Source organism: Oncorhynchus mykiss, chromosome 12, assembly GCF_013265735.2.
Source record: "Oncorhynchus mykiss isolate Arlee chromosome 12, USDA_OmykA_1.1, whole genome shotgun sequence".
Taxonomy (NCBI): Eukaryota; Metazoa; Chordata; class Actinopteri; order Salmoniformes; family Salmonidae; genus Oncorhynchus; species Oncorhynchus mykiss.
Window position 1 is genome coordinate 78,016,558 of NC_048576.1, and position 60,948 is coordinate 78,077,505.

At 42.7% G+C, this 60,948-nt stretch overlaps 6 protein-coding genes and 1 pseudogene across 11 annotated transcripts; 1 reads left to right on the plus strand and 6 right to left on the minus strand.

Annotated features, from left to right (window-relative positions):
• Positions 1-3,267: 3,267 nt before the first annotated feature.
• Positions 3,268-6,107, minus strand: LOC110538494 (GTPase IMAP family member 6). 2 transcript variants are annotated; one of them, XM_021625345.2, is made up of 3 exons: positions 5,718-6,107; positions 4,905-5,092; positions 3,268-4,798 (listed from the first exon to the last, which is right to left on the minus strand). In XM_021625345.2, exons 1-3 carry the CDS (start codon positions 5,740-5,742, stop codon positions 3,926-3,928), a joined length of 1,086 nt encoding a protein of 361 aa, XP_021481020.1. In that variant the 5' UTR covers positions 5,743-6,107; the 3' UTR covers positions 3,268-3,925. The 2 variants fall into 2 exon arrangements, with proteins under 2 accessions (XP_021481020.1, XP_021481021.1); XM_021625346.2 differs by having other exon boundaries at positions 4,905-5,059; positions 5,718-6,080.
• A 4,259-nt stretch (positions 6,108-10,366) lies between these two features.
• hmgxb4a (HMG box domain containing 4a) lies at positions 10,367-16,812 on the minus strand. 2 transcript variants are annotated; one of them, XM_021625347.2, is made up of 13 exons: positions 16,705-16,812; positions 15,909-15,990; positions 15,622-15,758; positions 15,459-15,534; positions 14,753-15,343; positions 14,413-14,616; positions 14,084-14,280; positions 13,811-13,892; positions 13,648-13,712; positions 13,405-13,504; positions 11,995-12,170; positions 11,696-11,818; positions 10,367-11,521 (listed from the first exon to the last, which is right to left on the minus strand). In XM_021625347.2, exons 2-13 carry the CDS (start codon positions 15,943-15,945, stop codon positions 11,477-11,479), a joined length of 1,833 nt encoding a protein of 610 aa, XP_021481022.1. In that variant the 5' UTR covers positions 15,946-15,990; positions 16,705-16,812; the 3' UTR covers positions 10,367-11,476. The 2 variants fall into 2 exon arrangements, with proteins under 2 accessions (XP_021481022.1, XP_036794481.1); XM_036938586.1 differs by lacking the exon at positions 16,705-16,812 and adding an exon at positions 16,123-16,285.
• A 205-nt stretch (positions 16,813-17,017) lies between these two features.
• LOC110538496 (ankyrin repeat domain-containing protein 54) lies at positions 17,018-19,577 on the minus strand. The gene is made up of 8 exons (XM_021625348.2): positions 18,927-19,577; positions 18,550-18,597; positions 18,339-18,437; positions 18,139-18,210; positions 17,907-17,954; positions 17,695-17,819; positions 17,493-17,600; positions 17,018-17,359 (listed from the first exon to the last, which is right to left on the minus strand). The coding sequence occupies exons 1-8, from the start codon at positions 19,303-19,305 to the stop codon at positions 17,285-17,287; spliced, it is 954 nt and encodes a 317-aa protein (XP_021481023.1). The 5' UTR covers positions 19,306-19,577; the 3' UTR covers positions 17,018-17,284.
• A 2,062-nt stretch (positions 19,578-21,639) lies between these two features.
• foxred2 (FAD-dependent oxidoreductase domain containing 2) lies at positions 21,640-26,644 on the minus strand. The gene is made up of 10 exons (XM_021625349.2): positions 26,503-26,644; positions 25,868-26,085; positions 25,352-25,663; positions 24,996-25,247; positions 24,486-24,821; positions 24,141-24,307; positions 23,792-23,957; positions 23,212-23,438; positions 22,827-22,997; positions 21,640-22,553 (listed from the first exon to the last, which is right to left on the minus strand). The coding sequence occupies exons 2-10, from the start codon at positions 26,080-26,082 to the stop codon at positions 22,321-22,323; spliced, it is 2,079 nt and encodes a 692-aa protein (XP_021481024.2). The 5' UTR covers positions 26,083-26,085; positions 26,503-26,644; the 3' UTR covers positions 21,640-22,320.
• Positions 26,645-30,335: 3,691 nt separating this feature from the next.
• LOC110538500 lies at positions 30,336-32,472 on the plus strand (annotated as a pseudogene).
• A 26-nt stretch (positions 32,473-32,498) lies between these two features.
• On the minus strand, positions 32,499-37,819 carry mcm5 (minichromosome maintenance complex component 5). The gene is made up of 14 exons (XM_021625350.2): positions 37,038-37,819; positions 36,601-36,727; positions 36,268-36,396; positions 35,953-36,125; positions 35,661-35,816; positions 35,350-35,519; positions 35,081-35,252; positions 34,867-34,978; positions 34,451-34,594; positions 34,119-34,361; positions 33,880-33,992; positions 33,591-33,719; positions 33,225-33,495; positions 32,499-33,015 (listed from the first exon to the last, which is right to left on the minus strand). The coding sequence occupies exons 1-14, from the start codon at positions 37,205-37,207 to the stop codon at positions 32,914-32,916; spliced, it is 2,211 nt and encodes a 736-aa protein (XP_021481025.2). The 5' UTR covers positions 37,208-37,819; the 3' UTR covers positions 32,499-32,913.
• Positions 37,820-42,888: 5,069 nt separating this feature from the next.
• On the minus strand, positions 42,889-54,017 carry LOC110538501 (target of Myb protein 1). 4 transcript variants are annotated; one of them, XM_036938588.1, is made up of 16 exons: positions 53,860-54,017; positions 48,098-48,182; positions 47,918-47,996; positions 47,657-47,806; positions 47,407-47,541; positions 47,127-47,180; positions 46,753-46,869; positions 46,471-46,604; positions 46,358-46,385; positions 46,130-46,253; positions 45,976-46,039; positions 45,395-45,464; positions 45,035-45,103; positions 44,312-44,371; positions 44,009-44,048; positions 42,889-43,852 (listed from the first exon to the last, which is right to left on the minus strand). In XM_036938588.1, the coding sequence occupies exons 1-16, from the start codon at positions 53,909-53,911 to the stop codon at positions 43,755-43,757; spliced, it is 1,359 nt and encodes a 452-aa protein (XP_036794483.1). In that variant the 5' UTR covers positions 53,912-54,017; the 3' UTR covers positions 42,889-43,754. The 4 variants fall into 4 exon arrangements, with proteins under 4 accessions (XP_036794483.1, XP_021481027.2, XP_021481030.2 ...); XM_021625352.2 differs by having other exon boundaries at positions 42,890-43,852; positions 47,127-47,258; XM_021625355.2 differs by lacking the exon at positions 47,127-47,180 and having other exon boundaries at positions 42,890-43,852.
• Between the last annotated feature and the right edge of the window lie 6,931 nt (positions 54,018-60,948).

Genomic DNA, 60,948 nt, shown 5'->3' on the forward strand with positions numbered 1-60,948 from the left:
TACTGTACACTCCTCCTGACAGAGATGTAGACCATCTCTCTCTCTCTCGCTATCTCTCTCTCTCTCTCTCTCTCTCTCTCTCTCTCTCTCTCTCTCTCCCCTCTTCCCCTCCTGTGGTACCGCTCTCACACACATAAAACATCTCATAGTATTACCAAGTACTGTACACTCCTCCTGACAGAGATGTAGACCATCTCTCTCTCTCTCTCTCTCAATTCAAGGGGCTTTATTGGGAAACATGTTTACATTGCCGAAGCAAGTGAAATAGATAATAAACTAAAGTGATAATAAACAAAAACTCTCCCCCTCTTCTGTCTCCATCTCCATCTCTCTCCACATCTGGCTCGGGTCCAAGGCAGGCCAGCGATGTGTGAGGGGATGAAAGGGTGACTCTCATATTGGCTGGCTGCACCAGTCCACTTCCACCCAGTCATGCTTCTCCCATCCTAAACATCAGCCCAGCTGTTGGTGTGTGCATGTGTGTGTGTCCTACTGCATCGTGCTAGCTCCCCCTAACCTCGGCAGATGTGCGTGATTGTAGGCCTACAGTCATGTTGGCTGTGGTCTCTTCTTCGTCCTGACACTTACATTGATTTGAGTGAAAGCATGCACTAATTGTACTCCTCTAAGGAAATTAGTGCTGTCCTTGCTTTCAATTGTGCATTATAATACATGTTGTTAGTAACTACAGAATATGTATTACATGCTTTACCAATCAAAGCAATGTCAAATGGTCTGGATAACTGAATTAAACTGATTCATTTGGAAGTTCTATGTTGACTGTTCTATGTGATTATTGACAGAGGTAGGCTTACCCCTTCTAAGGTAAAACATGTCAAAAGCCATAGTAAATCATGTGTTTGACATGACATATCACCTCATGAAGCAATAAACTGACACTACCATTCAACGTCAACTACTTTAATATTGCCAGCCAGCTATAAACATCTTCAAACCCTTCAATGTGCCGTTACAATGGACACATCTTCCTTGCATTATTATTTGCTAACTTGGCCGAAGCTTCCATCTTGGCTTTATGAATTGTCCCACCAACCCACCACACGGACAGGGCAAATGTTAGCTCCTCACAGTGCTCCATAAACAATTGCAGACACACACACGCTCACGCTACAGGGAGGAACATGAAAACAGCACTAATAGGAAAAAGATGAGTGGACTTAGAGCCTGTGCCATGGAGAACATTTGGTGAGGAGAGAGGAGAGCAGGCAGGCAGGCCGCTGGACCTAACTTTTTAGGCCTTGCTCTGTTGGAAGGGGAACAGCATGGGCTGTGATATAATTATTACAGTATGCCTCACTATATGCAAAGCAAAAGAATATATGACGCAAAGTAACTATCAACCTTGAATTTCCAAGTTGGCATATCACTTGCTACTCATCCAGTAGGCTAGCCACCATCAAAAGGCCTTTCTAATATCCAGACACACCATATCACCACATTATTAGCCCATATTTTTAATAAACGTTTCTGTCTACCTTTCTCAAAACCTATTTTTTGTTAATTCTGGTTGGCTCGTGTAATATTTGTTATTTCCTCTGATTACCTCCAGGGATGAAACAGTCTCTTTTCATGTGGTCCAGATTCATTCAGCCAATGTCTTTGTAGCCTGCTGTATTTTTATTCAGATGTTCCTCTCAACAAACCACAAAGACCATACAGTATTTGATGTGTATTAGAGGGTATGCTGTGGTTGTAATCAGTCCTGTCCTGTTGATATTTTGAGCAGTTTACGGTGAGTGCTGTGTGAGCTAGCAAAGGGAGAGGCCTTGTCTGCGGTGGAGGAAGAAGTGTGTCATCCTGTTTATTTTCATTTTGGTTTGCGCGATGATAACAAAAAAATATTGCGGTGTCCACGAATCACAGCGAGCTGCCCCCACTTCAATGAGGGACCACAAGGTCTTTAGAACAACATTTTTGCTCAGAGGGAGAGCTTCAGAAGTTACAGCCATTGTGTTAATGATGGGTCACTAGTGATTCCATGAGCTGTTTGTTCAGATTTGGGGATTTTGGTTATGCATAAAGGCATAAATCAACTCTGCATCCTTTGCTGTCCTGATGGGGCTTCAGCGTCTGAGGACCAACCCTGGGCCACAACTGTCTACACAGACGAGATACAGCCTCACTCTGATTTAGGCCTAACAGCATGGTTGCCTCTACTCACATTGTCTGCGTGTGGAAATCCATCTCCCTACTTTCCACCCTTCTCTCATCCCTTCTTATTCTTTCTTCTTATCTCCCTCTTTCATTACTCACTGTCCTCTCGCTGATGCTTATCCAATAAGACAGAACAATATTTGGACAGGTGTTCCTTTTTATATGCATTATCTTTAAGGGGTCTACTGGACGGGTGCACCACGTCATTTCATTGCAGTTTCATAAGGAATGAACTGGCATCATACCCTGGTTCACTGTAGACCGCCATACTGTAGTCCGCACTGTACTGTATGCGTAATTCTTAACAATAAAAAACTGTTTAGCACCAATTTTCCTTTACTTTTTTAACTTTCTTTTTTTCCCCGTTTCAGACAACTGTGGAGGCCACATCTGGAAGACAGATGTAATCCCTGAGCATGTTCTCTCTCTCTTTCTCGCTCTCTTTCTCTCGCTTGCGCACACATATTCACTCTCTCCTCTTTCTCGCTCTCTCCCCACTCTCTCTTTCTTGTTCCTTTCCTCCCTCTCTTTTCGGGAAACATGAGAGCTGGACTAATTCTCTCCCTCCCTCCCCCGGCGGACCACCCACATTCGGAAACGCCTAGCTGTTCCACAGGCAGGGTCTCTGTCAGCTTAGAGAGAGAGGGAGAGAAACTTAAAGAGAGAGATGTAAAGATGGGTTTGACTGATGGTTTTAACAGAGTATCAATTACATCAATGTCAAACCCGTAACCTACCCTTGCATAAAGAGAAAAGAGGAAGCTTTGAGAGCAGTGCTTCAGTGTTTTCCAAAGTCAGAGGCACTTTCACTTAGGACTCCACACCACTATTATTAATGCCCTATATACGCTGCAGCAATTGTCCTCAGCTAACACACACAGCTGCAGATGGTCCGTCTATAACGGAGGTCTCCGTTATCTATCATGCATCATGTGAAAGTCTTATTTTCGAGATGTAGCCTATACTCAACTCCTAAATATAGTGCTTGAAAATTTGGGCCAATAAATGGCTATATTCAGTCTGAGGGAAATGTGTAATTGTATGCTTTAAAAGTATCAACTATGTGACATATACAGGACACAACAAATTGCCTTAGAGATGATTGTATTTTTATTTCCTTAAGTTAGCAGTAAGGTATTCATTTTCAGTTGATCATATTTGATGTATAACGTCAATGTTTTGGTCAACGTCGCCACCAAGTGGATCATGTATGTAACTTCCCCTTTATTTGTAGTCTTTAGTAGACCCTACCATACCTTCTATAATAACTGGTTTAGAAAATATGACCAGTCAAAATAGGCATGCCAGCAGTGAAACAACCAATTTTAGAACAAGTATTGTGAGGACTGTACGTTGGTCAAATACAAGCCAATTGTGTTAATGCTCAATAAAACAAGTGCAGTGAAATGACAAAGGGAAACTAAAATTGTTCTACTTTATATTCACCATTTCCAGCACCACCCCAACATCAACATATGTGAAAATGGTGCGTTCCTATGTTTTGTAGTAAAAAATAAAGAGGAAGATGATTATGACTAATTGTGAGTAGGCATTATTAAAAATAGCAAATGGTTGACGTCATCATTGGAAAACACTTATCTTTCTCAATATGTTTTACTACAAAACATAGAAATGCATCATTTTCACATATGTTGATGTTGAGGTGGTGCTGGAGATGATGAATATGAAGTTGAAGAATTGTGAAATGTCCCTTTAAGGTTAATAACTGGAGATATGGATCCCATTGCCATTATTTATTTTTCTCTGTCTTCGGTGTCTTCCTTCTCCCCACTTCAGTGGCTACTGAGCCCACAGTGGCCCCCAGCATCCGCCCAACGGGCCCACCTACAAACAGGCCAACGAAAGCCCCCAACAGAGACTCCATCCTCAGCATCTTGGGCAGCCTCCTCAGCCACCCTGTCAACCCCTGCCACAGGGACGAGAGAAATGAGGGAGAGGAGGAGGCAGGAGAAAGAGAGGTAATACCCTCGGTGTCTATGTTCAGGTTGTGCACACTCCTCTCTGCCTCCTCCCTAACTCTTGCCATCTCTTCCTCATCTAGCTCTTCCTCTGGAGGTGAGGCTGAGGAGGGCACCTCTTTATTTAGCTCCTCTCCCCCTCTTCCCTGCCACACTATCTCTGCCTGCTTCTCTCTCACCCTGGCCTCAGCCTCCTGGTAGAGGGGGCAGCTGTAGAACTCCACCCCGCTCTCTTTTACAGTCTGTTCAACCTTCTCCAGCAGCTCTTCCACACTCTTCCTCTCATCCTTCTCTCCTCTACTCCTCCTCTCCAGAGAGTGATAGCGGTCTCCACACATTACCACCAGCTCCAGTAGGTCTTTGCGTCTGGTGGCGATGTACTCGTCCAGCTGTTGTCCCAGAACCATCTGGTCTGTGTGGGTGAAGAGGACCAGGGTGTGTCCACTGACTGCAGTGGGGCCAAAAACCTTCTCCAGGGCCTCCAGGGCCCGCAGCTCCATGTCGGCCGGCCGGTCCACAGGGACACACAGCAGGAAGGCATGAGGCCCCGGGGCCGACAGGGCCACACAAGAGGAGACATGGTGCCTCACCTCCTCTGGGGGGCGCTCTGAGCAGAACCAGTCTTGGGCGACTACCACTGATACCTGCAGGCAAAAACAGTGTGTAATGTTAGATCCTCTGGTTGTCATTTAAGTCATTTGATCAGTGTGTAGGCTACTGTCCTTGTAAAGAATCAACAAAGTATCTTACCCATCTCCCTGCTATGGTTCCTCTGTGCTTCTCACATTCCTGAGTGACAGCTGGCTCACTGGCAGTCTGGGTAAGGAAAGCCTGGCGGCCCAGTATGGCGTTTCCAGCTGCACTCTGTCCTGCTCTTGTCCCGCCGAGCAGAACCAGCCTCAGCTCTGCATTGGGACAAGACGAGGAGATGGAGTGTTCTTAGAAAGGGAGGATTCAGTAGCCGCACACATCACAAGCTTCGTCATCTGATCTCTGCTTTCATTTTCCGTTTACATTAGTACTGTTCAATAAGAAAATACTTTGGTATCTCTGAAAGTTCTGCCAGAATATGTATTGTAACAATGAAGACATTGTACATATTTTTCCTGTGAGACAAAAAATAACTAAAATCACAAAACATCTCATAGAATATACCAGTGTTTCCCACACTTGGTCCTGCCCCCAACCCTGGGTGCACGTTTTGTTTTTTTGTCCTAACACTACACAGCTGATTCAAATAACCAACTCATCATCAAGCTTTTATTATTTGAATCGTCTGTATAGTGTTAGTGAAAAACCCCAAAACGTGCCCCAGGACCGAGTGTGGGAAACCCTGGGCTATGAAATGTAGAATACGATAAACACGTTTAATCGAATTTCAAAATACAGACATCAGCTCAATCGCAGTGCGGAGATAGCCTCCCTCACATTCTAAAAACTGACAGGCCGTGAAGTGCGTTTGTGGCAAGTTTACAGTGCACAAGCGAGTATGAAGCAGTCATAAACAAACGCGAAGTCAACACTTCCTGAAACCTGCGTGAATAACTGGCAGGCTACACGTACCTGTTTGTGGGGGACCTGATGCCATATCTTGCTTGTGGGATATTGCCAGATATTCTTGCCGTATTTAGTATGCACTCTAGTCAACTTCCTCGTTCCTACGTCTTGACTCACTAGAAGAGGGATCGGTCTGTGCCGTGTGCTTCTGCAGTCTTCAGGGCGTAGCCGTAGTCATTGCACTTCAAGAACAGCCTGTTTTAGCATGCTACGTTTTTGTAGGGTATTTTGACGCAGTGACAAAAAAAGTAATGTAGGCTGACTTCTTCAAATACAAATTATGCAACATCATTATAACCAATATGTTCATGGCATACTTGCCCAAACTTCCAAAAATCGAATCTGTGTAGGCCGATAATCTGCCAGAATTTAAAAGGATGTGCAATATATTATGTCAGGGGTATTCAACCGCGGTACTGCAGGGGTCCAAGAAAATATAAATATTTGTATTTCAATGTTTTTATGACTATTTCTAGCAACAACAGAATAAACGAATTTTGAATGGCACCTGCAGTAGAAAGGAGAATACTTTATTTATCAACTCCCAATATTTAGCAATAATATTTAGCTAATTCGATTAGATTCGTTTATTAATCACAATGACAGGGTCTCAGATGTAATTTCAGGGTACAGTGAAATTCTTAAGCTTCACCATCCAACAGTGAAGGTCAAAAATATACAAAATTACACTGTCTTTGGTATTATTATGCAAAACACCCCAGCCATCCTACAATCTAAGCTTGATGCCCTCAATCTCACACAAATGATCAATGAACCTACCAGGCACCATCCCAAAGCTGTAAACACGGGCACCCTCATAGATATCATCCTAACCAACTTGCCCTCTAAATACACATCTGCTGTTTTCAACCAAGATCTCAGCGATCACTGCCTCATTGCCTGCATCTGTAATGGGTCAGGGTCAAACGACCTCCACTCATCACTGTCAAACGCTCCCTGAAACACTTCAGCGAGCAGGCCTTTCTAGTCGACCTGGCCGGGGTATCCTGGAAGGATATTGATCTCATCCCGTCAGTAGAGGATGCCTGGTTATTTTTTTTAAATGCCTTCCTCACCATCTTAAATAAGCATGCCCCATTCAATAAATGTAGAACCAGCAACAGATATAGCCCTTGGTTCTCTCCAGACCTGACTGCCCTTAACCAACACGAAAACATCCTATGGCGTTCTGCATTAGCATCGAACAGCCCCCGTGATATGCAACTTTTCAGGGAAGCTAGAAACCAATATACACAGGCAGTTAGAAAACCAAGGCTAGCTTTTTCAAGCAGAAATTTGCTTCCTGCAACACAAACTCAAAAAAGTTCTGGGACACTGTAAAGTCCATGGAGAATAAGAACACCTCCTCCCAGCAGCCCACTGCACTGAGGATAGGAAACACTGTCACCACCGATAAATCCACTATAATTGAGAATTTCAATAAGCATTTTTCTACGGCTGGCCATGCTTTCCACCTGGCTACCCCTACCCCGGTCAACAGCACTGCACCCCCCACAGCAACTCGCCCAAGCCTTTCCCATTTCTCCTTCTCCCAGATCCAGTCAGCTCATGTTCTGAAAGAGCTGCAAAATCTGGCCCCCTACAAATCAGCCGGGCTAGACAATCTGGACCCTTTCTTTCTAAAATTATCTGCCGAAATTTTTGCAACCCCTATTACTAGCCTGTTCAACCTCTCTTTCGTGTCGTCTGAGATTCCCAAAGATTGGAAAGCAGCTGCGGTCATCCCCCACTTCAAAGGGGGGGGGACACTCTTGACCCAAACTGCTACAGACCTATATCTATCCTACCCTGCCTTTCTACGGTCTTCGAAAGCCAAGTCAACAAACAGATTACCGACCATTTCGAATCCCACCATACCTTCTCCGCTATGCATTCTGGTTTCAGAGCTGGTCATGGGTGCACCTCAGCCACGCTCAAAGTCCTAAACGATATCTTAACCGCCATCGATAAGAAACAATACTGTGCAGCCGTATTCATTGACCTGGCCAAGGCTTTCGACTCTGTCAATCACCACATCCTCATCGGCAGACTGGATAGCCTTGGTTTCTCAAATGATTGCCTCGCCTGGTTCACCAACTACTTCTCTGATAGAGTTCAGTGTGTCAAATCGGAGGGTCTGTTGTCCGGGCCTCTGGCAGTCTCTATGTGGGTGCCACAGGGTTAAATTCTTGGACCGACTCTCTTCTCTGTATACATCAATGATGTCGCTCTTGCTGCTGGTGAGTCTCTGATCCACCTCTACGCAGACAACACCATTCTGTATACTTCTGGCCCTTCTTTGGACACTGTGTTAACAACCCTCCAGACAAACCTTCTTCCCCCAAAACCAATTCTTCCTTTGGCCGCCTCTCCTTCCAGTTCTCTGCTGCCAATGACTGGAACGAACTACAAAAATCTCTGAAACTGGAAACATTTATCTCCCTCACTAGCTTTAAGCACAAGCTGTCAGAGCAGCTCACAGATTATTGCACCTGTACATAGCCCATTGATAATTTAGCCCAAACAACTACCTCTCCCCCTACTGTATTTATTTATTTTGCTCCTTTGCACCCCATTATTTCTATCTCTACTTTGCACATTCTTCCACTGCAAATCTACCATTCCAGTGTTTTACTTGCTATATTGTATTTACTTCGCCACCATGGCCTTTTTTTGCCTTTACCTCCCGTATCTCACCTCATTTGCTCACATTGTATATATACTAATTTTTCTACTGTATTATTGACTGTTTGTTTTACTCCATGTGTAACTCTGTGTTGTTGTATGTGTCGAACTGCTTTGCTTTATCTTGGCCAGGTCGCAATTGTAAATGAGAACTTGTTCTCAACTTGCCTAACCGGTTAATTAAAGGTGAAATAAAAATAAATAAAAAACACTCACTGGAGTGTCTGACATAGGCTTTGAAAAGCACCTGCAAATAGGCTACCAGTGCCACTGGCTACTGGTACTTTGCTGTTTTTTTGACATACATGTTTGACAACACATGACTAACCATTGTTTAACTAGTTAAACAGCTGCTCTTAGAGAAAATGTGTTACCTTTCTACATAATAGGCTATGCTAGAGTTTATGTGGGGAGGTCAAAATAATGAAAAACGAATGATCAAATCTATTAATTTTAAAATTATGATGACTTAATTCACCTAATGATAAGACAAAACGTGATATTTTTCGGGGGCTAATGTAGAATGGGAGTCCCTGGAAAATCGGTTTGACTGGGAGGGGTCCCTGGGCAAGAACATGTTGAAGACCAGAAATTCTGTTAACAAACTTTGCATCTGCACAGTTCTTCCAGTCAATGTGTTTTTGTAAAATGTTCTGTGTAAATGAAGTCTTGTGTTATGTCGATACTGATTATTTGTCGCCACTTTCGTATACACATACCGTGATTGGTCGCCACAAATGGTTTGTTTACATTTCTACCGTTGTAGCTAGATGAAGTAGACCTACACCGCCATCTAGTGGTCGCGTCGGGGCAACAGTTGTTGACAACGTAGCGTTGTAACTGAGCCCTTTTCCGAACGCCTCGATCATACCAACAGTTGTAACGCAAAATGGTACGCGCATTGTCATATATATATATATATATATATGTAAACATTCATACACATAGCTCATATATTATACAGCGCCAAGCCAAACCGCCTGACTCAAGTCATCTTACGTACCCTTGCTAAAACAGGAACTAGCTCACACAGCCAGGAATAAAACTACCCCCCTAACACTATCCCCTCAGCTTTGTTGTCTCCCGACCCCAGGAAACAAAGACATTCCATCGCATGAACACATACACCCAGACATAAAAACTGCCCCTCTACCTCACGAACCCCTGACACAAACATCTCCTAGTATAAACACATCTCATCCCCCCTACTGGTCGGGTGCCAAGAGCAAAGGACTTTTGCTGTGCACCAATGGGGCCCGCTCTGGCTAGAGCAAGGCCCGCCTCCAACCCTTTGTGACCAGTCAGAAGACCAAAACGACAAGACTCCACCTACTTTATTCTATGTATAAAAATGAATGTAACAGTTGTATAAGGCCTCTTTTTCACCTGACTCCTTGCCGAGTTATATGAACTAGATCCGTGCACGTAAAACTGCGGGACAAGATATCTTTGACTCATTAAAACTGTCTTTTGTTACAACTGAAATCCACTCTGTCCAGCGTCCGTGATTTGGTCTCAACTCTCCAGTATTTAAACACTAACAGCATCATATAGGATGTGTGCAACAAAAGTTCAACATTCACCTTCTGCTACCATTTCTGTCAAGTCGTATATGCCTATAGTTCGATAAATCCAACGTATGCACCACACAGAATGCACTGCAACTGTCTCTGCAACGCAATGTAAAACGCAGCGTTCCATCGGAAATGTACTTCTGATGTACCACAATTCCGGAACTGTCAGTGTGATCGAGGCGTAACCCTGACCTCGTTCTTCTAAACTGCTTCATCATTTCACCCAACCTGCTACATTGGTTCTCCTAACCTGACACGTTAATTATCCTAACCAGCCATGTTAGTTTGCTTACCTTGCTATGTAAACAAACCATCTGTGGCGACAAATCATCAGTATCACCAAACATTCTCTCAATTTCTAAAACGTATGAACACAAAGTTAATTATACAGTCGACCAAATTATGCTAGATTTTACTTCTTGGTTAACAGAGAATCCAAAGCACTTCATTAGGGAAGGTTTTTCATTCCTCCCTGGCTGGGGCATAGAGGCATGTGGAAGCACAGACAGACATAGTGTTCTAGTTCTACTCTGTAGAAAAGAGCACATCATCCTCAATCTGACAAGGATCCTGAGGATTCACAGCTGCTGCAGTTCATGTACAATTCCCTTTTCTCACTTAAAAATAGCAATTTCAGTTGTAGGTATAACTGGCCTTAAAATGTAAATTATCTTGATACACTACAATGGTTTGTTACAATAAATACAAGCCTTATTCATTCATTGGTTTGTGTTTAGGAGTCTGTAGTTGAAAGAAGGTGGTAGTGGTACATACCAGTCATATAAGTCTGCTATGCTCAGTCTGCATGTTGACACTGTCATTTTTATTGTCAACATTTCCATACTGTATACTCATAGGAAGAGATGTATTCATGAAAATGTGGCTTACAGCTTTGTGCTTCAAAAGCTACAAATACCACAACAGTAGTTTGATTGCAGTTGCCTCAAAATGTTTCTACCGTATACAAATTTCATTCTACAGTCAAAATCTAAACCTTAATACTCAGTAAAATAGCATATATACAAAAGAGCAAGTCATTATGCAATTAAGTGGTAAAACAAACATGAATAATTGTCAAAATATATTATTTTCATGGTACGTTGATGGAAGAGGAACTATGGTGGACTTGGGCCCTGGTTTGTCCTTTTGGGTAAAAACTAGCCTCTGGAGATACTGTATACACACAGAAAACACACACGCCCGCACACATTCCCACACCCACAAGAACATACAGTTAAATCTGAAGATGCTAACAGATATGCCAGAGGTAAAGAAAAGAGTGTGCATTAAAATAGGGTTCAGTAAAAAAAAAGAAGAAATTAACTAATTTTAAAATACATTTTAAAAACTTGTTGAAACTATTAATATCTACGTTTTCCAATGTCTTGCTGCATAAATCATAGTCTGCATCCCAAGCCACGCTTCTATAATGGGCACTCTCACTCCAAACGTTTTACTTCATGGCGAGGACACTCAGTAGACGGGAAAGGAATGTTTCTGTTGGCTTCACAGCCCTGGCATGATGTAGGCAATGTTGTCCAATGTGTTGGACTGAAAGAGAGATAAAAGAAGGAGAGAAATGTTTCAGGCTGGCCTTATGCAACACACTTGCTATCACACAATGTGCTGTCACTACAGCCACATATTTTTACTTTACAGCCCAAGTGGGAGATGAAACCTTTCAGAACAACATTTCAAATAGATGGCAAGGTGTGCGTGATTTACCAAGACTTGGCGGGGACATCCGTTGAGCTGGGGGATCTGTGCTGTGAGGCAGGTCAGGGGTCCCAGGGCACACAAGATGGAGTCCAGCAGTACAGAGAGACTGCCTGACACCGCCACCATCCCCTGAGTGAGGTGAGAGCAGAGGCAGTTAGTCTAGTGGTCACACACACAAATCTTTGTTCAGTCTTTACTCATATGAACGTGATAATGAGACATTTCTGTGGTAGGTGAAGAGAGTACATTTGGACACAACAGCTAAGTTAAAAGATACAAGAAATAGGTGGTTGGTGTGTGTGTACCTCTGTCTCCTGTAATCGGTGGCCGATGAGGGACAGGGACTCTCCCAGTAGTTGCAGGTGGGCGGCCGCATCGATGGGGTCGACATCAGGGACCCGTGCTGGTGACAGGGACACACCCACAGACACCCGGTTGGGGGACACCAGTCCTGCTGCCAGCCCCATGCCCTTCATAGAGCCTGAGACGCATACAAATACAACACACGCAGTGACCAACTGACCATGTCCTGTGGGCTACTCAGAGAGAGATAAAGCAGCATAGAGAAAGGACAGGACTACTGATTGACTTGGTATCCCTGTCTAAGCTGATAGAGCTGCAAGGCCAATGTGGCTGCAGATGGGCTCTTACTAGGGATGCACCGATATGACATTTTTGGCCGATACAGATATCGGATATTTCCCATGACAAAAAAACCCAATAGCAATATTTAACATTTTAGCGGCCTTTTAAGCATTCTAGTACAGTTAAATAGTTAACGCACACACATGGATGCAGCGGTCTAAGGCACTGCATCTCAGTGCAAGAGGCATCACTACAGTCCCTGGTTCGAATCCAGGCTGTATCACATCCGGCCGTGATTGGGAGTCCCATAGGGCAGCACACAATTGGCCCAGCGTTGTTACATTTCACGTAAACCCTGTTTGTCTGCATCGAAGTAGCAGTCCTTGTACCTAGCATTAAGCATGGTGGTCACACAGTAAAGAGGCTCAGAGAGAATGCCACCGAATCGCTTGTTCACAGCCTAAGTTATAACCCCACGGTCGGTGTGGGCAGTTTTGTTGAGCAGATGATTCAATGCCATGACAGAGGGTATCTGCTGCAGACGCAGTTGATTAGCTTATTTCTCCAGTCAGTTGTTTGAATGGCACTAGGAGTGTGTTCATGTTTTCAAGTTTCAAACATGTTCTCAAGTGCCATTGAAATGGCAGCAGCAGTATGAGAACAAGCACATTCTTGAGCATGCAATACCGCTTTCCTCAGTAGGAAATCCTCGTTGACAGACTGTGCTGTCAGACTCAGCATGCTCATGGATGGGGCTGACATCGCTGGTCCAAATGTCAGTCGTGATAGCAAGTAGCATAATGAATTCCATTATCTTGGTGTTAATGGATTTCGCCTTTGAGTTGTCTCGCTGAAATGTTATTACTCTTTCAAATGACTGCTCAACTTGAACTTGTTTAGTTGTTGGAAGTGTGTGCTTAGTATTTTTCTGCTTTTGTTCTGTGTAGCACTGTATTTTTTTGTGGCGTCATTAAGTCATCTACTTATATATGTATGCACGTCAGCTTTGACATCGGTTTTGCACATCGGCATTAAACTAGACATCAGGCCAATGCCGATGTTGGCATTTTTAGCTAATATCGCTCGATTCCGATATGCTCACCGATTTATCGTGCATCCCTAGCTCTTACCTTTGCTTTTGACGCCATCTGTGGAGCTCTTGCGTTTGACTGTGGTGGCCTCAGCTTTGTTCTGCTTGTGCTGCAGGTACTGAGCTTTCTGCTTCCACACCTATGTGTATATAGAAGCAATTTAGGCCATGGACCATGGCTCATAGAATAGTGCTGGCGGGCCATTCTTAAATTGATTTCAAAAGTTTATCAGAATTATCAATCAAATCTCTTTTTAAATTGTTCATTTCAAGTGAAACTTACCAGTTTGTCTTTTTCTGGGAGCTGTTTCCACACCTCTGCCAACTTTTTGCTCAGCTCCCCAAACACTGCAAACAGCAAAGTCTTTCTTTAGGTTTTGTATAGCATATGTACCACAATCATTAATAGTTACAATGTAATTATAAAAAGGGATAACTCTGCCCACCTAGTCCCGGCTGCTCTGCATTGATGTTGACCCTGTACTCTTTACAGAACACCTGGTACGCTGTTGTGTTCTTCTTCTTGGGCTGAGAAAAAGGAGCAGCAGGAGATGAGCAGAGTATCTATATATAAAGCATTTCACTACACCCGCAATAACATCTGCTAAATCTGTGTATGTGACCAATCAAATTTGATATTTACTGTACATATATCTACTGTACAAAATGCAGGAAACACTGTCTAAAAGCCTAAACTACCAATCTGTTTTGGTTCTTACCTTATCTTTCTCCTTCTCGTGCTTTTCCCTTTCCCTCTCCTCCTTCTTTTTCTTCTTCTCCATCATTGCTACTTCATTACTTTGATGATGGTGAGTAAGGATGGGAGTAGGGATGGGGGCCCCCATGGCATACATTCCACCAGCTGCAGAGTGATTGGCTGTTCCATGGGTATGGGTGTGGCCTCTCGATGGGTCCCCTGGAGAAAGCATACAAGGAGCACATATTAGAATGCATAATAAAAGTAACTGTTGAAGTAACCAATGTTAAACATCTTTCTGCAATAGGACTAAGGCAGACTAGAGGCAGCGTTCCAAAAGTTTCTAATCACCTCCTGATCCTTTGCTGTGCTTCTTCTCTCTCCCGCCTTTGTCTTTCTCTCTGTCCTTCTCTTTCTCCTTTTTCTTCTTGCTTTTCTTGCTCTTCTTCTTTTTCTTTGACAGATGCTTGTACGAGTCGTCTATCACCAGCTCTCCTGCCTCCAGTTCGCCCCCCGAGGAGGAGCTGTCTCCCCCCATACCCCCACCGTAGTGCCCTGACACACAAAAGAGAGAGGACATAGGGTTCATGCAGGAATCAACACAAATACAGGAAAAGTGGTTAAGGGCACATACAAATGAGTTTCTAATAAAGTCTCTCATAGCGATAAATCTAGCCAAAGGCCCTCTTACCCTCCACCTCCACTTCTTTCCCCACAACAGGCAGTGGATCTCGGCTCTGCTGCATCTTCTTGGGGACTTTAGAGAGCTGTTTCCGGTCTCTGTCCTTGTCCTTTTTTATCCCCCCTTTTGAGGATGAGGAGGAGTGGGGAGGGAAGGGAAAGCCCTCTCCTTCGGCCTTCTCCTTAGGCGAGACCATGAGCTTCATCCTCAGCCCATCCGGCTCACGTATGTTCAGGAGATCTCCTTTAGGGGTACCGGTACCACCATGGAACAGAGACGACGACTTGGAGGAGTGCTTTTTGGAAGAGGAGGATGAGGACATAGGGCGGGAATGAGAGGAGTGGCTGCCTTTGCTTCCTCCGGTGCTCCCATCACGTTTGCGGTCTTTGGAGGAGTGGGAGGAAGAGAAGGAGGGATAGGACGGCTTCTTGTGCAGGTGTGGGCTCGGGTCTGAGCCGGTGGCCATAGGGGAGGTGATGGCCTGTAGGAGCCCCATGGCTGTGTCTGTGGGATGGGAGGAAGACGAGGAGGACAGGGAAGGGGAGTGGTCTGACGACTTTCGCTTCTTCTTGTGGGGAGGTGGGCCTGAGCCTTGCTGGTCTGGTAAAGAACATCGTGAAGGGAGAGTGAGAACATAATAAATCAGTTCAGCATAAAATTCATGCAAATAATTCAGTATTTTTTATTGACAGAGCAGAATTCCTTCCTCTCTTACCTCTGTAATAGTAGTCTTCACTGTGCTTTTTCTTCTTCTTGTGGGAGTCCCCTCCCAATAAGAAAAGTTCTGAGTCCTAAATGAAAAAGTCAGAATTTGACTAAATTTACAACCAATAGAAACTACAAAGCATTACATTGTGAAACCAGTGTTCTGCTGTTACCTTGGGCCGTTTCTTGGAGGACTTGCGGACCTGTGCAGCAATCTCCTCCTCCTCTCTAAGCAGGTCCTTGTATGATCTCCTCTTCTCTCTCTGACTGCGACCAGCCACAAGGCCCACTTCCCCTTCCATCCCTACCTCTGAGAAAGAGAGAGTTGCAATGCACACTGGGAACATCAGGCATTGCATGACAATTGGAATGATGATGATGGCTTTTAATAACTCAATTATTGACAGATTTCTTCAAAATAACATAAGAGGCACAAGAGGAAAGAACTGGCACAAATTACCAACTACTCCTTTCTTCTTGATCTCCTCAAAAGCCATGATCTCTCTTTTCTCCTCAACAGGGTTGCTCGTCTCTCTGTGTCACTAACAAAAGCAAGATATTAGAACACAGTCATAGGGATATGGAGGAAACATCAGCCACTGACTCAGCCAATATAACACATACATGCAACTTGTGACTTGGAGCAGTTTTACTGCAAAATACAGGTTATTTACATTTCACTGTGAACTGAAGGATGTCAAAAATAAGAGACAGACAACAATAAAGAAGTATTTTAACACCAAATTGATCAAACTGAGTAAGCCCCTTCAAAAAGCAAGATCTGCCTTGTTACAACTCGCCACCACATATGGGTGATGAGAGAGGACATTCAATTGCTGTCTCTCCTTAAACTTTGGATAACCGTCTACACTGATAAATAGCATGCTTGAGCCTATAGTAATAATAGATACATTACAAAACTGAAGTGTGTTTAGGCAATTGAAGGATAAATTCCCGCCTACTTTCGAAAAAACACACAAACACACCCCCTTTCATTAGCTGAGAGTCCCTAACTCCCAACATTTGCAACCTCTTCTAACTCGTATTGCTGATTATGTGCTGGGTTATCCGGAAGGTACTGCAATAGCAGTCCGTGGCTTTTGGTGGATCTAGGCCTATGTCAGTCTAAACGGACAAATAAATAAATGTTCATGCATTTGGTTCATAAATTCTGTTTTAGCATGCTGAGGTGAGAATATGTGAATTTTACTGTCGCAAAGAGAGAAGAAATGTACAATTATATGTAATTTTACTACCTCTCCGGATTCACCAATTTACGCGGTTCCAGTCGCCATCTTTGATATCAGTCAACAACGATGCGTGTCGATAGGGGGAGGGACTTGACTGGGATGTAGCGAATCACAACAATGAAATCGTGTACGTTATTGTAGTGCACAATGTCAATTGGCTGGAAATATGCATTGCGTCTATTAATTTCAAGATATTGTAGCCAACATGTAACAATTACTTTTCATTTACTAATTCTATGAATGGATAATGATAACTGCATTAACTGACAATGCATATTGATGTTACACCATCTTTTTCTTATAAAGCAGAGGCAACAAATATTTCCAAATATTTTATTAATCCATTAACTCAGATTGTTACAACCATTTACAACAATGACCAAGATTCATTTTTACAGTAAACATTCATGTACAACACATGCAAGGCAACAGATAAAAAGGCCCGTACACAAAGATGTTGAGAGGAAGACCAACACAACAATCAAGGGTAATGAGTTCATAAAGATTTTTATTATTTACTTTATCACAATAGTATTAACATTACCCCGCCGTAAACAGAAGAATGTATCCACAAAGAGAGCCCCCTCTACATATCCCCCAAATTCTGCTTCTGTAGACTGAGTGATGTGAAGCTGGCCAGCAAGTCAGTTACCTCATCAACCTGAAATAGAAGAGAAGCCATAATTGTCACCTATGAAGGCTCATTCAGTCCTGTAACAAGTAATCAGAATGATACCAAAAAACATGTGTGTGTGTGTGTGAGAGAGAGTGAGTTAAACACAAATGTGTCTTACCTGTTCTTTGGTGCGTGTGTGCTGCAGCTGTGTTGAGATATGATCCAGTCTCTCTCTGGCCTCACTCTGTCCCATCACATTCAGGTACTCCCTCAGCATCTGAATGATCTACAGAGCCATGGAGAGAGAGCATTTCAGACTGCACAAATAAATGTTGGTATACTAATGTTTACATAGTGCTGTTGTAATAACCCCTTACTACCTGTGTGACCTCCCCTCTAAGAGTTTCTATACTCCTTGAGTCTCCTTCCTGCAGGATGTTGAGTTTGGAGCGTGCTAGGTGCAGGGGGGTCCTTCCTGCTCGGTCTAGGGCATCCACACGTGCTCCTGAACAGAAACACAACATTAACACGTTATCATTAGCAGGTGTACAGTATATATGTCCATGTGTGTCCATACAGTATGGCTTCTCACCTCCTCTCAGCAATGTGGTGATTACAGGCACGTGGTTGGTACAGGCCGCTGCATAGACATAGACAGGTGCAGAAGTGGAAAGAATGTGGAAAATATACATTTGTCAGATATGGAAAAGTTCAATCAAAATAAATTGTTAATCTTTTACTTTTCTGCCATTGGGACCTAAAGTAGCAATGTTGTACACCCATGAACTGAATGCTATACTTTCAGTACCATGTGTTGTTCTTACCCAGATGGAGAGGGGTGTTCCCAAGGCCATCCCGCTGGTTAGGGTCAGCGCCGTAGCTCAGAAGAAGTTGCACTGGAAGGAAGGGGACAAGTTAATAATTTGTTCACAGTAATGCTGCTGTGATTATTATCAGTTCATAACAATGTCATTACTGTTGAGTAATGAATCAGGAGCCCCTTGCACTTCTCAATTTGACTTACCGATGCTCTCGTTGCCATTACAGGAGGAGAAGTGGAGGGCTGTTCTTCCTTTGTCATCTGCTGCACAAGGGTCTACGTCTTCTAGAAGAAGCCTGCGCACTGGATAAAAAAAAAGACAGAAACGTTAAACACCTGAAAGGGATACCATATATTACTTGGTCTTCTTGAGTCTCACAATAGTTGATGTTCCAATAGTCTCTTCAGTGCCTACCCGTATCAATGTCGTTGCCATTGGCAGCGTCTCGAAACCTCTTCACCGCTAGAGAGAATGAACAAACAAGCCAAAGTTTAGGTAAACATCCGGTAGAATGCTAAACTCTGTGCTTTGAGTGTTGACATGCCTATCACCATCTGATGTATTAGGCTAGTATAATGCATACTGATGATACTTTTGTCAAAGTTCAGGAGCCATAGGCAGATGCCTTGCATGACATCCCGTCCCTCCACAGCATTCATACAGCTTTACACTATTCATACAGCTTTACACTATTCACACAGCTTTACACCTCATGACTGGGTGTGGAATTCACGGCTCTCTCCATCAACACAATATTTTTCTCCAATGTTGAGTGTGTGGAGTTTCTGTACCATAAATATCTTTCCCAATGGGCCCCACATTTCGCCGGGCTCTCCCTTGTCGCCTCGCTCTACACCCTGTCACCTTCCCGGGTTTGCTGCTCGCCACACCCGCCCCTGACCCAACTCGACTGGGTTCCCATAGCAAGTGGAGGTACCGAAGTTCTTGTTCAGCGGTCTGTCCCGTACGACTCAATCTCACGGTGCCCTCTCCAAAGCCAGTTATCCCAAATCCCTCAGCAGCACCTCCATCCATCCTCTCATCATTTATCTTTAGTTCACCCTCTTTCTCATCCGCTTCTTTTGGTCCAGTTCCCACCGTGCATTCACCCTCAGAGCTTGAACGTTCCTCGTCAGAAGCTGTTGCAACAATTGGACTCCACCCGTCCATGTTCACCGACTCATGTGGAATATTTATTTTGGCGTTTCTCTCTTCAAAATGATCCTCGTTCGCAAGCCAGTACTAGGAGCTACGAAAATAGTCATTTATGTTGATGAACTGACTTGCAACTTTGAATACGTCGTTTATTTACTCCGTTGACATCGCTGGCTCTAGAACATCAATACAGAATCTATTCTACGCATTTTTACCATTGTGGCTCATATGTTCATGCTTTCAATTCAAGATGCGTCCCTGTTACAAGAACCAAAATGTCTCCTGTTTCATTATTTAAATTCTCACGAGAACAAGCAGTAAAAGGCGCTCCTATTGTAAAGAGGAACGTTGACAAGGACTATTACCAATCAGAGCCTACGTTGTTCGTTCCCTCGAAACAAAGCACCCACCCCCGTACAAAAGAAGCCAATGAGCAAGCGGGACACGCGGGATGTGTGATGCAGTATTCAATTTCGGGTTAGTTCTACGTGAACTCCTTGGGACCATAACCTTAACCAAACATGGAAACATCTGAGCTTTATGTTATCTCTCTTTAATGTCTTACATCTGTTGCAACAGAAAATAAAGTAAGCAGATAAATAACAGTAGTAGGCCTACACAAATAGTATAAAAAATAAATAATGCATAATTCACAGATCACCATGTAATGAAAACCCAACATCACCCATACTGTTTGTACACACATCCAAATCTAAAGTTTCATAATATAAAACATTCCACAATTTAGTGTAATATATAAATATGATTTAAGGAATAAAATGGAATAAGCAGTCAACTCAGAGGAATCAGGATGGTTGTTCAACCAAAATATTTGGAATATACAGTCAAAGTGTGGACACACCTACTCATTGAAGGGTTTTTCTTTATTTTACTATTTTCTACATTGTAAAATAATATTGAAGACATCAAAACTATGAAATAACACATATGGAGTCATGTAGTAACCAAAAAAGTGTTTCAAATATAAAAATAGATTTTAGATTCTTCAAAGTAGCCACCCTTTGCCTTGATGACAGCTTGCACACTCTTGGCATTCTCTCAACCAGCTTCCCGAGGTAGCCACCTGGAATGCTTTTCCAACAGTCTTGAAGGAGTTCCCACATATGCTGAGCACTTGCTGGCTGCTTTTCCTTCACTCTGCGGTCTTACTCATCCCAAACCATCTCAATTGGATTGAGGTCGTGTGATTGTGGAGGCCAAGTCATCTGATGCATTACTCCATCACTCTCCTTCTTGGTCAAATAGCCCTTACACAGCCTGGAGGTGTGTTTTTGGTCATTGTCCTGTTGAAAAACAAATGATGGTCCCACTAAGTGCAAACCAGATGGGATGGCGTATCGCTGCAGAATGCTGTGGTAGCCATGCTGGTAAGTGAATTGAATTCTTGAATTCAAAATAAATCACAGACAATGTCACCAGCAAAGCACCCCCACACCATCACACCTCCTCCTCCATGGTGGGAACCACACATGCGGGGATCATCCGTTCACCTACTCTGCGTCTCACTAAGACACGGCAGTTGGAACCAAAAATCTCAAATTTGGACTCATCAGACCAAAGGACAGATTTCCACTGGTCTAATGTCCATTGCTCATGTTTCTTGGTCCAAGCAAGTCTCTTCTTCTTATTGGTGTCCTTTAGTAGTAGTTTCTTTGCATCAATTCGACAATGGCCTGATTCACACAGTCTCCTCTGAACAGTTGATGTTGAGATGTGTCTGTTACTTGAACTCTGTGAAGCATTTATTTCGGCTGCAATCTGAGGTGCAGTGAATTGTGATTTCTGAGGATGGTAACTCTAATTAACTTATCCTCTGCAGCAGAGGCAACTCTGGGTCTTCCTTTCCTGTGGCAGTCCTCTTGAGAGCCAGTTTCATTATAGCTCTTGGGTTTTGCAACTGCACTTGAAGAAACTTTCAAAGTTCTTGAAATGTTCCACATTGACTGACCTTCATGTCTTAAAGTAATGATGGATTGTCATTTGCTTATTTGACTTGTTCTTGCCATAATATGGACTTGGTCTTTGACCAAATCGGGATATCTTCTATACCAACCCTACCCTGTCACAACATAACTGATTGTCTCAAACGCATTAAGAAGCAAAGAAATTCCTCAAATTAACTTTTAACAAGGCACACCTGTTAATTGAAATGCATACCGGTGACTACCTCATGAAGCTGGTTGAGAGAATGCCAAGAGTGTGCAAAGCTGTCATCAAGGCAAAGTGTGGCTACTTTGAAGAATCTCAAATTTAGAATATATTTAGATTTGTTTAAAACATTTTGGTTATTACATGATTCCATGTGTTATTTCATAGTTTTGATGTCTTCACTATTATTCTACAATTTAGAAAATAGTAAAAATAAAGAAAAAATGAGTAGGTGTGTCCAAACTTTTGACTGGTACTGTATATACAAACTGAGTGTACACAACTTTAAGAACACCTGCTCTTTCATTGACACACTTATTGGTGTCACTTGTTAAACCCACTTTAATCAGTGTAGATGAAGGGGAGGAGGATTTTTAAGCATTGTGACAAGGATTGTGTATGTGTGCCATTCAGAGGGTGAATGGGCAAGACTAAATATTTAAGTGCCTTTGAACAGGGTATGGTAGTAGGTGCCAGACACACCAGTTTGTGTCAATAACTGCAACACTGCTGGGTTTTTCACACTAAACAGTTTCCTGCGTGTTTCAAGAATGGTCCACCACCCAAAATATATCTAGCCAGCTTGACACAACTGCGGGAAGCATTGGAGTTAACATGGGCCAGCATCCCTGTGGAACGCTTTCGACACCTTGTAGAGTCCATGACCCGAAAAATTGAGGTTGCCCTGGGGGCAAAAGAGGGAGGGGGGGGGGGTGCAACTCAATATTAGGAAGGTGTTCTTAATGTTTTGTAGACTCTGTATATACTGTATATATTCATGGACATTATAATGAGAGGTAGAGAATGTCTTGGGACATCAAAACTGTCATAGGCTTAGTTTTGGGATCCTTGGGTAAACAATCAGAAGTCGAGGTTTATTGCAGAGGACACTGAGGCTCCAGCTTGTGTAAGGTAATCAGGGAACGCTGGGTCTGTGTCTGGGGATGCAGAGTCCTGTCCTCCAAGCATTAGCCCAGCTTCATGGGCATGCTGCCACAGCTGACGATTCCTAACAACCCCATGCTTCCTCAGGTATCCCTGACGACAAAACAGGGGTGGCTTTCGATTGGTAAGGGAAAAGCGGAAACATGACTCTGTGGGGAAAAGAAACAAGTTCAGTTTTACACATGGTAAAACAGTAATCAAGTAATAAAATGTCTCAACTGAGTGGGCAGAACCGTAATAAAACAGTAATAACACAGATCCTGTATGAAAGTATGTCACAAGTGAACAAACAAATCGTGTGTGATATAAATAGATGAGTAGGAGGTACTGTTTATGGAAATATAAAGGACACATCCTAAGGGCATATCTACCCTAGTATAATAAGTTGTTGTAATGAGGGATCAGGTAAGGACATGCTCTACCTGCATAGAAGGCCCTGAGGTCAGTGTGGAGACAGTGTTCCAGGAAGCGCCGCAGTGGCTGGCTGTGGGAGATGGGCCCATCCCACTCAGTCAAGAAGTCCTCGATCATGTGATGCACTGCCTTGGGCCGTGGCAGTGGCCAGCCAACAGGACGGTGTCTCATGTCCCTCTCTGTTTAGGATGGCAGACAAATGAAAGAATAACATGTATTTGTTTTTACATACATGCGTAGGTTTGAGTGCTGACGTCATACCATAAAGATGCCTTGTACTATACACAGATATACTCTTCATTTGAATGTCATTACTTAACTTAGTCTTCAACACAACCATAAGGTAAAACTGTTTTGTACTCTTCATAAAGATTCTAACATTCTCAGACTCACCAGTGGGAAGTTTGTCGTAGTAATATAGAACAGGGTGGAGGAAGTTGGACCTCCAAGCACGGGTCCACTCTGACTCTGCCCTGCCAGGGCCCAGTGAGTCTGTGCGGTTCAGCCCGTACTGTAAAACCAGAACCAGCAGCCCATGCTTGGAGAGCTGGTGGCCAGACAGAGAAGAGAACTGGGGCAGGGCCTGGAGGGGAAACTCCTCCAGGTACTCACAGTGAGAGCTGACAGGAAAGGAGAAGATTATTCAAAATTAAAATGGTTCACAAATGGATGAATTTAGGATGCGTTTACACAGGCATCCCAATTCTGACCTTTTTGTACACTAATTGGTATTTTTACCAATCACATTAGATCTTTTCACATCAGATCATTTTCAGGGCTGCTCAGATTGGTCAAAATACAGATATAAAAATATCAGAATTTGTCTGCCTGTGTAAACACAGCCTTAGTGAACATAAATTGGGATATCTATAGGCAATCAATCAATGTGAGATTCATTGGTAGAGAAAGGTACATTGCCATGAGGGACAATAATCATGACGAAAAATGTGCACAGTGGTTCAGCACTACTTACCCTCTTAGTAAAATGATGTCTCCAAGTACCCCAAACATTTGGTATGGTCCGGAGGCCTCATTGACCCTCCTCAACAGCCAGGACTGCAGCTGACTGATTGACAGTTTGATTGATGGCCAGGAGTTGCTATGGTAACGCAGCTCAAGGACTCTATGTACAGCACGCACTAGGGTGGAACACATAACAAAGTTACAACAATAAATAGTCAAAAAACACACATTTTGTCTATAAAAACATTACTTTATTGACAAATTTGTCATTTCAAAGTTTTTCCCCCCTTTACAGGCAGTTACTAACTAAGTCAAATTTACTCTGTCTACGTTGTAATACCAGCAGTTTGAATGGTTACCTGTGTATCGGAAGCCATGGACGAACCCCCCTGCAGAAGAGCGATAGTCTCTTGAGTGGGCAGCCGTCCCCAGAACAAAAAGGTCTGGGGTTCCCCGCCCCTCGTACCAGGCTGTCACCCCTGGCAACCGCCCCCTGGCACCCTCACTGCTTGGTGGGCGGGCAGAGCTGGAGAGATTAACGGTATCATTGGGACAGGCTGACATTATCTGACTGAAATAGCATGGCTTTTCCAATGAAAATGATAAAACAGAAGATCCACCACTTCCATAGAAAACAATAACTTTAACATAACTCTTTTTGCATTATGTGAAGACATGCCACTGTAAAGTATTCATTTACATACCCATCAAAGATGCTGAAGTTGAACCGGAACCCCAGGCAGCGGATCACACGATCATATGGCTGGCGGAGAGAGAAGTTGTCATTGTGGTACACAGGCAGGTTTGTCGCTGTGACCTTTGAACTGTTCTTCCCATCCGAACTGTCCAGAAGCTCAGATAGAGTAAGGAACAGCTTGCCACGCTTTTCCTTCCCACTGGATCTGCACTTCTTCTTTCTGCCTGAGCGCTTCTTTTCGTCCTCTCCATTTCTGATGATAGCAATGTCCTCAAGGCCTCCCTCCACCAGCCCATCAAGGGACTTTAGCTGGTACGTGTCTAGGAGCTCATTGTTCACAGCTCTGTGGAAGAGAGAAAATAGGTCACTTTGATATGAACAGATTATGCTAAGGGAATAGCAACATACTCTGATCTAAAACACTAATGCAGGAGTGCTAAATCAGTGAAACAAAAGAAAGAACAATTGGTAGGAGAGGACAATATGGGAGTCAAAACCTGATGATGCCTCTCAGTACCTGAGGTCTCCGACGTAGTGTGTCTGCCAGGCTAGGCGGACCGGGCTCGGGCTGTAGAGATGGATCCGGCTGGCCCGACCCAGGATGCTCTGAGCTGTTTCAAATGCTGAGTTCCCCTTACCCAGGATCAGCACGGCCTGGTCCTTATACTCCTCTGGGTCCACAGGGATGGACTCATAGCCCTCCACCAGGTCTGAGCCCTCAAACTGGACCTTCTGAGGATCCCACAGTCCTGTGGACACCAGAAGGACTCTGTGGGTCAGAGAGAAAGAGAGTGAATCATCTCTTTAATGGTATGCAATAGTGGAGAATGTTTCCGTATTTCCATCCTTTTACATTAGATATGTGTATAGTACCTGCATGTATAGTCCAGTCCACGCTGGTCAGTCAGTATGTATCCCCTGCCTCTAGGTGATTCAGACTCCGAGGCCCTGATCTTCCCGATGTCCACCCCATACTGGACCTTCAGCCCCAGCTCCTTCACATACATGGAGAGGTAGCGGGGGAATGAGTCTGCGTCTGGGTAGAGCTCCCGGCTGACTCGCTGAAGCAGCAGGTCGGGCCTGTCACTCAGGAGGGAGTTCCAATCGTGACGAAGGTTGAACTCGCGGTTCCGCCTTCCTGTGTAGATCTTGTTGATGCTGATGAGTTTCCTGTGTCGAGGGTATCTTTAAAGGGAGAAAAAAAACATCCATGAGACACAACATATGTTCATGTACATGGTGTAGATCAGGACATATTGCTATGAGCAGGGCAATAGAGAAAGTTGCATCATTGTTGCACTGTTACACAATACTTTGCTGAGTTGGAAAATTGATTCAGCAAGTGCAATACCCGATATAGTCGACACCCATTACTACAGAGGCACTCACATATTGAAAAAGCTCCCTGGCCCCGAGTTCCTCTCCAAGATGATGTAATCTCTCTGACTCTTGGAGAGAAAGTGACCCATCTGAAGGCCAGCAGGCCCGGCACCAAGCACACAGTAGTCATGGTGACGGGTGCTGTTGTGACTGTGGTAGTCATCAGAAAAACATTGGACCAGGGCGACCAGGAGGGCTAGGAGAAGAAGGATAGGGGAATCCATGACCTATGAACGAGTAAAAGGCAATGAAGGCATTTATTAGTGGGAGAGTGAGTTTAGTGAAGGTCATTGCAATACCCTGGTGACAATAATCAACGGCAAATTTAAGTTTTGAAAGCTGCAATCTGAAAATATCCACTAAGAGCAGCAACCATATTTTTGGCAAAGTCATGCAACTCTTTTCCATGGCTTTACCAACATAAGAAGGTCAATTGAAAGGAAATATCAGATAGCATTGTTCAAGTGAGTGGTAGAACAGAGAAAGTACGACAATAGCGGGCCTTCATGGGGTGTATCCCCGTGCTTGCCTTGAAACTCTGGCCCGACATCATAACTCGACATGAGGGGATGCAGCTGTACTGGTTGAGAAGCGCTCCACGAGCACAAAATACACAGCATATCTATTAAAGTAGGATGTTTTACCTTTCACTGCAGTGGTTCCCTCTCATCTAATCCCATATAATTTTGCATTTGGTCTGTAAATAAAACTCTCCAACAACCTATAGTCGGGATTTCATAACGGAGCAACATCCCTTGATACGACACTCCAGCATACCACAGTATTCTGACCAATAAACGCTGCTCTATTCTGGCCAATAAGAGCTTGTGTGTAAAATAGAGGGCGTGATCAAATTTAAAGTGATGGACAAGAAATGTTCCATACTTTTGATACAAAAGTATCAAGTAGCAAAAGTAACACATTTGACCTTCTTTATTACAATGTTATACACTTTGTAATGTTGCAATTTTTGCGATTTTGCGATAATTGTAGTAGTTTAATATTTTGTTAGTGAAAGACATAATAATCATCATCAAATGTTAATTAAGTGAAACATAGCATGCATATTATTATAATATCATAAACACAATTAACTATTCATAACATTCTCATGCTTAGAAAAAATTTGTTTAGTAACTAAAAAGTTATTCAGTCGTGAAGAGGGCACAACAAAGCCTATTCCCCCTCAGGAAACTAAAAAGATTTGGCATGGGTCCTCAGATCCTCAAAAGGTTCTACAGCTGCAACACTGGTTGCATCACTGCCTGGTATGGTAACTGCTCGGCCTACAACCGCAAGGCATTACAGAGGGTAGTGCGTACGGCCCTGTACATCACTGGGGCTAAGCTGTCTGCCATCCAGGACCTTTACACCAGGCGGTGTCAGAGGAAGGCCCTAAAAATTGTCAAAGACCCCAAGCCACCCGAAGTCTAGGACAAAAAGGCTTCGCAACAGTTTTTACCCCCAAGCCATAAGACTTTTGAACAGGTAATCACATGGCTACCCAGACTATTTGCATTGTGTGCCCACCCCAACTACTCTTTTACATTGCTGCTACTCTCTGTTCATCATATACAGTGCCTTGCGAAAGTATTCGGCCCCCTTGAACTTTGCGACCTTTTGCCACATTTCAGGCTTCAAACATAAAGATATAAAACTGTATTTTTTTGTGAAGAATCAACAACAAGTGGGACATAATCATGAAGTGGGACGACATTTATTGGATATTTCAAACTTTTTTAACAAATCAAAAACTGAAAAATTGGGCGTGCAAAATTATTCAGCCCCTTTTACTTTCAGTGCAGCAAACTCTCTCCAGAAGTTCAGTGAGGATCTCTGAATGATCCAATGTTGACCTAAATGACTAATGATGATAAATACAATCCACCTGTATGTAATCAAGTCTCCGTATAAATGCACCTGCACTGTGATAGTCTCAGAGGTCCGTTAAAAGCGCAGAGAGCATCATGAAGAACAAGGAACACACCAGGCAGGTCCGAGATACTGTTGTGAAGAAGTTTAAAGCCGGATTTGGATACAAAAAGATTTCCCAAGCTTTAAACATCCCAAGGAGCACTGTGCAAGCGATAATATTGAAATGGAAGGAGTATCAGACCACTGCAAATCTACCAAGACCTGGCCGTCCCTCTAAACTTTCAGCTCATACAAGGAGAAGACTGATCAGAGATGCAGCCAAGAGGCCCATGATCACTCTGGATGAACTGCAGAGATCTACAGCTGAGGTGGGAGACTCTGTCCATAGGACAACAATCAGTCGTATATTGCACAAATCTGGCCTTTATGGAAGAGTGGCAAGAAGAAAGCCATTTCTTAAAGATATCCATAAAAAGTGTTGTTTAAAGTTTGCCACAAGCCACCTGGGAGACACACCAAACATGTGGAAGAAGGTGCTCTGGTCAGATGAAACCAAAATTGAACTTTTTGGCAACAATGCAAAACGTTATGTTTGGCGTAAAAGCAACACAGCTGAACACACCATCCCCACTGTCAAACATGGTGGTGGCAGCATCATGGTTTGGGCCTGCTTTTCTTCAGCAGGGACAGGGAAGATGGTTAAAATTGATGGGAAGATGGATGGAGCCAAATACAGGACCATTCTGGCAGAAAACCTGATGGAGTCTGCAAAAGACCTGAGACTGGGACGGAGATTTGTCTTCCAACAAGACAATGATCCAAAACATAAAGCAAAATCTACAATGGAATGGTTCAAAAATAAACATATCCAGGTGTTAGAATGGCCAAGTCAAAGTCCAGACCTGAATCCAATCGAGAATCTGTGGAAAGAACTGAAAACTGCTGTTCACAAATGCTCTCCATCCAACCTCACTGAGCTCGAGCTGTTTTGCAAGGAGGAATGGGAAAAAATGTCAGTCTCTCGATGTGCAAAACTGATAGAGACATACCCCAAGCGACTTACAGCTGTAATCGCAGCAAAAGGTGGCGTTTCAAAGTATTAACTTAAGGGGGCTGAATCATTTTGCACGCCCAATTTTTCAGTTTTTGATTTGTTAAAAAAAGTTTGAAATATCCAATAAATGTCGTTCCATTTCATGATTGTGTCCCACTTGTTGTTGATTCTTCACAAAAAATACAGTTTTATATCTTTATGTTTGAAGCCTGAAATGTGACAAAAGGTCGCAAAGTTCAAGGGGGCCGAATACTTTCGCAAGGCACTGTATAAGCATAGTCACTTTAACTATACATTCATGTACATACTACCTCAATTAGCCCGACCAACCAGTGCCCCAGCACATTGGCGAACCGGGCTATCTGCATTGTGTCCCGCCAACCCCTCTTTTACGCTACTGCTACTCTCTGTTCATCATATTTGCATAGTAACTTTAACCATATCCGCATGTACATACTACCTTAATCAGCCCGACTAACTGGTGCCTGTATATAGCCTCGCTACTGTATATAGCCTCGCTACTGTTATTTTTCACTGTCTTTTTACTGTTATTTTTTATTTTTTTACTAACCTATTGTTCACCTAATACCTTAATTTGAATTTTTTAGAAATTGCACTGTTGGTTAGAGCCTGTTAGTAAGCATTTCACTGTAAGGTCTACTACACCTATTGTATTCGGTGCACGTGACAAATAAACTTTGATTTGATTTGATTAATCTTCAGAAAACTAGAAGGTACATACACTGAGAGCACAAAACATTAGAAACATAACATTCCAGGTGAAAGCTATGATCACTTATTGATATTACCTGTTAAATCCACTTCAGTCCATGTAGATGAAGGGGAGGAGACAGGTTAAAGAAGGATTTTCAAGCCTTGAGACAATTGAGACATTAATTGTTTCTGTATGCCATTCAGAGGGTGAATGGGCAAGATAAAAGTTTTAAGTGCCTTTGAACAGGTTATGGTAGTAAGTGCCAGGCGCACTGGTTTGAGTGTGTCAAGAACTGCAACGCTGCTGGGTTTTTCACACTCAACAGTTTCCTGTGTGTATCAAGAAGGGTCCTCCACCCAAAGGACATCCAGCCAACTTGACACAAATGTGGAAAGCATTGTAATCAACATGGGCCAGAATCCCTGTGGAACGCTTTCAACACCTTTGTAGAATTGAGGCTGTTCTGAGGGCGAAAGGGGGTGCAACTCAATATTAGGAAGGTGTTCCTAATATTTTGAACACTCAGTGTTTATGCCTTTGTTCTCACCTGTAGTCAACATACTCTCCCTCAATAGCAGAAGGAACACATTCACTTCCTGTAGTTCATGTGACTGTGTTTAATGATTTCTACTATCCCATCTGCTCACACATTCACTTTGTTCTCACCTGTAGTCAACATACTCTCCCTCAATAGCAGAAGGAACACATTCACTTCCTGTAGTTCATGTGACTGTGTTTAATGATTTCTACTATCCCATCTGCTCACACATTCACTTCCTGTAGTTCATGTGACTGTGTTTAATGATTTCTACTATCCCATCTGCTCACTCACATCTGCTCTCCCCTCACTGGTAAATCTGCCCTGTCATGTTAAGCTTCAGGATAAGGGAAATGAGTCAACACTCACTTCCCATTTGATTTAGCTGACAAGCATTGGGAGAGAGGGTGAGGGAGTCAAATATAAAGACAGGGACACAGCTCAAAGAGGACACAGCAACGCCAAACTCGTTTGAGAAGGAGGCAGCTTTTGTTTACCAGCTGTATAACAAGACATCAACAAGGAAATACCCCACAGGTAAATGATCAACTCTTTCACTGACTTGTTTTTTAATAAACTGTAACAGTTGGTCAGATTTGGGTAATAATGTTATTACCACCATGTAAAAAATTCTGGATTACAGACATGGAGACAGTCAACTCGGCACGGAAAGTTGATATGCAGAATCCTGGCAGGTACAGTCATTTTGTAATGAATGGTCGATATGTTTACTAGATTATTGCATTTCAGACCAGGTCAGGGCTAATATATGGTAAAGTAAAGGTATTGAACATACAGAACACAATTACTAACTGCAAACTGTGCTCACATTGACTGTACTCAGGTAAATCAGGATGTCCTCCATCTCTCCTCAGGGATTTGTCAGAACAGATAAAAGCAGCGACTAAAGAGATCCATGTCAGGGCAGAAAACACCCAACTGATGCTGAGCTATCAGAAGGGACAGATAACTCTTCCGCAGTACAAGGTGAGAAAAGCCCATCTGAGAGTATATTAAAAACCACTTGCCAAAATAATTTACAGTGGTTTTCATATTATGAACGGCCTAGAATGCCTTTTAACTTTCTACATAGTCATGGAAAATGAGCACTCACTGTGTACTAAGTATTAATCTGTAACCCCTCTTTTCCATGGCAGCTTCTTCTGTGTTCCCTCTATGAGATCTACAAAGCACTGGAAGAGGAGATGGACAGAAATGCTTCCCACCCAGGTGTCACACCAATATACTTCCCCCAGGAACTGGCCCGACTGGAGACACTAGAGAAAGATCTGGAACACTTCTTTGGACAGGAGTGGCAAAAGAGAGTCATCATTCCTGCTGCAACACACAGATATACACAGAGACTTCGCAAGGTACAGGCTATAGACATACCAACATGCAGGGTAGGCACACTATCTTAATTGTGTACCTGCTTAGTAATAACAATTTATTTGTTTCCCTCTTCAGATTGGTGAAGGCAATCCTAAATTGCTGGTGGCCTCGCCTATACCCGTTACCTAGGTGACCTGTCAGGAGGGCAAGTTTTGGGGAAGATTACCCAGAAGTCAATTGGGTTAAGCAGCGGAGAGGGACTGTCGTTTTTCTCCTTCCCCGGAGTGTCAAGCCCTAACCGCTTCAAGCAGCTGTACAGGAGCAGAATGAACAGCATCGAGCTGACCAAGGAGGAGAGGGAGGTGGTGCTGGAGGAGGCTGTAATGGCCTTCGACCTCAACATCCAGGTGAGTGAAAGAGAAGAGGGTGGAAGCAAACTGGGTAAGAATATAGGTTAAGGGAACTAATACAGTAATGAAAAGTCACTATGAAAAGTTCTACAGCTGTACCATTGAGAGCATCTTGACTGGCTGCATCACTGCTTGGTATGGCAACTGCACTGCCCTTGATCGCATGGCGCTACAGAAGTTGGTGCGGACAGCCCAGTACGTCACTGAGGCCGAGTTCCCTGCCATTCAGGACCTCTATATCAGGCGGTGTCAAAGGAGGGCCTGGAAAATCGTTGAAGACTCCAGCCTCCCAAGTCATTTACAGTTCTCTCTGCTTCTGCACTGCAAGCGGTACCGGTGCATCAAGTCTGCCATCAACAGGCTCCTGAACAGGTTCTATCCCCAAGCTATAAGACTGCTAAATAGCTAACTAAATAGCTACACAGAGTTGACCCTTGTATTTTATTTTTGCACTGTCTGTATGCACACTCCAAGACACAAACACTCACTCCATAATTTGCTCACACACAAATAATATGCACATACATTTATACTGACTCTACACAGACACACTCACATACTATCATCATACACACTGCTGCTACTGTTTTATCATATATCCCTATGCATATCTACCGATATCACTCTTAAAATGAAAATTGACATGTATTAATTGCAATATCTTTGTATATAGTATGTATCATTAAAGATTATGCACACCATTTCAACATAAGAAATGTCTAAATAAAGAAGTTTGCTATTTATTTTCAAAACAAAATACCTTACACAATGATTTTACGTTAACAATCTTTAGGGCATTCTCACATCAATTTTCTTACCCCAAACAATTCAACAACACAGTTCATCCAAATTGCCTCCATAACATAATTTGTTTAGTCTAAAAAGAATAGACACCAAAATACTTATGAGAGCAATAGAACAGTAAATAACTTGGCAAAGCAACACATGAAAAGGTAGACGTCAGTGGCTCTGTAGTGGCTCTGTGGTCTAAGATGAAGACGTATCGACGTGACTTCATGAAGACGTCCACTGGCTTGTGAGGAAGAGTGAATTGAGGAGACGCCTGTCCCTTCTACTATTTACAAAGCCCAACCTGACTTAATCTTTGTGCGTATACATCTTTTTGTGAGACTACTTGACTCTGTAGAGCACCTTCCTCTGCATGCGGTGCTGCAGCTCTCCCCTCCTCATCATCAGGTGAAGGACCTTGTAGATGGCCTGCTCTGGATACTTCTGTATATGGGAGAGGGTAGAGAGAGATTCTGATCAGTGGACAGGTAAACAGGCTACAGGGCAACACGTAGGCCAACTGAGGACAGCACTGAATCATATAGACAAAGGGCCAAACATTCCAATGCCCAAAGTACTTTAATGTATTTGACCAAGTGGTTCCGTCTCTGTTCCAACACAGTATACGTTCAAAGTAGACTAGTGTAACTGACCTGCTTGGTGAAATCCTGGACGATGCTGTGCTCGGACACCTGGGAGCCAATGGCAAAGCGTCTCTTCAGCTGCTTCTCAACACGGGAAATCATCTCCTGGTCCTCCTGAGTGGTGAAGCCCTCCACACCCGAGAGGCTGCCGGACAGCGCAGCGTCCAGTGTGGACACCTGGAAGAGCCGCAGGGCCTCGTCCACCTCCTCCTCTCCAGCCACGGCCTGCAGCTTCATCTTGGCCAGGGACTCAGAGATGCGCACCACCGCCTCCAGCTGCCTGCAGGGGACCAGGAGAACCAAGAATTATAACACCGAAGATGGACAGTATCCTGACTGGTAATGATGTTGGCAGGTGAAATATCATATAGGTACCGGACAGTGATGGGGATGGAGGCTCTCCTGTCGCTCTCCCTCTCATGTTCCCTCGCTCCACTCCTCATCACCACGTATCTGTTCTTCAGCTTTTCAGCTGCCGCCGCAGAGAGACGTGGGCCACATTTCCTGTCAGGGCACATTTGACCGTTACAAACCAAATCCCTCAATGTGTACATACTAGCGTATAGTATTGTTTCTCTGCAAGTAGAGTTCATGAACTCAATCTAAACAGAATCTAACATACACAGAAGAAATCTGCAGAAATAAAGGATTTTTCAAGACTCACGTTCTGGCATAGGCAATGTACTTCTTCAGTGTGGCCAGTGTGATCTCTCCCTCCACACCCTCAGTCTGAGTATGAGCACTGAGATGGACGTTCATCACGTGGCGGGCCAGAGTCTGAGAGAGAAAAGAAGGTCAATAGTGTTAACACCGCACTAGCCTGGGCAGTGTTCAGTATCCCTGTGCATAAACCCCCCCCCCCACACACACACAGAGAGAACAGACTAAAGTGTGTTCCCTCACCATGTCTCTCTGATGGTCGTGGATGTCCTTGATGATAAAGATCATGTCAAAACGGGACAAGATGGTAGGCATGAAGTCGATGTTGTCCTCTCCTTTGGTGTCGTCCCAACGGCCAAACACAGAGTTAGCAGCGGCCAGCACCGAGCAGCGGGAGTTCAGGGTGGTGGTGATGCCAGCCTTGGCAATGGAGATGGTCTGTTGCTCCATGGCTTCATGGATGGCTACTCGGTCATCCTCTCTCATCTGAAAAGAAAGAGACACAGTTAAACGTCTGCAAACAAACCAGTCAAGTATTCAGCAATTGATGTACTCTCTTGTCCATGTTTCCTTACCTTGTCAAACTCATCGATGCACACCACCCCACCGTCAGCCAGCACCATGGCTCCTCCCTCCATGATGAAGCCACGGGTGACGGGGTCCCTCAGGACAGAGGCCGTCAGACCAGCAGCACTGCTGCCTTTACCTGAGGTATACACCTGACAGAGGAAGAGAGAGAGAGAGAGAGAGAGAGAGAGAGGGAAGATACGGGTTAGCGCTTTCGATAGGGGTCACTAGCATGCTGATAAATTAAATTGTCAGCAAATGAAACTTCTGGAATCCGTCCTTGTAATTCTGGTCTAAATCTATGTTGAGGGAGTGTCATGATTGTGCTGAAATAAATAAATAAAACATTTATTCAATTAATCTTGGAATATACACACACATATATATATTAAATAATATATTCATTCATCAAGCCCATCCTTACCCCAATGGGAGAGCACCTCTCCACAAACTTGAGCAGCTGAGACTTAGCAGTACCGGGGTCTCCCAGCATTAGCAAGTTGATGTCTCCTCTACGGGTCAGCCCGTCAGGCAGCCTGAGACAGGAAAGGTCATTACACATACACACTGGAGAGAAATGTACGCACATCAAAAATCTATTACAATTCTACATGCCATTTCCAATGTTTATGACTTACCTCTTCCTGGAGCCGCCGAACAGCAGGCAGGCGATGGCCCTTTTCAGGTCATCACTGCCGTAGATGGAAGGAGCGAGGGAACGGGCGAGGGAGCCGTAGACGTCGGGGGAGGAGGCCAACGCTCTCAGCTCCTCTTCTTCCTGTGGGGAGACTGACCCCGTGGCCCCGCGACCTGAGATAAAAAGATAGTGTTATAGATATAATGCTATCCCACATAGGACATAATGTTGGATAAGTAATCTAACCTCTAGTAGCCTTATTGTGCCTACCTGCTCCCTCTGTGTCCTGCTGAATGCCCACCACACGGAGGTAGGAGGAGCGGATGCCCACGCCTGCACTTTTATCTCTGCCCTTGCCCTTAGCTTGGGCCACCTTCTTGATTGAGTAGATCCCCATGATGGTCACTCTGTTCCCAGGGACCACACGGTCACACAGGTACCTGAGGGGAGGCAGAACATGAGCTGTAATGTGGTATGTACTCGTCGGTCTCACTTTGCACTGTGTGTATATATCGGCATGTGTTAATTGTATTTAATTGAGAATATTGAGGCACACAGACAATGCTGTGTGTGTGTGTTACCTGTCACAGTAGAGCTGCAGGTGGCGGGGCATCTCTCCGTGTGGCACAGCATCTGGAGACTCCTGCAAACGGAGGGTCTGGAAGTCCACACAGACACAACGGTCTGGAATTATGAAGTAGGGGTCTATAGGACACCTCACCCTGCCTGCCTGCTCACTGAGAGAGAGATGTTTAAGAATGAAATCACACACAATGATAAAGCAGATGATTTAACACACAATGACTTTATGCATTTTGTCCATGCACTGGAGTGTGCACACAAACACTCAACAACTCAGAGGGTTGCACTCACGTGTTGCACTTTCGGGGAAGAGCGTAGCCCTGCAGGCCTGGGGGCAGGGAGATGTTACTGATGACAGAGCGACAGCCACGACACTGCAAACACACTCTGGTGGCCTTGGCCCTCACAGCCGTGGCAGAGATGACGATCCCAGGGACCTTCACCAGCCTGGACACCTGCTCCGACTACCAGAGAGAAAGAGATGGAGAGTTCAGAGTCATGGCATGTTACATGGATGGAGAATTGAGGGAATCTTTCACGCCACCTTCTACATGAACCAACTGAAAGCTGAAAGGCCCAGCATTGTATCCTCAGAGAGTCTCTTACCTTGAGGTTGCGGATGGAGGCAGGATGGGCGTCACTCTTCAGCATGACCTGGATTTCCTGCACTGTCTCCTCTCCCAGGGGCCTGGGACGGGTCACCTCGTCAGCCACCTCCTGGGCAGCCTCCTCCAGCTGCCAATCATAATGTCAGGGCTCAGTTTAAAGGGATAATTGTCAGATATAATTATTTGCCAAATAGAATATAAGATCAGTATGATACGATCAGCAACAGAAAATATAGGAATCCATCTAATCCATTAATTATTCAGCCTGCAATTTCTGCAATTAAAACTCCTCAAATTATTTGTCTGTTATTAGTCTATTCAATCTTCTCACCAGCGGCAGGTTCTCAGAGGGCAGCTTGTACAGGCAGTCTGACAAGTCCTCGTCAAAGCTGGCCAGGTCTTCCATCTCCACCTCCACCCAGTACTCCCCCAGGGTGTAGTGTCTCTTAAGGTCATCTCTACACAGCAGAACACATGTCAACAATCCAATATGAACAATAAGATAAATATCTTAAAACAGAATGCGAATATAATCATAAGGCAAATAAAAACGAACTCAATCACAGGCCCTTGAAGAGTCAAACTTTATTCCTTCAAGACCATTGTGGTGATCAGTGGTAGTTAGTTAGCTAACGTTACAGTAACTGGCTAACTGTTAGCTAACTAACTGGCTAGCTAACTTAACGTTGGGTATCTGTGGAACATCACACCAACCGGCGGTAGCCATCGAAAATGACTTCGTGGCACTTAATACAATCTCGATCTTACCTGTATTTATAGGTGAAACCGGTGCGATCGGTCCCAACTCTGAACTGCCGAAGAAATTCACGGAATCGTTTCTTGATCTGGCTCCGTTTCACTCCACCTTCATCCCCTAGTCCATCTCCACCGCCGAAGCTGTCACTGTAATAAACTCCCGGGTCGTCGAAACCAGACATAATGCACCGATTATATCTACAAAGTGCTAAAAATTAAGTATGCGTGCGCAAAGTGCAATAATCCTAAAAGCAAAACAGTTTTTGGCGATTGACGCCAATGATCTTCTGTGGACAACGAATTCCAAGCAAACTCTTTCGCGGCAAAAAATATCGTCACTTACCCGCGAGGTCGAGCAGTGACGCTTTGCCATTGGGAGATATGATCGACTAGTGATAATGATTGGCTGAATACATTGCAGGAGGCGTATCCTGATTGTAGAAGGGTGGGACTTGCAAGAGTTTGTGGCGGGAAAAGAACGGGGATAAAAAATAAAATAAAAACATACGACCAAGCCAGGGACATTACATTGTGGTGGCTCTACAACAAACTGAAACAACAACCCTGTTCGTTGCGTTTACAAAGTTACTGTTGATGCAAGCACACGTTTATTGTTCGAAATAAAAACAATACTTTAAAATATCTTCTAGCTTACCCAGTATTACAACCATATCTAGCTAGCTCCATTGGAAAATACCAACGTTTGTTAACAAAAGTATTTTATTCATTCAATTGCAACACAAAACACAAAAAAACACAAATAGTATTGACCACAATTGAGCTTCATCTGTAATACATTACCCTGTGTGTAATAAATTACCATTGTCGCACTGTCATTCATAGGCCTCCTGTGTAACCTGTAACAGCAGTCCAAACTCTGCAAGCTCCTTGTCTTTTTAACTTGCTTATTGGCAGCAAAATGATCCACGAGTTCTTCTATTTAAGGCAGAACTCCATGCTTCCTGCCTGTCTGTATGAAAGCATCCACAGCGTGGTCAATGTCCTGGTCAGTGTGGGCCGCTGAGATCTGAACCCGGATTCTGGCTTTGCCCTTTGGTACCACTGGGTAGGAGAACCCAATCACATACACTCCTGTGGGAGACAGAATAATGGGTACTTGTAGTAGATAGACATAACACTGAATACTACAGTTCTTCAAGAAAGGGCAGATTGGAGGCCTGATTCAAATTCATATTTTTTTCCAGCCCTTGTATTCAAGCAGTGTAGTTTGCAGCTAATAACCTATTAGGTCTCTGATTGTTGAATACAAAATATCATGAATATCTCTGTCTCCCTCTACAGGTTGATGTGTCCACTCATTTGTAATCCCACAGAAATCTTTTTGATCAAGGTTTTCAAAAATAGTTCAGTTCTATAAAATGAGTGGACAAAAAAATCTTTAGAGTATTTCAAACCAATATAGAGACTGTTGTAATTCTTGATAATGCTTGAAATGTGCTTGTGCTCCATTCATATTCAGCCTGAACAGTTGCCTCACCTAGTTTCAGCATGTAAATCAGCCATCAGAGAGGCTAGTCTGGCATCCCCAAGCATCACAGGACAGATGGGGTGGTCAGAGCCTGAAATGGTGAACCCAGCCTCGGTCATTTTGTTTCTGAACCTACGAGAGGGGGAGTGAATAAAGACATTACAGAAATAGCCATCGTTACTTATACAGTATCAATGCCTTCAACTGTCATGGTTGCCAACTGGGTTCTCTGGGAAACAGGTAGTGCTCTTGAAACTGTAAACGTGTGGAAGGACACCAGTGGAGGCTGCTAAGCAGAGGACAGCTCATAATAATGTCTGGAACGGAGCAGTAGTCTAACCTACTGCTCACTAATACCGCTCCAGCCATTACCACAAGCCCATCCTCCCCAATTAAGGTGCCACCAACCTCCTATGAAGGACACATTACAGATAAGAGATGAAACAAGCAAAAGTGTTTCATGCAGAATAAACACAAATCTTGTCACTTTTTCAGCACAAGGGATTCGTCAATCTCAAGGTCATTGTTTCTGTCCAAAAATGATGCAGAAAAATTCATCCATGCTTTTGTCACTTCTAGGTTAAACTACTGCAATGCTCTACTTTCCTGCTACCCAGATAAAGCACTAAATAAACTTCAGTTAGTGCTAAGCACGGCTGCTAGAATCTTGACTAGAACCAATTTTTTAAATCATATTACTCCAGTGCTAGCCTCTCTAGACTGGCTTCCTGTTAAGGCAAGGGCTGATTTCAAGGTTTTACTGCTAACCTTCAAAGCATTACACAGGCTTGCTCCTACCTATCTTTCCGATTTGGTCCTGCCATACATACCTACACGTACGATATGGTCACAAGACGCAGGCCTCCTTACTGTCCCTAGAATTTCTAAGCAAATAGCTGGAGGCAGGGCTTTTTCCTATAGCGCTCCATTTTTATGGAATGGTCTGCCTACCCATGTGAGAGACACAGTCGGTCTCAACCTTTTGATCTTTATTGAAGACTCATCTCTTCAGTGGGTTCTATGATTGAGTGTAGTCTGACCCAGGAGTGTGAAGGTGAACAGAAAGGCACTGGAGCAACAAACCGCCCTTGCTGTCTCTGCCTGGCCGGTTCCCCTCTCTCCACTGGGATTCTCTGCCTCTAACCCTATTACAGGGGCTGAGTCACTGGCTTACAGGTGCTCTTCCATGCCGTCCCTAGGAGTGGTGTGTCATTTGAGTGGGTTGAGTCACTGACGTGATCTGCCTGTCCGGGTTGCCTGTTTGGCCCTATCCGGGGGTATCATCAGATGGGGCCAGTGTCTCCCGACCCCTCCAATCTCAACCTCCAGTATTTATGCAGCAGAAATGTGTATGTCGGGGGGCATGGGTCAGTCTGTTATATCTGGAGTATTTCTCCTGTCTTATCCGGTGTCCTATGTGAATTTAAGTATGCTCTCTCTAATTCTCTCTCAGAGGACCTAAGCCCTAGGACCATGCCTCAGGACTACCTGGCATGATGACTCCTTGCTGTCCCGAGTCCACCTTGCTGTGCTGCTGCTCCAGTTTCAACTGTTCTGCCTGCAGCTTTGGAACACTGACCTGTTCACCGGACGTACTACCTGTCCCAGACCTGCTGTTTTCAACTCTCTAGAGACAGCAGGAGCGGTAGAGATGCTCTGAATGATCAGCTATGAAAAGCCAACTGACATTTACTCCCGAGGTGCTGACCTGCACCCTCGACAACCACTGTGATTATTATTATTTGACCCTGCTCTTGGCCATGTTCTGTTGTAATCTCCACCCGGCCCAGCCAGAAGAGGACTGGCCACCCCTCATAGCCTGGCTCTAGGTTTCTTCCTTTTTCTTGGCACTTCTAGGGAGTTTTTCCTAGCCACCGTGCTTCTACACCTGCATTGCTTGCTGTTTGGGGTTTTAGGCTGGGTTTCTGTACAGCACTTTGTGACATCAGTTGATGTAAGAAGGGCTTTATAAATAAATTTGATTGATTCAATTGCTCTTTTTAAAAATTTTTTTTTTTTTACCCCTTTTTCTCCCCAATTTCGTGGTATCCAATTGTTGTAGTAGCTACTATCTTGTCTCATCGCTACAACTCCCGTACGGGCTCGGGAGAGACGAAGGTTGAAAGTCATGCGTCCTCCGATACACAACCGAACCAGCCGCACTGCTTCTTAACACAGCGCGCATCCAACCCGGAAGCCAGCCGCACCAATGTGTCGGAGGCTACACTGGTGCACCTGGCAACCTTGGTTAGCACGCACTGCGCCCGGCCTGCCACAGGAGTCGCTGGTGCGCGATGAGAGAAGTACATCCCTACAGACCAAGCCCTCCCTAACCCGGACAGCCTAACCCGGACGTGCATCGCCCCACGGACCTCCCGGTCGCGGCCGGTTACGACAGAGCCTGGGCGCTGCAGTACAGCGCCCTTAACCACTGGGCCTCAATTGCTCTATTCAAACATGTCATATTCACTATTCATGATTTTGCTCATACGTGTTTTTCACAAAGACCAACACAAAAAGGCTCGTTTTAGTCCGTGCTCCTATGTTAAACCGTTCCATAAGCTTAGATGGTTTCTACCACATTCACCAAAACAGAGGCCCTGGTCCCCTCCCCGATTCCCACCTCATGGTATGGTCCCCGACACTCTGAGCAATCTCATTGGAAGCGAGGAGCAGCTCGACAGCCCGGGTAGCGCAGCCCACGACAGGAGGGGGTAGGGAGTTGGAAGAGGTACGGACGAGAGCGCTGCCTCAGCAGGTCAATCAGAGGTTTAGGACCCACTGTGTACCCACCTGAGAGAAAACAGAAAACCCATATCCACCTTATACAGTGCATTTGGAAAGTATTCAGGCCCCTTGACTTTTTCCACATTTTGTTACATTACAGACCCCCCCCCCCAACAACAACAAAAATATATGATGAAATATCACATTTACATAAGTATTCAGACCCTTTACTCAGTACTCTGTTGAAGCATATTTGGCAGCGATAACAGCATTGATTCTTCTTGGGTATGACGCTACAATCTAAGCTTGGCACACCTGTATTTGGGGAGTTTCTCCCATTCTTCTCTGCAGATACTCTCAAGCTCTGTCAGGTTGGAAGGGGAGCATCGCTGCACAGCTATTTTCAGGTCTCTCCATGGCCAATTGTCTGGTAAGTGGGGTTCGCACATTTAATTTGCAAGTAACAGAAAGTCGCCTACTTCAAATAAAACATTTACATTTCCAATTAAACCCGTAGAAAACCGAAACCAATGATAAAAAAGATTAGCAAGCAAAAAAAAGATTAGCAACCAAATAAACAAAGCAGTCTCTAAGTCCGTGATTGGGAGTTCCATAGGGCAGCGCACAATTTGCCCAGTGTCGTCCAGGTTTGGCCGGGGTAGGCAGTCATTGTAAATAAGAATTTGTTCTTAATTGACTTGCCTAGTTAAATAAAGGTTAAATACATAAAAGTCCTTCCACTTGTACACAGGATACAGAAATGGAGGTAAACAGCTTATTCTGAAAAAGACCAAGACAGCAATCTTGATTTATACTGAACAAAAATATAAACAACACGTAACACGTCTCAAATTTTGTGCACAAATTGGTTCACATCTGGATTAGTAAGCATTTCTCATTTGCTGGGGACAAAAGGACACAAACATGTGTAGTTTTGTCAAACAACACAATGCCACAGAGTTCTCCATTTGAGGGAACATGCAACCAGCATGCAAGAAGGTCCACCAGAGCTCTTGCCAGATAATCATTGGGCCTAGCTCCCAAGCGGACCTTTGCCCTCCCAGGCCCAACCATGGTTGCGCCCCTGCCCAGTCATGTGATATCCATAGATTAGAGCCTAATTACATTTATTTCATGAATTGTAACTCAGTAAAATTATTGAAATGGTCAATTATGTTTTAGTTCAGTATAGTTTAGATACCATGCAGAATAGATTTACAGATCAAAATGCAGTATTTTAGAGAACCAAACATTGGCCTAGTTTATGCTTCACAACGCATTTCTAAATTGCCTCTTCCATACTTTGGTTTTAGGCACGTTCGTTTTTAAAATGTTGAACTTGGGATATCAATTCCTTGTATTAGGAAAAAACACACAGTTCAACTTCCCCTTGCCACAGCTGTTTGGAGCTCCTCTCAGCCCTTCACTGTTCCGTGTAAAAGTTATGGCATCCCAGTTTCTTCAGACAACTTTTAAAGTTGATATGACAAAATCATTAACACTCCTGTAAGTACTTGACAGATTCAACATGCTTTTTTAAATGACATTGGAAATTGCAAAACCTTTGTGTTATTCAATCAAAGAAATCAGTCATATTTGCAGAACCATGAAATCAGCCCACACGCTGAGCACTCATCTCTCAGAGTGAATAAAAACAAACTATCTTTAAGACTTCACCTGTGTTTAATGTTACAGTAATTCATCATGACATTGTGTAACATTTGATAAACTTCAAGTACTCCAGAAACAATTACGTTTGTATTGCTCTTCCTAAAAAAGTGTCCTGTATTACAAATGGGATTCATCATGAGCATCACATAATTCATTTCCCCTAATTATAGCTTATTGCAATCTACTAACATTGTATTTATCATGCCTGGATTTTCTGGAATGCACACCATTCAATGTTTATCTGAAAATATTGGGTATATTCCATTCTCTTCTAAGAAATGTAACAGGAATTAAACTCAATCATTGTGCAACTGTTTGTATCCGCAGCCATACCAGAGGAGGCTGGTGGTAGGAGCTATAGGAGGATGGGCTCATTATAATGTCTAGAATGGAATATTGAAACTGTACCAAACATAAGGAAACCACATGTTTGACTCCATTCCACTGAATTCCATTCCAGCCATTATAATAAGCCAATCCTCCTATAGCTCCTCCCACCAGCCTCCTCTGCTGGATATCCATATACAGTGGCACGGGACGACTTAAGTTCTTATCATAAAGCACTCTTTTAGTGTAAGTTAAAAACACTTGGTCCAAGTTAATTTAGCCTTAACATAAAAATATACATTAAACGTACTAGATAAAGACCTTAACCCAGGAGAGTTGAACATAAAGTAGTGCTGTAGTGTACCTGAGTGTCAGTAGCACAACCCTATTGTCAGGAGTTGTTGTTCCCACCAGTCATTTACTCACTGTATGTGCCAATCATACATTCATCCAGTTCAGTCCTCTCACACTATTTGGGAAAATGGCATTGGTTATGTGACAGGTTGTGGCTTGGCCTATGACTCGGGGTAGTTGTTGTCGTCACGAGAAGAAGCTTTCAGGGACGGGAGTCGCTCCGCTGCTCTCGCTCTTTCTGCCAGAAACCTGTCAAACTCTAAAAGGAGGGAGAAGGAGCCTTAGGCGGCCTTTTTTGGTCTCAAAAAGGATTACTCAGGACTTTGTAATAGTAAAAGGAAGCAAACTAAACTGTTGTTGGATCTACATAGCGATACCCAGGGAGTGGATGAGGAATTAAGAAATAGAAGCTCACCCTCACTTGTCACACCCTCTGAATCAGCCATGTCGTCCTCCTGTGACACACATGAAAGCCATGACTGTTATGGTCACGTCAACAGTCAAATGTCCAAACAAAATGGAATATGTTCAAAAATTCAGGAATGTTACATTTGCTGGGGTAAAGCACCATGCAGGCATTTTCAATTACTGTATTCTATGCATAGTCCATAAAACCAAATTAGAGAGGGGGTACAAGGACTGGCACTGGTATAACATGGAACCAAGTTGGATTCTGCTTGTATACCATGACATTGAGTGAATGCTAACAGTGACCCACCTCGTCCACATCCAGCCACTTCTCAATGTCATCCATCACAGACGTCTGACTCACAGGAATCTGGGGGAGTTAGGGAAGAGGTTACTGTCAGGATGTACTGTAAGCCACTGTTTTCTTGTGACCGCCAGACTCTAAAGTACCATTACCTTTAGATTTTCTTGGGCAATCTACAAATAACCACCATTCAAGCATGCTGACCCCTAGTATTCTGATTGAAACCAGTTTATTTTAGACGGGGAAACAAGGGATCCATCCACCACCAAAGTTATGGCAGGGAAAACAGGGAGAACAGAGTGGGAGTAATTAGCAAACATAGTCATAATTTAGAGTCATGATTTAAAAGGGATACTTGGGGATTTTTGCAATGAGGCCATTTTGGACACAAATGGTGTTAACGAGTTCATCTGATAGATAAAGGGCCTCATTGCCAAAATTCATTGCCAAAATCCAGAAGTATCCCTTTAAGATGTGCCAATACACACCATCTATCAGTTTCAGAAATGAACACTTATAAAACATGAATGCAAAAATCAAAGTAAGAAAAAAAATAATCAGATCAGGCACACCAGAAAAAAGATCATACAACCATCTCAGTACAAAACGGAAAGGAAACAATCATTCATTAAAATACACACTAAACATGCTTGAATGCAAAACATCCCAGCATAAGCCCCAGGGGTAGAATGCAAAAGGAATGGCACTGTGCCAGCCAATCAGACCCACCATTCCCTTTTCCATCATCCAATCAAACTGTGCAGTGGAGCTGAGGGGGGTGGAGTCTGGGCTGTCACCCTTTACACAGATAGACATTTATATATGAACAAAGATACCGGTAGACATGCATGCCATAACACAAAACCATTGGGTTATGAACAAGGAGACAAAACAGAGACACAGACAGACAACCTTATAGCACTAACAAAAGTGCCAATTTTGCACGTGAAATTGTGGCAGGACACAGAGAACATTGCTTAAACATATAAAGGCAGGGTAGACCTACACATGAACTAAGACAAAGGGTTATTGTACATATTAGTGACACTTAGTAATACTCCACAGGGCATAAGGACTGGGGTTACTGACCGTTCCAGTGTTCTGTAATCTGGTGTTTTGTGCTTGAGCCAGACTGTCGGCAACACCTTCATTCCGCTCACTAAAACACACATTTCACTGCTTAGAAAATGATGCAGTTTACAGTGTACATACAGTAGTAGAATAATAGCCATCTCCACAAGTAACCATTGGCCAAAGTACGAACAACTTTATTAGAAAACCAAATGAGAAATGTTCCTTCAACATTTGTATTGCAAATGTTTGCACAGTTTTCTCACTGCCATGTAAGCTTGCAGTTCATGTCAGACTCCATTCATAATCCTTATTGACAGAATGAATGGCACAAATATCTTGAGCCAGCCAGGTTCACTTCCAGTCTTGACTAGTGCACCAGCTTAGCTGGAGCAGGACTTGTAACCTAAACAAGCCAGGGATTGACAAGACAACCACAGGACTAGTCCATTTGTTATACAGTACTAAGCCATGAGAAAGTCTTGACACCTGCTTTAGAGACCTGCTTTAGTAAGCTCCCTCTCACTCTTGCTATGAGTCTGAACAATCCATTCTACCATGAAAGCAAAACCTGGACTTTTGTTGGAGCTGTCTATTACCTCGGTCTCGGTTGTGTCTGTGAGATGCTCCTGTTCTGTGCAAATTCATCGAATTCCCTCATACCTATGTGGAAAACAGGGTTAAGAGAATGAATTGTACTATAGGGACACATTGAGAACCTCTATCAGATCGAGGAACACTGTAGTTACTTACGGAGTCCTGTCATCTGACTAGACACCGTGTCAACTGTTGATCGGCTGAGCTGGCTGTGGGTGGGAGCTGTAACACCAGGCTTGATTGCTGCACTGAGGTCAATAAGGTTGACGTAGGTCGGGCTCTAGGTGATTGAGAAAATTGTGAAGTTGAACAGTACATACCTCATCCAAACATGCATTTGTGATAAGGGTAAAGGACCACAGATCCTTAGGAAAAAACACTTACCTGCAGTGTAGCTCTTTGTCTCTGAAACCTGGAAAGGAAATAATGAAAATCATACTGCTATCACAGCAGGAATTATTGACTGTATCTGATGTTGTGATCATTTAGGACAATACCTCTGGTAGCGAGTGAATGTGGCATTGATTTCATCATTGGCAACCAGCAGCTCCTCGGTCAGTTTCTCCTCACTGAGTCTTGGGACCAGCTCCATTATCTTATCCTGCATGTCTTTACATGCTGCATACAACTCCTACTGACAGAGAGAGAGAGAGCAGGAGATACAGAGAGTCAGCAAAAAGACAGCAATGGACAAAAGAGAGATGGATACAAACAGATGACATGTGTCACAGCCATGGTTGGACAGTCATAGAGAGAGCCCAGCGAGTGAACCAACTAACCTGAAGCAGCTCTGTGTCTGAATGCTTAGCTGTTGCTGGATCCAGTTGAGACATCATATCTGACATCACTGAAAGGTTACCTCGAACCACTCCAAGGTCGGTCTTCAACTTTTTAACCTGGAATAGGAGTCAATGGCATCAGCACTCATATGCTAAATTGTGTGGGGTGGGGTTGGCATAATACTGTAAAGTATCAACTTTTATTATACATTCTGAATGTGAAACAAGTAACTGAAACATCCACAGTGCACAAGGTAATTGGATTTTAAAGTAATGCCCTGGAGTGAATTCAGCCTGCATGCAAAAGATTGTGTTACTAAAATAAAAGCCATGCCATTTTAGAGGCCCCTGTATGACGGGAGCATTCCAATCACCTGATAAGGTGTGAAGGTGAGGGGTCTCTGCTCGCTCTGTTGGGATGCAGGAAGCTGTGGTGATATGGGGACAGGCCTGGGGGATGAGGGTGCAGCAGATACAGTGACAATAGGCCCGTTATCAGGCACAGTCTGGTGGACAGAGCACAGGGACCAATTGAGTTAGAGACTAGTGTTAGGGAGTTAAAACAGCTTTAGAGAGGTTTAGCAGAAAGTTGTGATCTGTATTTGTCAGTGAGGAAATGCATGCATTTTCACCAGTCATTGTTTGAAGGTATACCCTATTTGGAGTGTGAATGGGGGAGTATCCGTCCAGTTCAGTCATGGGAAACTCCAGCCCTTTCCGTCTCAGGTCCTCGTACACAGAGACCACGCCCGTCAGAGCTGGCGAGCTGCGGAATGCGTCTGCCCATGCCTGAACAATAGACAAACACACATCATAAACAGCACACACCCGACAATAGCTAGCTGTCAATTCCAACACAGCTTTGTGACTTACTGAAGGTATGAGTACCAATGCCATCTCTCACCTGTATAAGGCTGAGCACCCGGTCATGCAGGACCAGAGGGGGATTGTTCTTGGGTAAGATGGACCTGACAAGAACCCCCTCAACAAACTCCCTGGTCGAGACTAGCACATGGAACCTGTGGCCACAGTTCTTCACACACGCTTCCAGTACCTGAGAACCAACATGACATAAGAGAGATGGAGAGAGAAAGAAAGTTAGGTTACAAGTTCATGAAGAAAAGGAAAAAGTATGGTGAATGAGAGAGGTAAATGTAACACTCACAGTCAATGCCAGCATGACCTCTCTGAAGTTCTTGTTTCCAACAATCCTCTTCTTTATTGCTTTGTATGAATCTCTAGGCCTGTAATCATTGTAGGTAAACAATCAACTTCAGACAACAAAAGCAGAATACAGTAAGCTGTCAAAGGAAAAAAACAGTCCATTATGTCAGAAGATACACACCCCTCCTCTGTCTCGTTGATGATGTCACAGATGTCCATGTTGAGAGCCCAGTCCTCCGACTGGAGACTGGAGCTGGTTGCATATTCTGAGAACAAAAACAATTGAGACATTGCACTTTATTTTGCATAAAATTATCTGGAAGACATAGTCACTGTGAAACGGTCTCTGCCTCATAACACAACTCTCAATAGTTGTGTTATGATGCCTCTACTCATCCATGCCAGTTAAATCCCTATTTGTTTGTCAAACTCATTCTTTCTCCATCTAACTGACTGGTTCATGTGACCAGCATTATGTTCCTAGGCAGACGTTTATTTAAACAGATTAAATGTTCTGTCTTCATTCCTCTGAAAGGGAGGGGATAGAAACAGGACTTAGCTCAGTTTAGAAAGTAGAACAACCTCTCCTACATGTACTGTCTCATTGTGGTCATATACATTAAAATAGGCAGATTGTTTTTCCATCTATAATTATGTCACAGGGGGAGTTTAAGCTACATAAAAACATGTTGGCAAGCAGATGAATTATTAATCAGCAACGTTACTCACTCAAACATCTACTGTATATATGTTATTCCATTATTTCTTAAAGGCCCAGTGCAGTCAAAAAATGTGATTTTCCTGTGTTTGACAAATATTTTCACACTATTAGGTGGAAATAATACTGTGAAATTGTGAAAACGATAATGTTCTTTTAGTGTAAGAGACCTGAAATTGTTGCCTGTTTAGGTGGATTTTGGCCTACCTTGTAAATGTGTTAATATATTAATAAGAAAGAGTACCAAACCTCTGCAAATAACAGCTAGTTTTCATCTCCCACTCACAGTCCTAGCAAAATTATTGCTTGAGAAATTGCTCTTTGCTAAGAAGTACATTGTTTATTTTTGACCATTTGAATTTAAAACATTCACAGTAAGGTACTTAAATGGTTTGATATCGAGATAAAAATGGCTGCATTGGAACTTTTAAATAATTGTTTTAATTGTATTTATTTTAATTAACAACAAATCAATACATAAAGCACATGAGGGAACACAAGCATACATAGATTACAAATGGAAAATCAAGCTAGGGGGTACAATATCACATTACAATTATACAAGGACCTAAGGGACATACATATACTTACAATTATTTTTTGTTAGTAGAGCATTTAACCGTCTTAAAATACAGTTCAATTTCTTTTTGTAGGGTACGAAAATGTGGTTTTCTGTTTGTAAATTTACATTTGTGTATATGAAATTTGGCCAAAAGAATAATGAAATTAATTACATAAAAATGTTTCAGCTTATTTCTATTGTATGTAAAGAATCCAAACAGTACATCTCTCCACAATAGTGTAAAATCTTCATAAATGTGTTCAATTATAAACCTACTGATGTCTTGCCACAGTTTTCTTACATGCATACAATGCCAAAAAAGATGCAATACTGTTTCTGGGTGGTCATTACAAAAGAAGCAATTTGAGTTGATGTTTTCCTTAAACTTCTTCATATAGTGGTTGGCAGGATAATATTTATGAATAATTTTAACGGAAACTTCCTTAATTTTGTTAACAACACACAATAATGTATGTGGCAACATCCAAACTTTTTTCCAACAGATATGATCAATAAATCCATTCCAATAAGGCATGACATAAAGTATAGATACAACATCCTGCTGAAACAAGGTTCGTATCGCTCTATCGTTGTTGAATGGACCAAAAGAGAAACAAATCTTTCCTACTGATGAGTCAACAGGGTCAACAGAAGGTAGGCTCTGAGGGTCAGGTCTTGACACGTTCCTGAATAACATAGCAACACCTGAGGGAATGGCATCTAAAACAATTGCAAAATCTTTAGGTGTTACAGGGACCTTGTAAAGTGATAAGAATTCTGAGTAAAAAACCCTCTGCATTTACCAGTTGGCTCACCAATAGGATATTATATCAGAACCAATATTCTAAAAACAAAAGTATTTTTCTACAATATATCCCAATTATTCCAAATATAATATCTGTGTGGAGAAAAATGGTGTTTATAAATTAAAGTCAATGACAAGACCATGACAAGAAAACCTGCCGATGAAAAGCAGAACGTTTCACTGGAACTTTGTCAATATTATAATTGCAAAATAACATGAAGTTAAGGCCACCAAAAGTAGAGAAGACATGATGAGGAATAACATTCCAGATAGAAGTGGGTCTTCTTAGGAATTGTTTTATCCAATTGATCTTAAAAGTATTATTTAAAGTAGTAAAGTCCAGAAAATTCAGTCCACCATTCTCACAAGTGTTCATTACAACAGTTTTCCTAATGTAATGGGTACGGTTTCTCCAAAGAAAGTTGAAAAGCATCAGGTCTATCTCCTTGCTTATTTTACTGTCAAGATATAAAGACAGAGCACCATATGTTAGTCTAGAGATTCCTAATAACCAAGGCTGAAGGTCTCTACCTTTTAAAGATAAGTCCCTCTGTAGCCATTGATTTAGCTTCTTCTGGGTTTTTTTAATAAGAGGGTTAACATTTAGTAAGCCTCTAGACTTCTGATCCTTTGTAATGGTTATGCCTAAATATGTAAGTTATTCTTTTACTGGAATACCATAATATGAAAGTGTCACAATCTTTGACAGCTATGAGTTCACATTTAATAATGTTAAGATATAGACCAGACACTTTGGAAAAGGATTGTATCACATTGATCGATATGGGAATTTGGTTAGCGTCTTTCAGAAAAAGTGTAGTATCATCAGCATCAGCACCATGCTTATAATAATTTCTTTACCAGCTATGGAAATACCTTGTACAGGACTATTATTTAAAGAATTTGCAAGAAGTTGGGTGACTAATAAAAAGAGGTACGGAGAGATAGGACAACCTTGCCTAATTCCTCTCTTTAACTCAAATCTAGGTGAGGTGCCATATTTCAATTTGATAGAGCTGTTACCATTTGCATAGAGAGTCTTAATAGCCTTACATAAAAACATCCCCAAAGCCAAGTCTCTCAAGGGAGTGGAAGAGAAACTGATGCTCTACTGTGTCAAATGCTTTATAAAAATAAAAAAAGAATGAAGCTATCCTCAGTTATTAGGTCTCAGTAGTCAAGTATGTCTAATACTAGTCTGACATTGTAATTCCATCAACACCTTGTGATTTATTGTTCTTTAGATGTTTGATAGACTCTAATCTCTTCAACTTTGATGGGTTCATCACACTGTTTAGATTCTATATCACTGATAGAATGAACATTATTCAGTGAGTTAAAAAACATATCTGTGGATCCCTGACAATATATAGAGCTATACAACTTTCTGTAAAAATTGCTCCAGTATTTAGCGATTAATTTTTGGTCATCTGTAATAATACCATCAATGTTTAACTTATGGATAGCGTTATTTTTAGAGTGAAATTTCTCAAGTCTAAAGAAATAGGATGAATTCTGTTCTCCCTCCTCAATCCATTTTTTCCTAGATCTAATAAAGGCTCCTTCTGCTTTTAATTTATATATATTATCCAGTTTATTTTGTAACTCAATTAGTTCCATCTTCTCCTCCTCCGAGAGGTCGGCTGGGGACCTCTGAGAAAGGGAAGTTATCTTAATGATCACCTTTTCCTCCTCAGCTCTTCTGGTCTTAGCAAGATTACTACCATATTTTCTAAGGTATTTGGACACCTCAAATTTAAAGAGCTCCCAGTTCTTGCAATGCGATTTTTCTTCACAAGCCCTTTCCCAAATGTGTGAGAGCAGATCTTTAACCTCAAATTTAACTATATCTTAATTTAATAATGAGCTATTTAGCTTCCAGTAGAATGCTCTACCAAGGTTAGTATCAGGGGTAAATATTTTGATATCAATGTAAATAGCCCTATGGTCTGTGAGGGGAGTAGTACAAATATTTGTAGTAACACACTCACTATCAATACATTTGGATATAAGCCAAAAATCTATTTGGATTGTCTTGAACCTGTTTTGTTACTCCAAGTGAATGATCTGTCTGCCGGAAACCTCTCTCTCCATACATCATCAGTAAGATCAAACTTTTCCATAAAAAGTATTAAACCCAAATTCTGATTGGTTGGCCTACCTGGGGGCCATCTATCAGTTGAATTATCTATTGTAATGTTAAAGTCCCCTCCTATCAATAATAACAAATTGGGAAATTTAGATAACCAATGAAGTATATGTTTCTCTATAGATTCAAGCAACTCATCATTCTCATGTTTGCCGTTGTACCCGTAGAAGTGTACAGTAATGAGCATAATGTCATTGTAACTGATCATTCTCATGTTTGGTGTTGTGCCAGTAGAAGTGTACAGTAATGAGTGTAATGTCATTGTAACTGATCACAAGACAAATAAAGTGACCAAAGGGGTCACATTCTGAGTGTAGAATATTACCACCAAAGGTATTTTTCATTGTACTGACACCAGCGGAGTGTTCAGATCCATGGGAAAGCCAAATATCGTTGCCCCACTGTAACCTCCAGAAGTTGGCATGAGTGAGACTCTCGAAAAAAGCAAAAATCTGTTCAAAATTGTTTAGCAAATAAAAATAAGACCTTGAGCTTCACATTGTTTCGCAACCCCCTAGCATTAAGAGAAACTATAGACAAAGACGAAACAACAAAGATGATATAAACTGTAGTAGGATGAGTCAAAGACGTAGGAGCAGTGAACATAAACGACAAGGAACCGAGATCTGCACCATTTAAGTCAATTTAAAGTGAAAATAGCTTATTCCATAACCTAGACGTTATCTGGCTTTGAAATTCAACTCAACTGAAAATTATGTTCAAGACCAAACCAAGGGTTCTTGTAGTAAGAGAGACTAAAAACCCGCTTTAGTGTAATCAGGAACTATTCTGAGAAATAAAATAACAAATAATAATTTAAAAAGGGTACCTACTATTTTAAGTGCATATGAAAACTGATAATAAAATAATTGAATAAAAAATATTACATATAAACGTTCCTAAGACCTTTTTGGAAATAAGTATTAATAACTAAATAGAACAATATCCGTGTAAAGTCAGAGCAGACATGTATGCCCTTTAAAACAGTATCTTACTTACTGTATACATTAAAAAAAAAATACAGCTTTCAATCTTCTTCGTACATTTGTAAACAGAATAGGTATTCTGGTCATACAAGAACAAACTAATACATTTAAATACCTGAGTATTCCTGAAAAATAGTCACCTGATGCTTGTTAGGTAAACAACATAAGGAAAATGAGAATACCACGGCTGAAACCATCAACCTGTACCTTCTAGTGAGATTTTAGGGATTGGAACTTTAATAAATTCCCCTTTCTTAAAATTAGGTCACGAAGGAAGGGAACAACTTTTCACCACCCCACCCAGAGCTTGCCAAACGATTGGTCTATAGACCAACAACAATACCCAAACTGGCCAATTAAATTGAGGATTAAAACACTGTAGACCCGCCTCTAGGGTATTATTGTGCGGTGCAAGTGTCAGTCAAGTCATAGCGTAATCTAAATATCTTTTTGCACTGTCAATCTTGATCAATTAACTAACTATTAGCAAGCAATTATCACAGTTTCGTTTCTTATTAAATACATAACCAATAACGCCAATTTCCTTTTCCATAGCCTACGGATTATCTAGTGTCGTTTTATGGAGTGATATTGTCTGTTTTCCAACAATAGCCTACCAATGTCTTGTAGCCTGTCATGCCCGATGCTACCATGTAAACTATCTACAAACTCACGCGCCAAACCACTATAAACCTACTTTATTAGTTAAAATGTAACAATTACCTATTCGCTGGCCCACCGGTGTAGTAAACGGGTTTCCTGTCAGAAACTCCATCCTTCTTTCTTTCTGCCAGTCAAACCAAAATCCAAAACTGCGCTTCCGTCGTTTCCACAGCAGAGGAGTTACCGCAAAGAATTGAAGCAGCACACATTGAATTAAATTAGGTTACGTCATCTGTTAAAGTGAACGTTACATTCACTGAACATTATTGTGTACTAATTGGAAATTGCATAAAATGAGACCATATTAATATATGCAGATTAATAGGGTAGCCTACAATAGAGCCGCCAGAACAGTTGCACAGAGAGGAACAAAATAAACACTATTTAGCTAAAGGCTAAACGATAAACCATCTTCACATTCTACCCCATCAAAATACGTGGACTATGAAGCTACAGTACATTACCAAAAGTATGTGGACACCTGCTCGTCGAACATTTCATTCCAAAATCACAGGCATTAATATGGAGTTGGTCCCCCCTTTGCTGCTATAACAGCCTCCACTCTTCTGGGAAGGCTTTCCACTAGATGATGGATCATTGCTGCTGGAACTTGCTTCCATTCAGGCACAAGAGCATTAGTAAGGTCAGGCACTGATGTTGGGCAATTAGGCCTGGCTCACAGTCGGTGTTCCAATTCATTCCAAATGTATTTGATGGGGTTGAGGTCAGGGCTCTGTGCAGGCCAGTCAAGTTCTTCCACACTGACCTTGACAAACCATTTCTGTATGGACCTCGCTTTGTGCACGGGGCATTGTCATGCTGAAACAGGAAAGGGCCTTCCTCAAATTGTTGCCACAAAGTTGGAAGCACAGAATAGTCCAGGATGTCATTGTATCCTGTAGCGTTAAGATTTCCCTTCACTGGAACTAAGGGGTCTAGCCTGAACCATGAAAAACAGCCCAAGACCATTATTCCTCCACCACCAAACTTTACAATTGGCACTATGCATTGGGGCAGGTAACGTTCTCCTGGCATCCGTCAAACACAGATTCGTCCGTCGGACTGCCAGACGGTGAATGTGTTTTGACTTCTCCTGAGTCCATTGGCGGCAAACGCTTGGCATGATGATTTTAGGCTTATGTGCTGCTGCTTGGCCATGTAAACCATTTTCATGAAGCTCCAGTTCTTTTGCTGACATTGTTTCCAGAGGCAGTTTGGAACGATGTAGTGAGTGTTGCAACCGAGAACAGACCATTTTTACACGTTACGCGCTTCAACACTCTGTGGTCCCATTCTGTGAGCTTGTGTGGCCTACCACTTCGCGGCTGAGCCGTTGTTGCTCCTAGACATTTCCACTTCACAATAACAGCACTTACAGTTGACCTGGGCAGCTCTAGCAGGGCAGAACTTTAACAAACTGACTTGTTGGAAAGGTGGCATCCGTTGACGGTGCCACGTTGAAAGTCACTGAGCTCTTCAGTAAGGACATTCTATTGCCAATGTTTGTGTATGGAGATTGCATGGCTGTGTGCTCAATTTTATACACCTGTCAGCAACGGGTGTGGCTGAAATATCAGAATCCATTAATTGTGTCATTGTTTCCTTGAGTCATGTAAACTTTAAAGTAACAATATTGTCGGCTCTGTGCTTTACAGCAATTTCAACTAATTCAGTTTTCTGCCACCAGGTCGCACTGTTTCATTATAGATCATGTACATGTTAGGGTTATGGCAGAGATGTTAGATTTACTAGTCAGTCTGTCACTAGTTATGTTATGGTATGGTTTCTATTTCACATAGGCTATTTCACTTTATTTACTGTGCACTATAAGGAGTTATAGACACGTCTATATTATTTATTACAGTATTTTTAGATAGTAATGAGAATATGTGCAACAAAAAAACAAATTATATGTACTGTGGATGCTATGACATTGTAATAGCATGTATTTATTGCAAAATTCCTAAAATATTGAATAGTTTGTGCATTTAAAGTAAATAACCTGTAAATTACATTCCTTAAATGTTGTATTCTTCCTCAAAGAGGCTGAGATATGCAGGAGAAAAGCCCAATAATTGACTTGTTATGCCACAAAGTTGAGTGACTCAGAATGACTCATGTGAAACGAAAATGAAAACACTTTAGAGGTGTTACTCTCACCATCTCTGCCTTTACTGTTCTGTACCTAACAGATATGATTCAATTATATCACTAATAAAAAGATCATATCTTCCTGTGTGTTTCTGATTTGGTTTCAGGTGCTTTGAGGTAGCGAGAGTGTTTCAGAGCCGGTAATTGCATGTGTGAGTGTGAATATTGAACGTGCAGCAGATGTTTGAGAGATGGTCACTGTCTGTGGTCATCAGATCTGAGTTGCTGTGTTGCACCTGGAATAGTTGTTTTGTTCATTAATGGTCTCATGAGTCTGGGAGTAAAGAGCGAATCAGGGTAACCATCACTGTGCTCTTCTCTGCTGCTGGCCTGTCACACCCAGGGGCTTTCTGACAACTGGGTTCCACAGCACAGAGACTGAAAAGGCACTGGCCATTCACTGTGACATTTTGCTCCACATACAGTATGTGTATTTCAATGGCATTCAATTGTCCATCTGATTCCAAGTGTTTTTCAACTGTACCAAAGGAGGTTGGTGTCACCTTAATTGGGGCACAGGCTCGTGTTAAGGACTCGAGCAGAATGAGTGGAATGGTATCAAATATATTAAATAGGTGGTTTCCATGTGTTTGATGCCATTCCATTTGCTGTCCAGCCATTATTATGAGTCATCCTCCCCTCAGCAGCCTCCACTGATCTGTACCCATGAAATGAACGCTAACAAAAACGATCTGATTAACCATTATGGCCTATGTATACCATAATCCTAATGCAATGGGGATTTCTTATTAGGACATGTTGGTATAAAAATGTTTAGGGAGTGATAATCCCTTGAACCATGGTGGCCCATGCTATCTGATGTTGAACAATGGGTGTGAGAAATGGTCTTTCTGGTAAGGAAGGGTACCAGTGTGTTCCAATGCAAAGTCTTGGTGACCACTGTAGTGAACCAATAGCCAGCCTACATGGTCCTGTCCAATCCACAGCTGAAAGACAGTCGCTGGCACAGCGTGATTTCTTCTCTCAGAGGAAGCTCATGGGTTCAATACAGGGACTGCAAAATGCCAGTGGTCAATAGACAGAAATGTCACATAAAATGATGTCGCATCATCACTGTCTGATCATCAATGTGATAAAGATGAATAGAAAATATAAACAGATTCCATGCAATTTGGAAGCAAGTCAATGTCTGGCCAATGTACTGTAATTTCTCCTATCTCCGGTTATTGAGCCAATTGTTTACAAGATCTTGCACATCACATATTGACCTGGGAACTGGGAACTGAGACATAATCGACAGTAACTTGATACATTGAAGATCATTATTTAGCTGTTGTACACTAGATCATCCAGGTGTGAGATTCTTTTCAGAATATAAATACTGTTCAAATTGATCAAGAAAAGGTTGCAGAAATGCATGGAATATGTGATGGAGGAAAGGGTCTCAACTCTCATCAACTCTTCCTCAACCCTGAGTCAGATAACACAATTACACACAAGTTTTCTTTTACAGCTCTATCAACCAGTACTGATTCAATCTCCCATTGTCACACTTCAACAGTTTTCTAATCCTCCACTAATGAATTAAATGAAACCAGCCACAGTCACAGGGCACAGGTCAATGGAGATGCAGTCGAAAGACAGGCAGCAACATGCATGGTTGGAAAGGCCATCTCTTGCAACTTGTGTTCACCTATGCTTCCTAGGCAAATTTGTGAAACCACATGATTCAAATGCCCTTCATATATAATTGAGATGCCATTATGAACCTATACTTGATTTAATTTAATGTCACTAAATGCACAGTACTTAAGTTATTACTGGATTAATGTTGTAAAGCATATGAATTTGATATGATGTTGACTTACATTCTAACACCTCTAGTGTTAACTGAAACCACCTCACCTCAGCATGCTCTCTCTGACACCATGCTTTCAATTATAAAAAATAATAATCTCACAGCCTTCATTTCTACATTTGTCAATAACAACAACATTACATTGAAAGGCAAGGTGACATGTTGCTAGGGAACACACCTGTGAAGAGTGACTGCATCCAGTTGGAGCAGGATGCATGTTATTAAGGCATGCTGGGTTATTCTTCTGGCCCTCTGTGAGAGGCCTGAGATATTCCTCCACTCCACCAACAGCTTCCAGTGGGCAGCCTCCTGATCCCTCCCAATGTGCCAACTCTCTTCATATCTGACATGCACACTGAGATCTCTTCTTTAGTTTCACTGCTGTAAATGTCAAAATCATTTGTCAAGGGAACTAAATACATACAGCAGGGGAGCATACAGCCCTGACTATGGGGTTGTATTTACAAGGAATTGATTTGTCTGAACCTGCTTTGAGCTTTTCGGTCATAACAACTCAAAACCAGAGGGGAAGTCCAGGTGGGGAGAGGAGGGCAGGAGGAAGAAAGAAAAAGAAAAATGTGTTTGTCCCTAATTGGTGAGGCGTGTTATCTTCTGTGCAGGGATTGTTTAATGTCTCGGCCCACGCCGCATATGAGAACGAGCTAGCTGAGAATCAGCAGCTTCCAATTAGGGTGGGTTGGAAGTAATGTGTCTGAATTCTCTCTGTGCAGCTGCTTGATTGTATGCTTTTTTGGCCTGCAAATGAAATGCAGTGAGGTGTCTTCACTGACGCAGAATCTGATAATTTGCAACCGGCTGTGCCTCTCTCTCAGCTGTCAGGTAAATGCCACAGAAATGATTGAGTCTTCAAGTATCTTCAATCCACAACAATATCTCGCAAAACAATAATTACATCTAAAACACCCATATCATTAGGTCCAGTAAACCAAACTCTTGAACAGCTACTGTATTGTCAATTGACAGTTTTCCATTCTGAAGCAGTGTGTATTACTATTTGTTAGGATCAACTTTCCTTTGCAGATGGTCCCCCAGTAGTGGACTTGCTATGGAGTGAAGGATTTCAGAGAAAGAAAAAGCCAGTGGATCACAATCCATCTCCCCCTGAGTCCCTTGGATGAGTCATCTGTGTGCGCAGCGCAGGGGGGCTGAGGTGAGGAGGAACGTGCTCTGGGGCGAAAATACAAACAGTTGGTTCTCACTAGTGTAGAGCAACACCATCGCTCCCATCATTGGCTGTTGTCATGACAGTTGCACACGCATGTGGCAGAATGCTCTTTGTAACAGGTTAGATGTTAAAGCCAAAATCCCACGCATTACATTTGCTTTGTGGTGACAGTTTAATAACGCTCCTGTCACAGGAGGTTGGTGGCACCTTAACGGGGGAGAACGGGCTCGTGGTACTAACTGGAGCTGGATCAGTGGAATCGTATCAAATATATCAAACACATGGTTTCCATTTGCTCCGTTCCGGCCATTATTATGAGCCGTTCTCCCCTCAGCAGCCTCCACTGGCTCCTGTGTCTTTGTTTCCCATGCTCTCGACACCCACCCATGTCTCTGAGATGTGAGCGTGGAAGAGAAGGAAGAAAACTGCCTGATTATCACACTCACTTGATAACACAAAGCATTTGTTAGCGCAGTGATTCATAGAGATGAGAGTATAGAAAGCATAAGATTCAATTAGGGTAAAGATGTACATGATCTTGAAATAAATCAATTTAGCTCCTTATAACCAGCTTACAATATCCTTGCACAAGCTTTTACCTGGCTTGGTGGTAAAACAGTCCAGATTTAAACAGTTATTTAATAAAAATGGTTTAAGAATGGAGAATAAACCTACATTGCAACTCTTTAATTAGACAAGCACGCTAAAACCGATACAATATGTACAAACAGAAGTTCTGACATTCTAAGCAACAAAACATAATAACAAGTAGCCTAATCACAATCAACTCCCATGGCCATTAGGATCATAAATGTGAAAATACATGTTCCATTTTCCACCCAGATAAATGTGCCAGTCAGTTTGGATTAAACCATTGTAGAGAATTAAACATAAACATACAGAGCATTGTGAATGAGCTGTTACATTGAGCAGACTGTTCTCATTGATAGATGTCAGGTTAAAGAGTGTTTTGTAATAGAATAAGCAGCAGACAGTGTATTTCAAGGCATATTATCTCATTCAAAAGGGGAGAAATTCTGAGTTCCATTATGCTTGGAAAGTTGTCCTTGACACTCTTGAGATATTTGTCAAAGCCACGTTCACAGTACATGGTTTCACTATCACACATTTACCTCTGTCACAAATAATTACAAGTATCGCAAATTGGCAACAGCAATTCCCATCAGACCAATCAGCGTAATAGAAGGTAATGGGGAACAAAAAAAAGCAAAACATAGCATTTGAAACTGAAATTGAAACAATATTAGAATTGTGAAAGCAGAGAGCTGAATGTCATTCTGGTGACTTCCCCAGGAATCAGACACAGCTAATGACAGGGTAGGTACCACAGTAAAGCAGCTAGTCCAGAGGGGAGATACCAAGGAGCCAAATGACAGAGAGGAGGATCTATTTTGGCTCCTTTTTTCACCTGGCATGGAAGCCTAGCAAGCAGTGGCCTTTAGCAAGGTTAAGCAGTGTCATAGTTATCCGTGACCATGTAAAATGTCACCAAGAGACAGAGTGAGGTTTGCTAGTCATAGCTGTGTAGACAATGCCCATGGGAATGAAGTGTCAAGCTCTAATGCATTAAAGGATAATTGTAGTCATAGCAACACATAACTGTCTAATTACTTTAATTGGACAGGGTCCATTTGAATAAGATAATTGCTATTAAACTGGTACTCAATGACTCTCCCGCTGCAGAGCTTTTAAACGTTGTTACTCACTGTTTCAAATCACACTACAGGTTTTACAGACAGCTTTCCTCATTTGTAGATCCGCAAATATACACCAACCATCCAAGGGTGGCCAGATAGCAAATTTGGGTCAGCTCCTGGAAATGACTACAGATAAAAATAATATATCAAAATGGAAACGTTCTGTTGTCCTTTTCACTCTGTCCAAAGGATAGTACCTCAGGTACTGCAGCGCCAGCTCTGCCCAGACTCTGTCGTGACCGGGAGGTCCGTGGGGCGACGCACAATTGGCCTAG

What these genes read in the sequence shown, in the direction of transcription:
- LOC110538494 (XM_021625345.2), bottom strand. Translation starts at nt 5,742, where the DNA reads ATGGCATCAGGTCCCCCACAAACAG. An exon ending in ATCAGGTCCCCCACAAACAG is followed by an intron (nt 5,093 to 5,717) that starts GTACGTGTAGCC and finishes TCCCTTTCTAAG; the next exon opens with AACACTCCATCTCCTCGTCT. An exon ending in GAACCATAGCAGGGAGATGG is followed by an intron (nt 4,799 to 4,904) that starts GTAAGATACTTT and finishes TTTTGCCTGCAG; the next exon opens with GTATCAGTGGTAGTCGCCCA.
- hmgxb4a (XM_021625347.2), bottom strand. Translation starts at nt 15,945, where the DNA reads ATGGCTTTTGAGGAGATCAAGAAGAAAGGAGTAGTTG. An exon ending in GAAAGAAGTGGAGGTGGAGG is followed by an intron (nt 14,617 to 14,752) that starts GTAAGAGGGCCT and finishes TTTGTGTGTCAG; the next exon opens with GGCACTACGGTGGGGGTATG. An exon ending in GATGTCCCCGCCAAGTCTTG is followed by an intron (nt 11,522 to 11,695) that starts GTAAATCACGCA and finishes TCTCTCTTTCAG; the next exon opens with TCCAACACATTGGACAACAT.
- LOC110538496 (XM_021625348.2), bottom strand. Translation starts at nt 19,305, where the DNA reads ATGGACGGGTGGAGTCCAATTGTTGCAACAGCTTCTGACGAGGAACGT. An exon ending in CATTGGGAAAGATATTTATG is followed by an intron (nt 18,598 to 18,926) that starts GTACAGAAACTC and finishes CATTCTCTCTAG; the next exon opens with CGGTGAAGAGGTTTCGAGAC. An exon ending in ACACACGCACCAAAGAACAG is followed by an intron (nt 17,360 to 17,492) that starts GTAAGACACATT and finishes CTTCTATTTCAG; the next exon opens with GTTGATGAGGTAACTGACTT.
- foxred2 (XM_021625349.2), bottom strand. Translation starts at nt 26,082, where the DNA reads ATGGATTCCCCTATCCTTCTTCTCCTAGCCCTCCTGGTCGCCCTGGTC. An exon ending in CACTACGTCGGAGACCTCAG is followed by an intron (nt 24,822 to 24,995) that starts GTACTGAGAGGC and finishes TCTCTTCCACAG; the next exon opens with AGCTGTGAACAATGAGCTCC. An exon ending in GACATCATTTTACTAAGAGG is followed by an intron (nt 23,439 to 23,791) that starts GTAAGTAGTGCT and finishes CTTTCCTGTCAG; the next exon opens with CTCTCACTGTGAGTACCTGG.
- mcm5 (XM_021625350.2), bottom strand. Translation starts at nt 37,207, where the DNA reads ATGTCTGGTTTCGACGACCCGGGAGTTTATTACAGTGACAGCTTCGGC. An exon ending in TTCGGCGGCTCCAGGAAGAG is followed by an intron (nt 34,979 to 35,080) that starts GTAAGTCATAAA and finishes TTCCTGTCTCAG; the next exon opens with GCTGCCTGACGGGCTGACCC. An exon ending in TACATTGCCTATGCCAGAAC is followed by an intron (nt 33,720 to 33,879) that starts GTGAGTCTTGAA and finishes GTGCCCTGACAG; the next exon opens with GAAATGTGGCCCACGTCTCT.
- LOC110538501 (XM_021625352.2), bottom strand. Translation starts at nt 53,911, where the DNA reads ATGGAGTTTCTGACAGGAAACCCGTTTACTACACCGGTGGGCCAGCGA. An exon ending in AGGTCATGCTGGCATTGACT is followed by an intron (nt 47,807 to 47,917) that starts GTGAGTGTTACA and finishes GTTGGTTCTCAG; the next exon opens with GTACTGGAAGCGTGTGTGAA. An exon ending in AGTGGCTGGATGTGGACGAG is followed by an intron (nt 44,049 to 44,311) that starts GTGGGTCACTGT and finishes TGTGTGTCACAG; the next exon opens with GAGGACGACATGGCTGATTC.